Source organism: Erythrolamprus reginae, chromosome 5 (assembly GCF_031021105.1).
Source record: "Erythrolamprus reginae isolate rEryReg1 chromosome 5, rEryReg1.hap1, whole genome shotgun sequence".
Classification (NCBI taxonomy): Eukaryota; Metazoa; Chordata; class Lepidosauria; order Squamata; family Dipsadidae; genus Erythrolamprus; species Erythrolamprus reginae.
In genome coordinates this window covers 11622947-11695035 of record NC_091954.1, presented here as the reverse complement: position 1 = coordinate 11695035, position 72089 = coordinate 11622947, and the positions used below count along the sequence as shown (strand labels likewise).

At 42.2% G+C, this 72089-nt stretch overlaps 2 protein-coding genes across 2 annotated transcripts in view; both read right to left on the bottom strand.

The window, feature by feature from the left end:
- BICC1 (BicC family RNA binding protein 1) overlaps nt 1–20785 on the bottom strand; it is a 202855-nt gene extending 182070 nt beyond the window's left edge. The window contains exon 1 of the mRNA XM_070752068.1: nt 20145–20785. Coding sequence (XP_070608169.1) covers nt 20145–20697 — 553 coding nt within the window. The 5' untranslated portion in view covers nt 20698–20785. The remainder of the gene's footprint in view (nt 1–20144) is intronic.
- A 30230-nt stretch (nt 20786–51015) lies between these two features.
- On the bottom strand, nt 51016–59571 carry LOC139168361 (protein NDNF-like). The gene is made up of 3 exons (XM_070753936.1): nt 59387–59571; nt 57210–57343; nt 51016–52642 (listed from the first exon to the last, which is right to left on the bottom strand). Exons 1-3 carry the CDS (start codon nt 59569–59571, stop codon nt 51300–51302), a joined length of 1662 nt encoding a protein of 553 aa, XP_070610037.1. The 3' UTR covers nt 51016–51299.
- Nucleotides 59572–72089: the final 12518 nt, after the last annotated feature.

The following is a 72089-nucleotide window of genomic DNA, read 5'->3' as shown; positions in this document are numbered from 1 at the left end:
TGGACTTGAGCAAATGAGGTGGCCATTCATTTTAGCAGGATCTCTTAGACTGGCGTCTAGCACCAGATTAAAATATTCCTGATATTTAGGATTTTCCAAGACATTTACAAAGGTTTTGGAACTGAGTTTAACTGGGCATGGCTAGTCAAATGAAGAGAAGGACTAGGGGAGACATAATAGCAGTGCTCCGATATTTGAGGGGCTGCCACAGAGAGGAAGGGTCAAACTATTTTACAAGGCACCCAAAGGCCAGACAAGGAACAAGGGATGGAAACTGATGAAGGAGAGAGATTCAACCTGGAATTAAGGAGAAATTTTCTGACAGCGAGAGCAAGCAGCCCATGGACCAAAAGTTGCCTTCCGTAGTTGTAGGAGCTTCATCACTAGAAGTTCTCAAGAAGAGATTGAACTGCCATCTGTCTGAAATGGTGTAGGGCAGGGGTAGGCAAAGTTGGCTCTTCTGTGACTTGTGGACTTCAACTCCCAGAATTCCTGAGCCAATCATGCTAGCTCTGGAATTCTGGGAGTTGAAGTCCACATGTCATAAAAGAGCCAACTTTGCCCACCCCTGGTGTAGGGTCTCTTGCTTGGGCTGGAAGTTGGACTAGATGACCTACAAGGTCCCTTTCAACTCTATTAAGTAAATAATGTTATTAGAAAAAATAAATGGGGTTAATTTCTTTTAAGAGAATTTTGTGAATAATCTCAACAGAAGCAAACTATTGTGTGCAACTTTACTTTGGTGTATCTTTTACGGTGCATTATGCTGCTTCTTATTTATTATTACTAAGCTATTTGCATGTGTATACCAAGATGAATTCCTTGTATGTCCAATCACACTTGGCCTATAAAATTCTATCCATTCCATTCCACTCCATTCCCTGTTTGGAGCTCTTTAACTGTAAATCAATAAAATAACTTAGTAAGGCCAGATTGTTGGGAAGATATTCTTTCATTTTTATGTTACTATTATCTTCTCATTTTATTCAGCACAGATATCAGTAAACATCTGGTGATATATGTTCTGTCGAGCTCCCGAAAATTCACAGATGCAAATTTCAGACACACACACGTTTGAAAATTCAAAACAATGTTCTTTATAATGAAAATTCAAATAAACGAAGCACTCTTTTTGTATAGCCAAGAGCACTGGTCTCCAAACAAACTGGTAATTTGTACAAGTCCCTTATCAGTTCTGTGATACTTAGCTTGCAGCTGTGAGGCAATTCACAGTCCTTCTTCTTTCACAAAGTGAAACACACTTTGCTCTGGTTTAGTTTCAAAGCGGAGGAAAATCAGCACACAAAGGTCAAAGTCAGCAAAGCAGGCACGCAACACAACAATCAGATAATCCTCCACAATGGCCAAACCCACAGGCTGCTATTTATAGCAGCCTCATTAATTACCACAGCCCCACCCAACCACAGGTGGCCTCATTTTCTTTGATAATAATCTCTCAGTTGTTGCTGCCTATGCATCGCTCTCCGCATGCGTGGCTGTATCATTAACTCTTGTTCCGAATCCAAGGAGGAGCTAGATAATTGATCTCCTTCTGAGCTGTCTGCCATACTCTCCTCCTCCCTGTCACTCATGTCTTCTTGGTCAGAGGAGCCTTCATCATCAGATTCCACCGGGAGCAAAACAGGCCTGCGGCATGTGGATGTCTCCCCCACATCCACAGTCCTTAGGGCAGGAGTTGGGCCAGAGCTAACCACAACAGATATATATGCAAATGAAATGCAAACTTTATGTCGCATTCTGATTTGCAGATCCTGCCTTTACACAATCTGGCATATATTACAATCTCATTTTCCACTTAATCATGTGTGTTAGCAAAAACTTCAGAAGAGAAGGATTTAGGGGTAGTGATTTCTGACAGTCTCAAAATGGGTGAGCAGTGTGGTCGGGCAGTAGGAAAAGCAAGTAGGATGCTTGGCTGCATAGCTAGAGGTATAACAAGCAGGAAGAGGGAGATTGTGATCCCCTTATATAGAGCGCTGGTGAATCCACATTGGGAACACTGTGTTCAGTTCTGGAGACCTCACCTACAAAAAGATATTGACAAAATTGAACGGGTCCAAAGACGGGCTACAAGAATGGTGGAAGGTCTTAAGCATAAAACGTATCAGGGAAGACTTAATGAACTCAATCTGTATAGTCTGGAGGACAGAAGGAAAAGGGGGGACATGATCGAAACATTTAAATATGTTAAAGGGTTAAATAAGGTCCAGGAGGGAAGTGTTTTTAATAGGAAAGTGAACACAAGAACAAGGGGACACAATCTGAAGTTAGTTGGGGGAAAGATCAAAAGCAACATGAGAAAATATTATTTTACTGAAAGATTAGTAGATGCTTGGAACAAACTTCCAGCAGATGTGGTTGGTAAATCCACAGTAACCGAATTTAAACATGCCTGGGATAAACATATATCCATTGTAAGATAAAATACAGGAAATAGTATAAGGGCAGACTAGATGGACCATGAGGTCTTTTTCTGCCGTCAGTCTTCTATGTTTCTGTTTCTAATTATAGATAAACAATTATCAAGGTATTTGGGTTCGTTTGCATGAACAAGGAACTCTAGTGTGTTTTATTCACCAGACACTTTTTCATCAGACTGTCCACAACAAGCAGTTAACAGAACATATTTTCCAAAGGAAGGTAAAGATTATAATGTAACCAACAAGAATGTGAAGCCCAGTAATATTTAACTTGGACATTTATGCCAATCCAAGATAACCTACTGTACTACTAAGGAAACACTGAAATTTGAGAAAATAGTATTATTCCAATAGTTAACAAAGGAATGTGCAAACATTTAAAAAATGACTACTGCCACAAATCTATTCCATATACAGTATTTATTTTCCCTTAGGAAAGCCTAATCAGCAAATTTGGCTTATGATTTTTTTTTTTTAAAAAAAGTAACTGAATCCCTTCCTGCTACATACACATAAAAAATGAAATGTAAATTAAAAAATATATATCTTTGGGTTTCTGGGGAATCCAAGCCTAAAAGGTTACATTTCTGCCTGCTAAGCAAAGAGCTTTAAAAAATGTTTAAGGTAGAAGAGAAAGGATATACAGATTCTTTCAGAGGTTACTACTGAAATTATTTATATAGCATAGAATGAACTTCCTGTGTTAAAAACTTCCCCATTCCAGGAACTTCCTTAAGACTTGCTTAAGTTGGATTTTGGAAATCCTTCCTTGTGTCTGCCACAACCCTTTGATCATGATGGCCCAGGGCAAATATTTGGAGACATGCCTTGGTCAACAGCTTTCCAATTTATCAGCCTTGACTGTGAAGGATCCCATTCAAATCTCAGCTCGGAGGGGGATGTAATCAATAAAAGTGCCTTTTTTTCCTCAAAGTCAAACAGAGATTACCCTGGAGGCAATTCCCATCAGAACACGGATTGACTTTATTTTATTTATTTATTTTGTCCAATACAAATTGAAAGTTAAGAAGAATGAAAACGTGTGGTAGTAAATATCAGGGAAGGGATAGAAGAAGAGATATGAGAATAGAATACATCAATGAAGAGTAGAGGAAGGATATATGGATGGGAGAAAAGACATCTAAAATATAGGAGAAACAATTGGACAGGGGACGGAAGGCACACTAGTGCACTTATGCTCGCCCCTTACTGACCTCTAAGGAATCTGGAGAAGTCAACCGTGGAAAGTCTAAGGAAAAAATGTTGGGGGTTGACACCACGGAGTCTGGTAATGAGTTCCACGCTTCAACAACTCGATTGCTAAAGTCATATTTTTTACAGTCATGAGTCTTCGGAGAAGGGTGGAATACAAATCTAAATAATACTAATACTAATAATACTAATAATACCACTACTAATACTACTATTACTATTACTACTACTACTACTATTACTACTACTACTACTACTACTACTACTAATAATAATAATAATAATAATAATAATAATAACAACAACAACAACAACTTGTGCTGGAACTGCCATTTACCAGTGGCAAAGAACTGGTGGGATCATAAGCCCGAAAAAGTGGTTGAAAATGAGCAAGCAAAACTACTGTGGGACTTCCGACTTCAGACTGACCGAATTCTGAAGCATAACACACCAGACATCCTGATTGTGGAGTAAAAGAAAGTATGGATCATTTTGACATCGCAATCCCAGGAGACAGCAGAATTGAGGAGAAGCAGCTAGAGAAATTAGTGAAACACGAAGATCTAAAAATCGAGCTGCAACGACTCTGGCATAAGCCAGTGAAAGTGATCCCAGTGGTACTTGGCACGCTGGGCACGGTGCCAAAGGATCTCAGCGGACATTTGAAAACCATCGGAATTGACAAAATCTCCATCTGTCAATTGCAAAAGGCCACTTTACTGGGTTTGGCAAACGTAATTCGCCGCTACATCACACAGTCCTAGGTGCTTGGGAAGCGCCCAACTGGTGATGAAATACAAAATCCAGCATAGTGATCTCGTTTGCTGTGTTGTATTGACATAATACTACTGCTACTACTAATACTAATAATAATACTAATAATACTAATAATAATACTAATAATACTAATAATACTAATAATAATAATAATAATAATAATAATACTAATAATAATAACAACAACAATAATAAATGGTGTAGGGACTCCTGCTTGAGTGGGGGGGGGGTTTAGACTGGAAGACCTACAAGGTCCCTTCCAACTCAAATACAGTGTTCCCTTGATTTTTGCGGGTTCGAACTTCGCGAATAGCCTATACCGCGGTTTTTCAAAAAATATTAATTCAAAAATACTTCGCGGTTTTTTTCCTATACCACGGTTTTTCCCACCCGATGAACATCATATATCATCGCCAAACTAATAATTTTTGCAAATAAATAACAAAAAAAATAATTATCGTTAATAAATAATTATGTCTATAAATATCAGGATCACTAAGTGTCTTATTCAATGGTGAGTACCAGTAATAATGGTGAGTAAATGGTTGTTAAGGGAATGGGAAATGGTAATTTAGGGGTTTAAAGTGTTAAGGGAAGGCTTGTGATACTGTTCATAGCCAAAAATGGTGTATTTACTTCCGCATCTCTACTTCGTGGAAATTCGACTTTCGTGGGCGGTCTCGGAACGTATCCCCTGCGGAAATTGAGGGAACACTGTAAATAAATAAACATACCAAACTGAAGTGCCCTTAAACTTTTGACAAAAATCTGCAAATTTTTGTAGGAATGGGACGGGGTGGGGCAGGAGACAAAAGCCCTAACAATGCCCAAAACACATCCATAGGCTTCTTTTGTTGTTAATGCAACAGAAGGGCTAAACAGAAGTGTTAAATTAAACACTGAAACCATTTTTCTAGACACTATACTACGTCATCAGAAAGTGAAAAATCGAAAGCACGATACAGGTTTTCTGCAACAATTTACAAACAAAGCAAGCATCTTGCTGAAATAAGCTTTATTCATTTTTTTAAATAAGATTTTAACTTTTATTGAAATACTTTAGATAGATCAACACGATACACAAAACAACACAAAGACATTTAAAAGAAAGTTGGACGAAAGTGGGGCTAATCCTAATAGCGGTTCAAACTATGTTAACATTCTATTACAACTCATATTCGATAGGTCAGTTTTGTTCACAATCAAAATCCTAAGTCATATAAGTAATCTTCTATCTCAGTTTTGTTTTAACAATATATTCAAATGCCAGGCAATAACTTCGTTAATGGAATATTAATCCAATGTACACTGATTATTTAAGCCTTTTTTTCTAACTAACGATAGAACATATCCCAGCATTTGTAAAAATCGGATTCTTCTTTATTCTGAATTTCCAGCGTTAGTTTGTCCATCTCAGGTTGTAATTTTTTCTTTCTTTCTTTCTTTCTTTCTTTCTTTCTTTCTTTCTTTCTTTCTATCTATCATCTATCTATCTAACTACCTATCTATCTATCATCTATCTATCTATCTATCTATCATCTATCTATCTATCTATCTATCATCTATCTATCTATCTATCATCTATCTATCTATCTAACTATCTATCTATCATCTATCTATCTATCTATCATCTATCTATCTATCTATCTATCTATCTATCTATCTAACTATCTATCTATCATCTATCTAGCTATCTAGCTATCTAGCTATCTATCTATCTATCTATCTATCTATCTATCTATTGGATTTGTATGCCGCCCCTCTCCGTAGACTCGGGGCGGCTAACAACAGTGATAAAAAACAGCATGTAACAATCCAATCCAATACTAAAATAACTAAAAAAAAACCTTATTATAAAACCAAACATACATACAAACATACCATGCGTAAATTGTAAAGGCCTAGGGGGAAAGAATATCTCAGTCCCCACATGCCTGATGGCAGAGGTGGGTTTTAAGAAGCTTACGTAAGGCGAGGAGGGTGGGGGCAATTCTAATCTCTGGGGGGAGTTGGTTCCAAAGGGCCGGGGCCGCCACAGAGAAGGCTCTTCCCCTGGGTCCCGCCAAATGACATTGTTTAGTTGACGGGACCCGGAGAAGGCCCACTCTGTGGGACCTAACTGGTTGCTGGGATTCGTGCAGCAGAAGGCGGTCCCTGAGATAATCTGGTCCGGTGCTATGAAGGGCTTTATAGGTCATAACCAACACTTTGAATTGTGACCAGAAACTGATCGGCAACCAATGCAGACTATAATCTCTATAATCTCTTCTTCATAGGGTACCCTTTCATTTTTCCAGTGCTGTGCATATATTAACCTAGCTGCTGTTGTTGTATGGATATATAGATATGTATGATGTTTCTCTAATTTTTGATGAAGTATTCCCAGGGGAATACTTATTTAGCCAACCTTTCTGGCCTTGGTTTTAAATACATCCAGAGGTACTTTCCCCCACACCCACCCACCCACCCGTGAACATTTTATTACTTACTAAAACTAAAACTTTGTCCCCTCGCAAGATTCCATTCCCATTACGTAGGAAATAGCACCGTGCAGATGACATCAACTGGAACAGACACGGCCTTGATTTTAGAAGTGAAGATTAACTCGGAGGAGGAATCAATATGGTGGCAAGGCTGAGGCTATGTGTGTGTTGCTCTTTCTATACAGTTGTGTCCCGCTAAAAAGTAGGCAGAACGATGGGTTGATGAATACATAAATACATTGCAAAGCGTCCAGAGATACTTTACAAGAACCCTCCACAGAATATCTTACACAACCAGGTTTAGAAAGCTTAGAGCTACGTCACCTTCCATACAATCGAAACATAGCTCATAAAATTATCTGCTACAGCATCCTTCCTGTCAATGACTACTTCAGCTTCAACCACAACAATAGATGGGCAAACAACAGGTACAAACTCAAAGTAAACCCTTCCAAACTTGACTGTAGAAAATACAACTTTAGCAGCAGAGTGGTTAATGCCTGGAACTCATTACCTGACTCCGTAGTATCGTCACAAAACCCCAAAAACTTTATCCTTAGACTATCCATTGTTGACCTCACGCGATTCCTAAGAGGTCAGTAAGGGGCGTGCATAACTGCACCAGTGTGCCTACCATCCCTGTCGTAATGGTTCACTCTTATTAGTACCCATCTCATGTATATAAACAGCATTATAAGTATGTATAGTAACAATACGTAATTGACAAAATTAAATATTTAATTAATTACATTGACAGTTATCCCCAGCTTTTTAAAATAAACAGCTTGCTCAAAGTGGCAGGTTTATAGACTTGTGGCTCATCCTCCCCCCCTCCCCCCACCGCAGATTCGGACTCTGAGAGGGGAAAAGACAAAGCCTACTAATGTCTTCAATGCTTCTGCAAGTGTCTAAACCATCCCAAACATCAGCAGAAGAGAGCTTGGGCCTCTGGCTGGACAAGAAACTGGTGGGGGTATGTGTGTGTGTTGGGGTGGTGGACATTTTTTTTCACAATGCACTGTTTTATGTTTTGTGTCTATTAAACTTGTTAAAAAAATCAATTAATATATATATATATTTTTAAAGACAAGAAATTGCAGCCCCAGCTTTTCAAATGGAAAGGGGATCACAGATCACCTGGGATCTGTAGCCCCAGATCACCTGGGATCTGCAGCCCCAGATCACCTGGGATCTGCAGCCCCAGCTTTTCAAATGGGAAGGACATCACAGATCACCTGGGATCTGCAGCCACAGCTTTTCAAATGGGAAGGAGATCACAGATCACTTGGGATCTGCAGCCCCAGCTTTTCAAATGGGAAGGGGGTTTCAGATTACCTGGGATCCACAGCCCCAGCTTTTCAAATGGGAAGGAGGTCACAGATTACCTGGGATCCACAGCCCCAGCTTTTCAAATGGGAAGGGGATCACAGATCTCCTGGGATCTGCAGCCCCAGCTTTTCAAATGGGAAGGAGATCACAGATCACCTGGGATCCGCAGCCCCAGCTTTTTCAAATGGGAAGGAGATCACAGATCACCTGGGATCTGCAGCCTCAGCTTTTCAAATGGGAAGGAGATCACAGATCACTTGGGATCTGCAGCCCCAGCTTTTCAAATGGGAAGGAGATCACAGATCACTTGGGATCCGCAGCCCCAGCTTTTCAAATGGGAAGGAGGTCACAGATTACCTGGGATCCACAGCCCCAGCTTTTCAAATGGGAAGGGGATCACAGATCTCCTGGGATCTGCAGCCCCAGCTTTTCAAATGGGAAGGAGATCACAGATCACCTGGGATCCGCAGCCCCAGCTTTTTCAAATGGGAAGGAGATCACAGATCACCTGGGATCTGCAGCCTCAGCTTTTCAAATGGGAAGAGGGTGACAGATCACCTGGGATCTGCAGCCCCAGCTTTTCAAATGGGAAGGGGGTCACAGATCACCTGGGATCCGCAGCCCCAGCTTCTCAATTGGGAAGGGGATCACAGATCACCTGGGATCCCAAGTAGTGGTTTGGGAAGAACCAAGGGCTAAAAAAAAGGAGACCTTCACTGGGCTGTGAATAACAGCACCACATTCTAGCAACCAACTCAGTAAAGGAAAAATGCAATTTTTCACCAAACCAGTCAAGAGGATTTATTAAGAGGCTCATCCACAGCGCCACATTAATCTGTTCCTGGACTTCGGCAATGTGCCCAGGTATAGGTGCTCAGGGAAGGAGACTTGCATTTACTAGTCATCTTCATTTGTCTTGAAACAAATAGATTAAACCCTCAGAGCACTTTCTTAATATACCTTTCATGACAATAAATGAGGTGGAATGAGAAGCAACATCACGCTGGGATTAGTGGGAGGGAAATCTCAGCTCTCCAGATATTTAAGCCCCCATCTAAGAAGACTCGGAGCATGCAACCCTGCATGGTCTGACTGTTGCTTGCAGACAAATTTATTTATTTATTTACATATTAGATTTGTATGCCGCCCCTCTCTGTAGACTCCCCACTCCCTCCACAACTCCAGGGGAAGGATACTGCAATTCCCCATTCCCTCCCACTCCAGAGGAAGGATACTGCAATTCCCCATATCCTCCCCACTCCAGGGGAAGGATACTGCAAAATCTCCATTCCCTCCCCACTCCAGGGGAACGATACTGCAAAATCTCCATTCCCTCCCCACTCCAGGGGAAGGAGACTGCAAAATCTCCATTCCCTCCCCACTCCAGGGAAAGGAGACTGCAAAATCTCCATTCCCTCCCCACTCCAGGGGAAGGATACTGCAAAATCTCCATTCCCTCCCCACTCCAGGGAAAGGATACTGCAAAATCTCCATTCCCTCCCACTCCAGGGAAAGGATACTATAAAATCTCCATTCCCTCCCACTCCAGGGGAAGGATACTATAAAATCTCCATTCCTTCCCCACTCCAGGGGAAGGATACTATAAAATCTCCATTCCTTCCCCACTCCAGGGAAAGGATACTATAAAATCTCCATTCCCTCCCACTCCAGGGAAAGGATACTATAAAATCTCCATTCCCTCCCCACTCCAGGGGAAGGATACTATAAAATCTCCATTCCTTCCCCACTCCAGGGGAAGGATACTGCAAAATCTCCATTCCCTCCCACTCCAGGGAAAGGATACTATAAAATCTCCATTCCCTCCCACTCCAGGGAAAGGATACTATAAAATCTCCATTCCTTCCCCACTCCAGGGGAAGGATACTGCAAAATCTCCATTCCCTCCCCACTCCAGGGAAAGGATACTATAAAATCTCCATTCCCTCCCCACTCCAGGGGAAGGATACTACAAAATCCCCATTCCCATTCCACTCCTGGGGAAGGATACTGCAAAATCCCCATTCCCTCCCCACTCCTGGGGAAGGATACTGCAAAATCTCCATTCCCTCCCCACTCCAGGGGAAGGATACTGCAAAATCCCCATTCCCTCCCCACTCCAGGGGAAGGATACTGCAAAATCCCCATTCCCTCCCCACTCCAAGGGAAGGATACTGCAAAATCCCCATTCCCTCCCCACTCCAAGGGAGGGATACTGCAAAATCCCCATTCCCTCCCCATTCTGGGGCCAAGCGGAGGTGGTATTTGCCAGTTCTCTGAACTACTCAAAATATCTGCTACCGGTTCTCCAGAACCTCTCAGAACCTTCTTGGATTTCACCCTGCACTGCACCCGTTTAGGACTGGAAAGTATCTTCAGATTTAAATTACAGCAAGGGATGTGAACATTTTGCTCAGCTGCATGCCAAAAGCCTTATATCAGCACAGCAAAATATTAACTGCTTAAAGATTAACCTGCAACCCCAGGAGACTGATTCTAAATGGAATCACATTCCAAACGCGAGACCAGTCATACCAAATGCTTTCTCGTTACCCAGAATCCACCAGGATCCACAATCCACTATCAAAGCTATGCCGAGTCTACTGGATTTTATTTTATTTTATTTTATTTTATTTTATTTTATTTTATTTTATTTTATTATTTTATTTTATTTTATTTTATTTTATTTTATTTTATTTTATTTTATTTTATTTTATTTTATTTTATTTTATTTTATTTTATTTTATTTTATTTTATTTTATTTTATTTATTTATTTATTTATTTTTTATTTTATTTTATTTTTTGTTTGTTTGTTTGTTTGTTTGTTTGTTTGGATTTGGATTTGGATTTGGATGCCGCCCCTCTCCGAGGACTCGGGGCGGCTCACAGCATATATAAAAACAGAACAGTAATATAATCCAATTAGTACTACAATATTAAAAACAATTAGAAAGAGAAGATTAACCTAAAAAGTTAACTTATTAACCAAACATTTAGCAATCATACTTAAGGCATTCAGTGGTCAGGGGGAAGATCTAAAAGTCCCAATCCTGGCGGCAAAGATGGGTTTTTAAGCTCTTTCGGAAGGCAAGGAGGGAGGGGGCAGTGCGAATCTCTGGGGGGAGTTGATTCCAGAGGGCCTGGGCTCCTACAGAGAAGGCTCTTCCCCTAGGTCCCACCAACCAACATTGTTTGGTCGACGGGACCTGGAGAAGGCCAATTCTGTGGGACCTCACCGGTCGCTGGGACTTGTGCGGCAGAAGGCGGTCTCGGAGATATTCTTGTCCGATGCCATGAAGGGCTTTATAGGTCATAACCAACACTTTGAATTAAATAGGTCTCCCCAAACATGGCAACTTTTAAGATTTGTGGACTTTTAACACCCAGAATTCCCCAGCCGGCCAGCAATGCCCTTCTGTTTTCCCATAGTGGCTGCAGTAGTGGGTTTACGGATTACAGGTTAACAGAGTTAAAAGGGGCCTTGTAGGTTATTTAGGTCAGCCCTCCAGCCAAGAGCCGGGGTGGCACAGCAGGTAGAGTGCTGTACTGCAGTCCACTGAAGCTGTGACTGTAGATCTGCAGGTCAGCGGTTCAAATCTCATCACCGGCTCAAGGTTGACTCAGCCATCCATCCTTCCGAGGTGGGTAAAATGAGGACCCGGATTGTTGGGGGCAATAGCCTTGCTCTGTTAAAAAGTGCTATTGCTAACATCTTGTAAGTCACCCTGAGTCTAAGGAGAAGGGTGTCATAAAAATAAAATAAATAAATAAATAAATTAAGCAGGAGACCTTGCACCAGTGATGGTCAACCTTTTTTCCCTTGGGTGCCAAAAGAGCATGCACGCACACTAACGTTCATGCGCGAGTACCCACACCCATAATTCAATGCCTGGGGAGGGTGAAAACAGCTCCCCCCCCTGGAGGCCAGAACCACTCTGTTTCCCCACTTCTGGTGGGCCCAGTATTTATTTGTTTGTTTGTTTGTTTGTTTGTTTGTTTGTTTGTCCAATACACAAATACATAGGAAGAAAAATAGACATGTGATAATATAAAAGAGGGTGAAAGTGAACTTAGAGGAGAGGATATATGAAAGGAAGAGAATATACATGATAGGTGAAAGAGAGGAAAGACAATTGGACAGGGGACGAAAGGCACACCAGTGCACTTATGTACGCCCCTTACTGGCCTCTTAGGAACCTGGAGAGGTCAATCGTGGAGAGTCAAAGGGAGAAATGTTGGGGGTTAGGGGTTGACACAATTGAGTCCGGCAATGAGTTCCACGCTTCGATAACTTGATTGTTGAAATAATATTTTTTACAGTCAAGTTTGGAGCGGTTCGAATTAAGTTTGAATCTGTTGCCTGCTCTTGTGCTGTTGAGGTTGAAGCTGAAGTAGTCATTGACCGGTAGGACGTTGCAGCATATGATCTTGTGGGCAATACTCAAATCATGTTTTAGGCGCCGTAGTTCTAGGCTTTCTAGGCCCAGGCTTGTGTTTTGCCCTCCCCAGGATCCAAAGGCTTCCCTGGAGCCGGGGAGGGTAAAAACACACCCCACCCCTCCCAAGCTCTTTGGAAGCCAAAAAAAAAATGCCTTCCCAGAGCCCCTGTGCAAGCCAAAAATCAGCTGGTCAGCAAACACAGCTGAACTAGTGCAACGACTCGCCAGCAGATATGGCTCCATGTGCCATTTACGGCACATGTGCCATAGGTTCGCCATCACTGCCCTACACCGTTTCTGACAGATGTCATTCCAGTCTCTTCGTGAGAACTTCCAGTGATGAAGCTCCCACAACTTCTGAAGGCAAAATGTTTCATTGGCAGACTGGTTCTCACTAATTGTTAATCTAATCCTACGTAGCTTCTGCTCTGGCAATCTCACACTACTTACCAGAGCCTACAAAACTTTCTCCAGACCCATCCTCGAATACAGCTCATCTGTTTGGAACCCATATCGCATCTCAGACATTAACACACTTGAAAATGTCCAAAGATACTTCACCAGAAGAGCCCTTCACTCCTCCACTCAAAACAGAATTCCCTACGAAACTAGACTTACAATCCTGGGTCTTGAAAGCTTAGAACTATGATGCCTTAAACATGATCTAAGTATTGTCCGCAAGATCATACGCTGCAATGTCCTGCCTATCAACCACAGCTTCAACCACAACAACACAAGAGCAAACAACAGATTCAGACTTAATATTAACCACTCCAAACTTGACTGTAAAAAATACGACTTTAGTAATCGAGTTGTTGAAGCGTGGAACTCATTACCGGACTCCGTAGTATCATCCCCTAACCCCCAACACTTTATCCTTAGACTATCCACGGTTGACCTCTCCAGATTCCTAAGAGGTCAGTAAGGGGCATACATAAGTGCACTAGAGTGCCTTCCGACCCCTGTCCTATAGTCTCTCCTATATCTCCTATATCTTCTCTACTATATCTCTATAAGCTTCATTGTATATTATTGTGTATCGGACAAAATAAACAAATAAAAATAAAATTTCCAGGTTGCATCTCTCCATCCATTATTCCTTGACTGGCCTTTGTGGGCTTTGGAAAAAAGCTTGACCCCTTCCTCTCTGTGGCAGCCCCTCAAATATTAGAAGACCGCTATCATGCCTCCCCTGGTCCTACTCTTCACTAGACTAGCTGTGTCCAGTTCCTGCAACTCAATTCAATTCAATTTCAATTCAATTCAATTTATTAGATTTGTATGCCACCCCTCTCCAAAGACTCAGGGCGGCTCACAACAGTAATAAAAACAGTATAACAATGGAACAAATCTAATAATAAAATATATAAAAACCTCAATAATTAAAAACCATACAGCACATACGCATCAAACATGAAATATAATAAGCCTGGGGGAGATGTCTTAGTTCCCCAATCCCTGGTGATATAAGTGGGTCTTAAGTAATTTGCGAAAGACAAGGAGGGTGGGGGCCGTTCTAATCTCCGGGGGGAGTTGATTCCAGAGGGCGGGGGACCGCCATAGAGAAGGCTCTTCCCCTGGGGCCCAGCAAACGACATTGTTTAGTCGACGGGACCCGGAGAAGGCCAACTCTGTGGGACCTTATCGGTCGCTGGGATTCGGGCGGTAGAAGGCGGTTCCGGAGGTATTCTGGTCCAGTGCCATGTAGGGCTTTAAAGGTCATTACCAACACTCTGAATTGTGACCGGAAACTGATCAGCAGCCAGTGCAGGCCACGGAGTGTTGTAGAAACGTGGGCGAATCTAGAAAGCCCCATGATAGCTCTCGCGGCCGCATTCCTCACGATCTGGAGTTTCCGAACACTTTTCAGAGGTAGCCTCATGTAGAGAGCGTTGCAGTAATCGAACCTCGAGGTGATAAGGGCATGAGTGACTGTGAGCAATGACCCCCCTGTCCAAATAGGGCCACAACTGGTACACCAGGCGAACCTGGGCAAATGCCCTCCTCGCCACAGCCAAGAGATGGTGTTCCAATGTTAGCTGTGGATCGATGTTCATCGCATGATTTAGCTTCCAGTCCCCTGATCATCTTGATTGCTCTTCTCTGCACTTTTTCTAAAGTCTCAACATCTTTTTTTATAGAGTGGTGACCAAAACTGGATGCGGTATTCTAGGTGTGGCCTTACTAAGATTTTATAGAGTGGTCTTAGTACCTTAAGATCAGGGCCTATAGAAACCAGGTTATCAGAATAAGTCCATCTAACTCCAATAAATAAATTAATTCCACAACTCATATTAGAGAAACATCTTTCAGCTGTGGCGAGGGGGGTATTTGCCCAGGCTCACCTGGTGCACCAGTTGCTGCCCTACTTGGACCGGGACTCACTGCTCACAGTCACTCATGCCCTCATCACCTCGAGGCTCGACTACTGTAACACTCTCTACATGGGGCTACCTTTGAAGATTGTTCTGAAACTTCAGATCGTGCAGAATGCAGCTGCGAGAGCTATCATGGAACTTCCTAAATATGCCCATGTCACACCAACACTCCGCAGTCTGCATTGGTTGCCGATCGGTTTCCAGTAACAATTCAAAGTGTTGGTTATGACCTATAAAGCCCTTCATGGCATCAGACCAGAATATCTCCGGGACCGCCTTCTGCCGCATGAATCCCAGCGACCGGTTAGGTCCCACAGCCTTCTCCGGGTCCCGTTGACTAAACAATGTCGTTTGGTGGGACCCAGGGGAAGAGCCTTCTCTGTGGCAGTCCCGATCCTCTGGAACCAACTCCCCCCAAGATATCAGAGTTGCCCCCACCCTCCTTGCCTTTCGTAAGCTCATTAAAAGCCAACTCTGTCATCAGGCATGGGGGAATTGAGATATTCCCTTCCCCCTAGGCTTATAAAATTTATGCATGGTATGTCTGTATGTATGATTGGTTTCTTAAATTGGGGTTTGTTACATTACTTTTAATATTAGATTTGTTCATATTGTCTTTTTACTGTTGTTAGCCACCCCGAGTCTGCGGAGAGGGGCGGCATACAACTCAACTCAACTCAACTCAACCCAACCCAACCCAACCCAACCCAACCCAGACCAGACCAGACCAGACCAGACCAGACCAGACCAGACCAAACCAAACCAAACCAAACCAAACCAAACCAAACCAAACCAAACCAAGCCAAGCCAAGCCAAGCCAAGCCAAGCCAAGCCAAGCCAAGCCAAGTAAGTAAGTAAGTAAGTAAGTAAGTAAGTAAGTAAATAAATAAATAAATAAATAAATAAATAAATAAATAAATAAATAACACCTATAGCTGTCTAGGTAGCTCAGTACAGCTTCCAAGGGTCTATTTATGCAAAGAATTTTGTCTGGAGTGCCAGAACTCTTATTGCATGTTAAATGGCTTGTGTATCATATTAATGAAATTACAGTATTTTAGAAATCACAACGAAATAAAGAATCAGTTTCAGGATTAGTTATTTCTAGATATTCTTCTGGTCCTGGGACACCGATAGATCTGGATAGCACCAAGCTAGGGATGGCTGGTTTCCATAAAGAAGGGGTCCCTAATTTGGCAACTTTATTGGCTTGTGGATTTCATGTCCCAGAATTCTGGGAGTTGAAGTCCACAAGTCTTAAAGTTGCCAAGTTTGAAGACCTCTGACATATAAAGCCAGAAAGTCCACGCCCCTAAACAAGGGGGCAATTTCGTTTTTAATGGGGACAATTGGAACCTTGTTTAAACCTAGTTAATGGCCATTTGGGCTTCCTCCTGTGAGTAATTCAGTTTTTGAACAATAAGAATTATATGTCATGAGTGGGGGAGGGAGGCCTCAGGATTTTAGAGATGCTTAGGTGGAGCACGGCCAAAAAAAAGGTTGGGAACCACTGATCCATGTTGAATGAAACAGGAAAGTCATGTAGATCAACAGAACATGAGCTTCATCAACTCCAGTATTCATTTTTCAAAACTATATTTTGATCCTGACTTACATCCATAATGTCCCAATCAGTTTTGATTTATAATCTGGACCAAACAAGAAATTTAACAGTTTGGGGCATTATGGATGTAAGTCAGGATCAATATATATATAATATATATTGAAGGAACGTTACAGCTCCTTTTTTGCCTCTAGGCCCAACCCAGGGCCATTTCAAGGCAGTTAATTTATTCATAGCCAACAAACTATGTTCTGTATGTAATTTCTGTAGTTTGTTGGCTATGAATAAATTAACTGCCTTGAAATGGCCCTGGGTTGGGCCTAGAGGTAAAAAAGGAGCTGTGACGTTCCTTCAATATACCAGGGTGATCCAACAGAAATAACACATAGCCCCTCCCTGGTACAAAGCTGAAGGGATCAGATCTGGTGGCTTAGAGGTTAATTCTCTGCCTTACAAGGCAGAAGCTGCTGGATCAAATCCCAGTAATGGTATGGCTAGCTGATGAGGCCAGAACAAGGCTGAAATAGTGCTATCCTAGTCTCTCTTCATTTCAAAAATTCAGCAAAAACATGTGATACATAGATAGATATCTAGATAGATATCTAGATATCTAGATAGATATCTAGATAGATATCTAGATAGATAGATAGATAGATAGATAGATAGATAGATAGATAGATAGATAGATAGATAGAGATATATCCTAAAATTATACAGTGCACACAAACCATTTCTGATCTGCACATCTACTTCTATGTAAAGCAGTTGAACATATTCCATCGGAACAATTTCCTTCACATTCTAGCAGAAGCAATTTAATTCAAAACAGATCTGAATTTAAGGCATTCCAGTGTAATCATAAGCAGTTATGAGGTCACATTTGCAGCAAATCTTCAACCATTTCCCATCATTCACTGAAACCTGAATATTTTTTTAAAAATCAAGTAGAATGCACCCAATCCCAATGTTCTTCCGCTTTGGGTGGAATTATCCATCCTGGATTATTTGTCCACATCTTAGGAATTTTCATGCACAGTAAAGGCAGTTTCCCAATGGAGTGGGGGAAAACTGCTTAAAAAGCCTGAGCAGGCCTTGCTAAGAAGTATGGACAAACCAACTGCTAAAAATTTATCTTAAACTCTGAATTCCAAAACTGGGGCATTTTGCTATTAAGCACTTTTTCAGATGTGCAAAGATTTGCATTTACAATATCAATGGCCTTTGCCTGAAATGTAATTTTAGCTGCTTTGTCTGAAACGTAAAATCTGCAATATCCATTTTATCTTCTGGTTAAAACCAGCCTCGGCATCACCCAGGATCCAAAAATAAGAGTCAAACCTTACTCAACTGAAAAGTCTATATGGCCAAATTGGATTTGGCCGGGCACACTCTCCAGGGGGCCGAGAGTGTGATGAGATTTTCTCTGGCCGATATATTACGAATGATTGGATAAATGTGCATGACTGTGTATGGGGTTTTCTAACACCGTTAGTAAATTTGCGTGATTCTTTTAAAAGTAATTTAGATTTCTTTATATGTATGTTGTTGCATTTATAATGTTGCAAGCCGCCCTGAGTTGCCTCGAGAAGGGTGGCGTAGAAATCTAATGAATAATAATAAATAATATTAATTAATAATAAGTAGGTTCTTATAATGCTCCTCATATTCATCATCATTATTTTATCTACGTTAATCCAAGTTTGTTTGTTTTTTTGTCAAACATGTAATACCAGTGTTTCCCAACCTTGGCAACTTGAAGATATCTGGACTTCAACTCCCAGAATTCCCCAGCCAGCATTCGTTGGCTGGGGAATTCTGGGAGTTGAAGTCCAAATAGTATCTTCAAGTTGCCAAGGTTGGGAAACACTGATGTATAGGATAGTAGTACACTGTAGTTTGTATGAACATAACAAGTGTAAAGTAACCATAAAAGAGGACAATAGGACAGGGATGGTATGCACACTGGTGCACTTATGCACGCCCTTTATTCCATGGCATTTGCAATTTACATAAATTAAGTTTTGCAAGAGTCCCCCATCCTTTTAAGTAACTCAAAATACTAATTTTTTCCTTCTTCTTCTGACACTGAGTATCTTTTTTTGGCAACCTTCATAACCAAGAGACCTCCCCTGCAAAAGGCACAACAACTCTTGTGGATTGTGAAGCACAACCTTTTGTCCAATTCAAAACACAACACAACACAGGGCAATTCCTCCCACCCAGCCCATTTTTTCAGGAATCTACTTTCCTTCGGAGTTGATGAGACAAACATCTGGAGGGGAGCGGGCTTGATTCACATCTGGGGCTGGATGTGATGGGAAGGCTAGACGGGCAGGAAAAGTAAGGAAGTGGGGGAGAAGAATGCAAAAAAACCTGCAACGGAGCCGGTCCATACCACGGGGTGCTCGCTCCGTAGACTATTTCTAGCTCGCTCCGCTTATTACCGGCTTGTCCCGAATTGGAGGGAGGATGAGAGAGGATGGAAGGGAGCCGAATTTGGGGCATGGGGTGCAGCCTTGGCGCCTTACCGGAGCAGGGAAACAGGTTTCCGAAGTTGGGACAGAGAACTCAATTTGTCCCAAAGTTTGCCACCCCCACCCCGCACCCCAAATATGACAGCAATAGCCGACGCTGGAAAGGCAAAACCCCGGGACACTCCGTGGAGCACCAGCCGGTCTTCTGAAAAGTCTCATCTTCCTTTGCCTGCCCCCCCCCCAAACTTGGGGCAAAGGAAAACGAGCCCAGAAGGAAACTTCTCCACCACCACCCCTCCACCACCACCACACACAAACACACTACCACAGCCCAATTCTCAGAAAGGGCCTTCCCAGAAGGCGAGCGGAGGATTCGGGGAGGCAAACGGGCCGGGCGTTTAGAAACCAGCTTTGGATTAAGCTGCGTTCGCGGACTTGGCAGTTCCGGGGAGAGGAGACCACACGGAGAGCCCTTCCTCTCTCTCTCTCTCTCTCTCTCTCTCTCTCTCTCTCCCTCGCTTTCTCTCCTCCCCCCCACTTTCCCTCCCTATCTCTCTGTAACTCCCTCTCTTTCTCTATCTCCTACTCTTTCTCTCCTTCCCTCCAATTCCCCCCCTCTCCCTCTTTCTCTGCTTCCTTCTCCTCTCCCCCTCTCTTCCTCCCTCTCTCTCCCTGGAATCCCTCTCTCTCTTTCTCTCTCTCCTCTTTCTCTCCTTTCCCCCACTTTCCCTCCCTCCTTCCCTCTTTCTCTGCTTCTCTCTCCCTCTCTCTTCCTCTCTCTCTCTCTTCTCTCCCTCCCTCCTTCTTTTCTCTCTGTCCCTCGGCCGCCTTGTCAGCAGCAAATAGCAAACCCCCACCACACACCCCTCAAACGTCCAAGCCTTTTTCCAACTGTCCCACGTTGGGGAAAGGGGACCCCTCGGCTCTCCCTAGCGCCTGCCACCCACCCACCCCCCGGCTTCCCCGGCGCCTGGTGGGACCCCCCGCTCGCCTCCTTCTGCCGGGGCAGCGTCCGCTTTGCCACCCCCACCCCCGCCACGTGGCCTCACCTTGCAGCATCGCCTCCAGCTTCTTGCGGTCCACTCGGAACCGCTCTTCGCCCCACTCGGGGCTGTCCGGTCCGGCGCGGGAGGGCCCGGCCGAGCTTCCTCCCCCGTCGCTGGGCAGGGGCGAGTCGGCGCTGCGCTCGCTGTTGGAGCCCGGGTCGGAGAGCGGGTAGCCCGGCGGCGGCGCGGCCATCCTGGCGGCCCACTCCCCGGCGGCCGAGGTCGCGGAGACCCCGGCCCCGTCGCCCTCGGCCGCCGCCGCCGCCGCCGCCCGCTCGGCTTCTTCCCCGCAGCAGCAGCAGCAGCTTCCTCCGCCGCGGGAAGCTATCTGGCCCCAGAGGAGGCCGCCTCCGGCTTCTGCCCAGCCCGCCAGAGCTTCGCGGGCTCCGACGCCGACGCCTCCCGCCGCTGCCGCCTCCAGCTCCAGCTCGGGCTCCCCGCCGGAGGTGCAGTTGCAGCTGCTGCTCGCCTCGCACAGCGCGCGGTCCGGGCCGGCGGCTCGGCTGCGCCCCCATCCCGCCCGCAGTCCGCACAGCATCCCCGCCTTCGTCTCCATTGGAGCGGCGCCCAGCCCAGCCGACGGAGCCGCAGGAGGGGAGAGACAGAGGCCGAGCCAGGGAGCGCGCGGGGGCGGCTGGAGCGCACAGCCGGGGGCGGGGGGGCAACGCCGGCCGGGAGGGGAGGAGGAGGGGGCGGCGGCCGCTGCTTGTTCGCCGGACTTGCCCGAAGCGCATCTGTCCGGAAGGGCCCCGCCCTGCCTAATTATGCCTTCCTCCTCTTCCTCCTCCTCCTCCTCGCGTTTGGCCACGGCGCGCTCCAGCGGTCGGGATCCTGCAAAGGCCAAAGGTATCCGCTTTGAATCCTCGGAGAGGGGCGGCATACAAATCTAATAAATTATTATTATTATTATTGTTCTTGTTGTTTTGTTGTTGTTTTGTTGTTGTTGTCGTTATTATTATTATTATTATTATTATTATTATTATTATTATTATTATTATTATTATTGCAATACAACACAGCAAACGAGATCACTATGCTGGATTTTGTATTTCCCAAGCACCTAGAACTGCGTGATGTAGCGGCGAATTATTATCATTATCATCATTATCATCAATATCATTATCATCATCATCATCATCATCATCATTATTATTAATCACCAAATCCGGAGGTGGTTTTCTCCAGTCAAATACCAATAAAGTGCTTAGACTTTTACACAGCTTCATGTTGTTTTTACAGCCCTCTCTAAGCGGTTTACAGAATCAGCCTCTTGCCCCCACAACAATCTGGGTCCACGTTTGACCCACCTCAGAAGGACGGAAGGCTGAGTCAACCTTGAACCTGGTGAGATTTGAACTGCTGAACTACAGCAGAAGCAGCTTGCGTTGCTGCACTCTAACCACTGCACAGCCAAGGCTTATTAACAAGTCCAGGCAGAGCCAAAGAGGAGGCGAGGAGGGTCGCAGAAGCCCCTTCCTCCGCCCAGGGGTGATCCCTGGGTTGGCTCAGGAAATGGTTGGTCCCAATTGGGGTTTTTCTGGGACCAACTAAGGCGGAGGTCTTCAAACATGGAGACTTGTGGACCTCAACTCCCTGGGGTCCACAAGTCTTTAAGTTGCCCAGGTTTTGAAGACCTCTGACATAAAGCCAGAAAGTCCATGCTGAATGAAGCAGGAAAGTCCTGTAGATCAGCAGAACCTGAGCTTCATCAAGATCTCAAGTCTCCATCACATCCCAAGTCTCCTTAAAGCAAAAGGCTTCAAACTTGGCAACTTTTAAAATTTGTGAACTCCAGCTTCCAGAATTCTCCACGCAGCTGTGGAGTTATGGAGCTATGCTGGCTAGAGAATTCTGGGAGTCGAAGTCCAGAAGTCTTCAAAGTGTCAACTTTGAAGACCTCTGCCTTAAAGGGTAGGTAACCAATGAGTCAGCACATGAAATGAATCGCTCTCCTATTGGAGGGAACCAACATGATTGTAGAACCAGTAATTTTGTTTCCCCTTCCTTAACCTTTCCACCTGTGCATTTGTGGTTTGAAATCACTGGACATTCTACCTACTGTTCAAAGAAAGCAACAATTTCTCTTCTAGATGGATTTCCAAGTTGTATCAAATTTTGGCAGGACCCAAGTGGCCGACTCACACAGGTAAAATGTCTAACCCACTGTGGCCTTCAAACTTGGCAACTTTAAGACTTGTGGACTCCAACTCCCAGAATTCTCCAGCCAGCAAGGAGAATTCTGGGAGTTGAAGTCCAGTAGTCTTAAAAGTTACATAGAAACAGAGAAGATTGGCGGCAGAAAAAGACTTCATGGTCCATCTAGTCTACCCTTTACTATTTCCTATATTTTATCTTAGGATGGATATATGTTTATCCCAGGCATGTTTAAATTCAGTTACTGCATTTACCAACCACATCTGCTGAAAGTTTGTTGGCTGGGGAATTCTGGGAATTGAAGTCCAAATATCTTCAAGTTGCCAAGGTTGGGAAACACTGCTCTATAGCATCGTTTTGAAGGTAAGGGTTTTGAGGGTAAGAGTTGAAACAATTTAAGTCCAGGATGTGAGGGGTCAGTAATATTTTCCCAGCCCCCTTTTTGACTCCTGCAGTATACAGGTCCTCAATGGAAGGCAGGTTGGCAACAATTGTTTTTTCTGCAGTTCTGATTCTCCTCTGATGTCTGTGTCAGTCTTGTTGGGTTGCAGAACCAAACCAGACAGTTATATACATGCATTTATAGAGATGACTGGGTAATTTTCTGGTCCATCATGAGTCAGATTCATTTCTCTTTGTTACAGGATGCTTCCCACACACATACCCAACTTCCACTCTGGGATTTCTCTGTAGTCCCCCCTCCAAAATATAACAAGGCCAAACACTGCTTAGCTTCAGGGCCCATCAGCTGCTGCTTGCTGAAACACAAACCATAAGATAGCTAGCCATAGTTTATTTGCCTGAAGCAAATATGATTAGTTTATGGTTTAATGTTGGATACAACGTATGCTGCAGGTGAGGACAGAAAGCAGTTAACAAATTATTCGGCCAGTTTTCACTTTAAAACTGCTTATCCCAAGTTGCTTTCTCAGCCAAAAGAAATAAGGGAAAAGGAGGCAAAAAAAAAAATGCAGTTTGAAATTGCCAAGTTGAGTTTTTAAAGGACCAGTGACAAAAAAGATGAAAAGACATCTGTTCTTCTGTCTTTCCAAGACAAGCTGCATGATTTAAAAAAATGCTCCCAAGCTCTGATTATTTCCCATGATGGGTAAGTTTGTGCTACCCCTTTAACAGAACCTAACTGAGTTTTCTTTTGCAAAGAAGTTAACTTATTGCCACAGGATATTGAAATCACTATATGGGGAATTTAGTTTAAAAGGTGCCCTGTGAACAAAAGTAGAGTTTAGAAGTTAAAAGTTAAACATTTGGGGAGGTTGGGTATATATATATATATTTGGCTGTCGAATGCAGGACAACCTCTTGACAATTTACTCTTTCTATAAACTCTTGAGTGTAAAGGTGAACTATTTTCTTAAAGATGCTTGCTTGGGATTAAAGAATGGGATTCCAGCCCAACAAACAATCCACAGTTTGCAGAGAATATAATTGAACTTTTAAGAAAGCCAGTTACTATTATTAAAATATTGTTAAGAAAGCCAGTTGATAACTACTGAACTATTTCATTGTTATTTTTTCATTTTCATTTCATTTTGTTTCATTGCTATTTTTCATTGTCATTGTTTCATTGCTACTCAACTATTTGATGGTTTAATTGTTATCAGATATTTGCTAACCCAACTGATGAACTTGCCAAAAGAGAGTTCATTTCTAAATCCTTTTTTTTCCAAAAAGTTGCTTCCAAAGACACCTTGTGATCCCACTCTTATCGAGAATAATGTCTGTCTTGTTGGTGGGTCACAATCGTCTATACAAAGTATATTGTTCCTTTATAAAAATGGTGAATAGTGAGGCCTTTTTATTTATTTATTTTTTATTTTATATTCTATTTTAGTAGAAAAAAAATGTCAATTCATATAAAAATATAGATAACAAAAAAATATACACAAAACTTTAAAAACTAGGGAGATAATCTTGCTCTCTCTTTCCTTACATATTATCCTTTACACATTTCTACATTTCATTTATTTTATTTATTTATTTTGTCCAATACACAATGAGGGTTTTAGTGGGTATATATCTATATGCACATAGTAAAATACATGATGAAGGTTATAGAGGAGATACTCATAGTAAAATATATCTAAGAATGAATAGAAAAGAAGATAAAGTAATAGAACATATCAATGAAAGTATAGAAGAAGAGATATAGGAATAGAAGAAAGGTATAGGAGATATAGGAGAGTAATAGAACAGGGGACGGAAGGCATTCTAGTGCACTTGTACTCGCCCCTTGCTGACCACTTAAGAATCTGGATAGGTCAGCCGTAGATAATCTAAGGGTAAAGTGTTGGGGGTTTGGGGATGACACTATGGAGTCCGGTAATGAGTTCCACTCTTCGACAACTCGGTTACCGAAGTCGAATTTTTTGCAGTCAAATTTGGAGTGGTTAATATTAAGTTTAAATCTGTTGCAGCATATGATCTTGTGGGCAATACTTAGATCTTGTTTAAGGCGTCTTAGTTCTAAATTTTCTAGGCCCAGGATTGAAAGTCTAGTCTCGTAGGGTATTCTATTTCGAGTGGAGGAGTGAAGGGCTCTTCTGGTGAAGTATCTTTGGACGTTTTCAAGGGTGTTAATGTCTGAGATGCGATATGGGTTCCAAACAGATGAGCTGTATTCGAGGATGGGTCTGGCAAAAGTTTTGTAAGCTCTGGTAAGTAGTGTGAGATTTCCAAAGCAGAAGCTACGTAGGATTAGGTTTACAACTCTTGAAGCCTTCTTGGCTATATTGTTGCAGTGGGCTTTGGCACTTAAATATTTTGTTTGCAGGTTTTCATATCAGTATCATACATACTATTCCATTTAACTCTATTTCTTATATGAGTAGTGGTAGTTACTTAGATTCATAATAAAAACTTAATTATTTATTGCAGATAATTCTTCTAAATCAAATAAGTATATCTTACCAAATCTTAGAATATCTAACATTTAACTAATTTTTGTCTATCTATATGTTAGCATATCTAAAAAAAAGCTTTCCATTTTCACTCTTATAATATATCCTCGTTGTGATGTGTAAGGTGAGGCCCTTTTTATTTTAAAAAAGTCTCTTAAAAAAATTAAAGTCAGCCAGCAAGGCAACAGGTTTCATGGAATTGAGAGATTCCTTGCTTCAAAAAAATATACACTGCTCAAAAAAATAAAGGGAACACTCAAATAACACATCCTAGATCTAAATGAATGAAATATTCTCATTGAATACTTTGTTCTGTACAAAGTTGAATGTGCACAACAGCATGTGAAATTGATTGTCAATCAGTGTTGCTTCCTAAGTGGGCAGTTTGATTTCACAGAAGTTTGATTTACTTGGAGTTATATTGTGTTGTTTAAGTGTTCCCTTTATTTTTTGAGCAGTGTATATGGGTTTTTCACACTTGGTTGGGTGCTAAGCACAAGCCCTGCTTTCTACCTTTAATTGGTAAGGTAAGCACCACATGATATTTACAGGGTGCGGTCCAAAATAATGCAATTATTATTTTTTAAAGTAATTTATTGAACAGATTTGCACAAACACTTACATTTTTTCAAAGTACTGTCCTTGGGCCTCTACACATTTTTTCCAGCTACTCTGCCATGACCTGTACGCATCCTGGAAGGCGTCTTCGGGGACCTCTCGCAAGGTCTTCGTCATGGCTGATTGGATCTCTTCTATGGATGAAAAACGTGCCTTGCCACAACATGCTATGAGTCCACAAGTTCCTGGCTAAACATCAGGTGCCAACGCTGCCCCCCCCCCCCTATAATCCTGACGCTGCCCCAGCAGACTTCTTTTTGTTCCCAGCCCTGGAAGGAACCTGTTTTTCGTCCATAGAAGAGATCCAATCAGTCGTGACGAAGACCTTGACAGAGGTTCCCGAAGACACCTTCCAGGGCACATACCGGTTATGGCAGAGTCACTGGAAAAAATGTGTAGAGACCCAAGGACAGTACTTTGAAGAATTTTAAGTGTTTGTGCAAATCTGTTCAATAAATTACTTTTTTAAAAAATGCATTATATTTGGAATGCACACTGTATGTATAGATTGGGAAGGGGAAAGAGAATAGGACAAATTAACAAAGGACAATGATACATATGTGAGTGGGAACAAAATTATTCCCCCACCCAACCTTTGGTTGAATTGTTTCTGAGCAGAGACAGGTTACAAGCGGTGTGCCACAAGGGTCTGTTCTGGGTCCTATTCTTTTTAATATGTTTGTGAGTGACATAGGGGAAGGTTTGGTAGGGAAGGTTTGCCTATTTGCCGATGACTCTAAAGTGTGCAATAGGGTTGATATTCCTGGAGGGGTCTGTAATATGGTAAATGATTCACCTTTACTAGATAAATGGTCAAAGCAATGGAAACTGCAGTTTAATGTTTCCAAATGTAAAATAATGCACTTGGGGAAAAGGAATCCTCAATCTGAGTATTGTATTGGCAGTTCTGTGTTAGCAAAAACTTCAGAAGAGAAGGATTTAGGGGTAGTGATTTAGGGGAGAACAGTGCAGTCAGGCGGTAAGGAAAGCAAGTAGGATGCTTGGCTGCATAGCTAGATGTATAATAAGCAGGAAGAGGGAGATTATGATCCCGCTATATAGAGTGCTGGTGAGACCACATTTGGAATACTGTGTTCAGTTCTGGAGACCTCACCTACAAAAAGATATTGATAAAATTGAACGGGTCCAAAGACGGGCTACAAGAATGGTGGAAGGTCTTAAGCATAAAACGTATCAGGAAAGACTTAATGAACTCAATCTGTATAGTCTGGAGGACAGAAGGAAAAGGGGGGACATGATCGAAACATTTAAATATATTAAAGGGTTAAATAAGGTTCAGGAGGGAAGTGTTTTTAATAGGAAAGTGAACACAAGAACAAGGGGACACAATCTGAAGTTAGTTGGGGAAAAGATCAAAAGCAACGTGAGAAAATATTATTTTACTGAAAGAGTAGTAGATCCTTGGAACAAACTTCCAGCAGACGTGGTAGATAAATCCACAGTAACTGAATTTAAACATGCCTGGGATAAACATATATCCATCCTAAGATAAAATACAGAAAATAGTATAGGGGCAGACTAGATGGACCAGGAGGTCTTTTTCTGCCGTCAGACTTCTATGTTTCTATGTTCTATGTCCAATCACACTTGGTCAATAAAATTCTATTCTATTCTATTCTATTCTATTCTATAAAATCTAACCTTATTTTCCAGATAACCATGCTATATAGATTTTCCTGCCCGAGCAGGGGCTTGGACTACAAGACCTTCAAGGTCCCTTCCAACTATGTTATTCTGTTATTAGTCAATAACAGAAGCCCAAAAAATCACTTCAACAGGTCTTCAGTGTTGTCTTCTTAGAAGGACAAACAGTAAGGGATGACCTGGGAATGTTATCTTGCCGCAAAGAGGAAAAAACCTAACATGTATTGGGAGACCTACATTGTGATCCTTATATTGGTACAAGAGACAAATTGGTCTGAAAATCCCTAAATTTCTCTGACATCATTTCTAAAAAGCAAGCAAACACTGTAGACTCAATAAGTAACTTACTGAGTTGACTGCTGGGAAAGATCATCTAATCATTAATTGAAAAATCAAGAAGAGCTTCTGGTGACCGACACAGACTTCAGAGGACAATCAGAACTGCAGAAAAAACAATTAGTGCCAACCTGCCTTCCATTGAGGGCCTGTATACTGCACTAGTCAAAAAGAGGGCTGTTTACTAACGTCTCGCATCCTGGAAATAAACGGTTTCAACTCCTACCCTCAAGAGCACTGCATACCAAGACAACTAGACAGAAGAACAGTTTTTTTCCCGAACGCCATCACTCTGCTAAACAAATAATTCCTTCAATGCAGTCAAACCTTTTACTAAGTCTGCACTACTATTACTACTAGTTTTTTCACATCATTCCTATCACCCATCTCCTCCCACCTATGACTGTATGACTATAACTTGTTGCTTGTATTCTTAAGATTTTTATTAATGTTGATTGCACATACTCTTTTGGCACCCAAAGAAAGAAAGGTTCGCCATCACTGTTGTAGGATATACACAAGTTATTTTATTTTGATGGGTATTTATTCTTTGAACAGAAATGCTTATTACTTGACTGTTGCATATTATTTTATTATTATTTAGTGTATGGCAAATACAGTGATACCTCGTCTTACGAACCCCTCGTCATATGAATTTTTTGAGATATGAACCCGGGGTTTAAGATTTTTTTGACTCTTCTTCCAAACTATTTTCACCTTACGAACCCGCTGCCGCCGCTGGGATGCCCTGCCTCCGGATTTCCGTTGCCAGGTGAAGGCTCCCCTCGTTGGGAAAATCCCACCTCCAGACCTTCTGTTGCCATCGACCGCCCGTTTTTGTGATGCTGGGATTCCCCTGTTGGGATTCCTCTGCAGCAACGCAAAATGCGGAAGTCTGGAGGTGGGGTTTCCCATGGAGGGGAGCCTCAGGGGAATCCCAGCAGCGCAAAAACTGGCACTTCGGCTGGCAAAAGGTGAATTTTGGGCTTGCACGCATTAATCGCTTTTCCATTGATTCCTATGGGAAACATTGTTTCGTCTTACAAACCTTTCACCTTATGAACCTCGTCCTGGAACCAATTAAGTTTGTAAGACAAGGTATCACTGTACATGGATTTATCGTGGTTCAAATGTTCAATGTCCAGTCCACTCAAAGGCTGAGCGGTCTATATTGGGAGGAGTGCAGATTGCTCCTGGGACCAGTGAGAATAAAAAACTTTTCTTCTTTCTTACCTCTTTGAAATCTTGATATGTCTTATACACCAGTACGTATTGTAGTCTGAAAAATATGGTACATAACAGATTTATGTAGGGCTTTGTTTGTTTGTTGCACAGAGATCATTCAAGCAGAATGTTATGTCCTGAATAAGTTGGGAAGTTTTCACTCCAGTCCGACAGGAAGTAAAGTAGGAAAATTCCGATTGGTTCCATGCCGCATTGGCTGCCTTCATTCTCTACATCAATTACGTTTGCGATTACATCACAAGCAACTGTGTCCTCTTTGCTGACGATGTAAAACTGTTCAACACCACCAATAACACAACTACTCTCCAAAAAGACCTTGACGCTGTTTCTGAGTGGTCTAACACATGGCAACTCCAAATCTCAACTAGCAAATGCTCTGTCCTACACATTGGGAAGAAGAATCTGAACTCCAGATACGAACTGAATAATCAAATTATCACAGATAATCCCCACTCGGTTAAAGACCTTGGTATACTAATAACAAAAGATTTAAGTGGCAAAGCCCACTGCAACAACATAGCCAAGAAGGCTTCAAGAGTTGTAAACCTAATTCTACGTAGCTTCTGCTTTGGCAATCTCACACTACTTACCAGAGCTTACAAAACTTTTGCCAGACCCATCCTCGAATACAGCTCATCTATTTGGAACCCATATCGCATCTCAGACATTAACACCCTTGAAAATGTCCAAAGATACTTCACCAGAAGAGCCCTTCACTCCTCCAACTCGAAATAGAATACCCTACGAGACTAGACTTTCAATCCTGGGCCTAGAAAGTTTAGAACTAAGATGCCTTAAACAAGATCTAAGTATTGCCCACAAGATCATATGCTGCAACGTCCTGCCTGTCGGCGACTACTTCAGCTTCAGCCACAACAACACAAGAGCACACAACAGATTTAAACTTAATATTAACCGCTCCAAACTTGACTGTAAAAAATATGACTTCAGTAACCGAGTTGTCGAAGCGTGGAACTCATTACCGGACTCCATAGTGTCATCCCCAAACCCCCAACACTTTACCCTTAGATTATCTACGGTTGACCTATCCAGATTCCTAAGACGTCCCCTGTCCGATTGCTCTCCTATATCTCCTATACCTTTCTTCTATTCTTCTATATCTCTTCTTCTATTCTTTCATTGATATGTTCTATTACTATATCTTCTTTTCTATTCTTTCTTAGATATATTTTGCTGTGAGTATCTCCTCTATAACCTTCATCATATATTTTACTAATGAATGAATGAATGAATGAATGAATGAATGAATGAATGAATGAATGAATGAATGAATAAATAAATAAATAAATAAATAAATAAATAAATAAATATACATTGAGCTGAAGTCACTTCACCAGTCTCCTGTCTCTTCGGTATCAGAACTCAACACATAAATTACCAAGGTGGGCAAACATGGAAACTACTTAACCATCTTTCTCAGGATAAAAGATTTTGCTGTGTGAGAATGTCAGTGGTTAAATCTCCACCAGTTACTCCATTAGTAAAAATATTTCCCTCCACTCCCCCAGGATCAAACAGAAAGAATTACAATTTCTATCAAGTACGAAGGAAGGAATCGGTACGGGCTCTGATCTTCTGGTATGCTGAAGGATGCCAATGAGAGATAACAACCCATTCGAATGCCTCCGACCTGGTTTGATTCATTGGTGGACTCTTGGATGACTGTTTACAAGTATGAATGATTGAAAGGACAACTGGAGTGCCTCGCATTGCAATCACTCTCTTCCCTCCCCGCGATTAGGCTGAATTCCGACAAGCTACATTCCTTATCAAAGCCAGCAATGCTCCCTCCGCTAATGTCATTCCAGAGCTATGAGGAAACGTTCCCTGGGTTTGCAGGTAGTGTCACATTGGAAATTCCAGCCCGGCTTGCAAGATATCGGTGTTTGCTCTGATAAAAGGGCTGTGCTTTGGCTTGGTGAGGCTTCAGATCGTGCCCATCAATTCTTTCCACCCCTTTTTTGGTCTTGGCCGTTGTTGCTTTCTTATTCTAGTGTAGAATCATTGTAGTATAGAACCATTGAGTCTGTCATCTGCACCTCTATAACTGTCTGGTTTGGTTCTGCAACCCAACAAGACCGACAAAGACTTCAGAGGACGATCAGAACTGCAGAAAAAACAATTGCTGCCAATCTGCCTTCCATTGAGGACCTGTATACTGCACGAGTCAAAAAGAGGGTGGGTAAAATATTTACTGACCCATCACATCTTAGACATAAACTGTTTCAACTCCTACTCTCAAAACGTCGCTGCAGAGCACTGCACACCAAGACAACTAGACACAAGAACATTTTTTCCCGAACGCCATCACTCTGCTAAACAAATAATTCCCTCAAGACTGTCAAACTTTTTACTAAGTCTGCACTTCTATTTGTACTGTTTTTTTCTCATCATTCCTATCACCCATTTCCTCCCACTTAAAACTAGATTACTGTAACTTGTTGCTTGTATCCTAAGATTTTTATTAATATTGATTGTTTCTTCATTGCTTTTTTGACTCCTATGATAATCATTAAGTGTTGTACCACATGATTCCTGACATGATTCCTGAAGGTGCAGAAAAGAGCAACCAAAATGATCAGGGGTCTAGAAACCAAGACCTACGAAGAGAGACTGCGGGAACTGGGCATGGATAGCCTAGAGAAAAGGAGGGCCAGAGTGGACATGATAGCAGTCTACAGGTATACGAGGGGTTGCCACAGAGTGGAGGGGATCACTTTATTCTCCAGGGCACCGGAGGGCCGGACGAGGAACAACGGCTGGAAGCTGACCAAGGAGAGATTCAACCTGGAAATAAGGAAGAACTTCCTGATGGTCAGAACGATCAACCAGTTGAACAACCTACCAGCGGACGTTGTGAACTCCAATACTCTAGACAGAGGAAATTGGACTGCCATTTGGCTAGGATGCTATAGGGTTCCTGCTTAGGCAGGGGGCTGGACTTGATGACCCGCATGGTCCCTTCCAACTCAATAAATAAATAAAATCTATATTTTCTTTTATGTACACAGAGAGCATATGCATCAAGACAAATTCCTTGTGTGTCCAATCACACTTGGCCAATAAAGAATTCTATTCTATTCTATTCTATTCATATAAAAACCTATTATGGAAATTAGACCTGGAGCCTTTGCTAAGCTGGTGCTCTTCAGCTACTTTGGTCGATAATGATAATGATAACAACAACAACAGAGTTGGAAGGGACCTTGGAAGTCTTTTAGTCCAACCCCCTGCTTAGGCAGGAAGCCCTACACCACTTCAGACAAATGGTTATCCAATATCTTCTTAAAAACGTCCAGTGTTGGAGCAGGAGTCTATGGAGAGGGGGTGGCATACAAATATAATAAATTATTATAATTTTTATAATTATATTCACAATTTCTGGAGGCAAGCTGTTCCACTGATTAATTGTTCTAACTGTCAGGAAATTTATCCTTAGTTCGAAGTTGCTTCTCTCCTGGTTTAATTTCCAATCATTGCTTCTTGTTCTACCCTTAGGTGCTTTGGAGAATAGCTTCACTCCCTTTTCTAGGTGTTAACCCCTGAGATATTGGAAGACTGCTATCATGTCTCCCCTGGTCCTTCTTTCCACTAAACTAGACATACCCAGTTCCTGCAACCGTTCTTCATATGTTTTAACCTCCAGTCCCCTAATCATCTTTGTTGCTCTTTTCTCCACCCTTTCTAGACTCTCAACATCCTTTTTGCATCGTGGCGACCAAAACTGAATGCAGTATTCCAAGTGTGGCCTTTCCCAGGCATTATAAAGCGATTAACACTTCACTTGATCTTGATTCTATCCCTCTATTTATGCAGCCTAGAATTGCGTTGGCCTTTTTGGCAGCTGCTGTATACTGGTTGTCCACTAGGCCTCCAAGGTCCCTCTCACAGTTATTACTACCGTGTTTCCCTGAAAATAAGACACTGTCTTATTATTTATTTTTGCTCCAAAAGTTGTGCTACATCTTATTTTCGGGGGGTGCCTTATATTTCTCAAATAAGACAAATTCACAGGCAGAAAAGCTGACACCCCCAAAGAAAGTGTACCGTACGGTACACTGATTACGGTACAGTACCTGTCAGTGTGGCACCCACACATACAAACAACGGCACTTATATGGTACAACAGTATACTCCCGCTATTGCAGCTTCCGGCCACCAGAGTAACTACAGTCTACGCACTGTAGTGGAGACTGTAATGGCGGTGAGACAGCAGCAGATGGTGTCTGCTGTACTGGACGGTACAAAGCGATGGAAGGGGCCAGCAGGGGATACCACATTATTACAGTACCGCTATGAACAGCTTTGAATGATACCGTATGTTTTTCCACCGTACCGTATGTAAACTTGACTACGCCTTATTTTGGGGGGTTGCCTTATATTAACAAATTCTGCAATACCTCTGACATGCCTTACTTTCGGGGTACGTCTTATTTTTGGGGAAACAGGGTATTAAACAAGGTACCACATATACTGTACCTGTGCATTTTGTTTTTCTTGCCTAAATGTAGAATCTTACTTTTTTTCCCCATTGGATTTCATTTTGTTTGATAGTGCCCAATGTTCAAGTCTGTCAAGATTTCTTGAGCCTATCTTCTGGATAGTTGCCTAGTCCTACCAGTTTGTTGTCACATGCAAATTTATTTTTATTTATTTTATTTATTTATTTATTTATTTTGTCCAATACACAATAATACACAATGAAGGTTATAGAGGATATAGTAGAGAAGAAATACAAGATATAGGAGAGATTATAGGACAGGGGACGGAAGGCACTCTAGTGCGCTTATGTACGCCCCTTACTGACCTCTTAGGAATCTGGAGAGGTCAACCGTGGATAGTCTAAGGGTAAAATGTTGGGGGTTAGGGGATGATACTATGGAGTCCAGTAATGAGTTCCACACTTCAACAACCCGATTACTGTACTAAAGTCATATTTTTTACAGTCAAGTTTGGAACAGTTAATATTAAGTTTAAATCTGTTGTGTGCTCTTGTGTTGTTGTGGTTGAAGCTGAAGTAGTCTTTGACCGGTAGGACATTGCAGCATATGATCTTGTGAGCAATACTTAGATCATGTTTAAGGCGTCGTAGTTCTAAGCTTTCAAGACCCAGGATTGTAAGTCTAGTTTCGTAGGGTATTCTATTTCGAGTGGAGGAATGAAGGGCTCTTCTTGTGAAGTATCTTTGGACATTTTCAAGGGTGTTAATGTCTGAGATGCGATATGGGTTCCAAACAGATGAGCTGTATTTGAGGATGGGTCTGGCGAAAGTTTTGCAAGCTCTGGTAAGGAGTGTGATATTTCCAGAGCAGAAGCTACGTAGGATTAGATTAACAACTCTTGAGGCCTTCTTAGCGATGTTGTTGAAGTGGGCTTTGGCACTTAGATCTTTAGTTATTAGTATCCCGGGATCCTTGACCGATTGGGGATTATCTGTGATAATTTGTTTATTAAGTTTGTATTTGAAGTTCTGATTCTTTTTGCCAATGTGTAGGACAGAGCATTTGCTGGTTGAGATTTGGAGTTGCCATGTGTTGGACCTGTCAGAAACTGAGTCTAGGTCTTTTTGTAGAGTAGTTGTGTTATCAGTAGTGGTGAAGAGTTTTACATCGTCTGCAAAAAGAACACAGTTGCTTGTGATGAGGTCGCAAAGGTTGTTGATGTAGAGAATGAAGAGTGTAGGTCCCAGTACGATGATGAGTTCCCCATCTATCCCCTTGTCCAAGTCACTGATGAAGATGTTGAAGAGTACTGGGCCTAAAATTGAGCCTTGGGGTACTCCACTGCATACTTCCCTCCATGTAGGTGCAGTTCCATTGAGGACTACGTGTTGAATGAGGTCAGCCAGCCAGTTTTGAATCCTTATTTATTTATTGATTGATTGATTTTGTCCAATACACAACAAGGGTTTTAGTGGGTATACACATAGTGAAATACATGATGAAGGTTATAGAGGAGATACTCATAGTAAAATATATCTAAGAAAGAAGAGAAGATATAGGAATAGAACATATCAATGAAAGAATAGAAGAAGAGATATAGGAATAGAAGAAAGGTATCGGAGATATAGGAGAGCAATAGGACAGGGGACGGAAGGCACTCTAGTGCACTTGTACTCGCCCCTTACTGACCTCTTGGGAATCTGGATAGGTCACCCGTGGATAATCTAAGGGTAAAGTGTTGGGGGTTTGGGGATGACACTATGAAGTCAAGTAATGAGTTCCACGCTTCGACAACTCGGTTACTGAAGTCATATTTTTTACAGTTCAAGTTTAGAGCAGTTAATATTAAGTTTAAATCTGTTGTGTGCTCTTGTGTTGTTGTGGTTGAAGCTGAAGTAGTCGCCGACAGGCAGGACGTTGCAGCATATAATCTTGTGGGCAATACTTAGATCATGTTTAAGGCGTCTTCATTCTAAGCTTTCTAGGCCCAGGATTGAAAGTCTAGTCTCGTAGGGTATTCTATTTCGAGTGGAGGAGTGAAGGGCTCTTCTGGTGAAGTATCTTTGGACATTTTCAAGGGTGTTAATGTTGGCGTTTCTGCCTAACCCACATTTTCCTACTTTATCTACAACTTCCATCACAGCCAGGGCCTCATGGGTGGCAAGGATATGTCTAAATCACCCAAGTAAGAAAGGAATGTTGCATATTACCAGTAAGTTCATACAATTTTTGTATTACAGCAGCTGTATAAAATTGGAATATATATGTGACATGACATCCATCTCTATTGATTATTCCTTGGCCATATCAAAGTTCAAATGTATATTCAACACAGTAAATGTATCAAATACATTAGGCAGAAGGTTTTGGGCAGGGATCCCCAAACTTGGCAACTTTAAGACTTGTGGATATCAACTCCCAGAATTCTCCAGCCAGAATTCTGGGAGCTGAAGTCCACAAACCTTAAAGTTGCCAAGTTTGAAGACCTCTAGTTTAGGGAGACATGAAAACTGGACATCTGCTTGCCTTCCATTAGAAGTTGTGTTTATATAAGACTGTGGAGCTATTTGTTTCCATTATTGGCCTAGATAACATATTTTTGTGTGTATGCTCCAACTAACTTTGGCAAGACAAAATAGTCTCTGTTGTGGGCTTTGCTGCATCCCACATATGCATATATTTTCCCCCCTTTTCCAGAATTATTTTTAAATTTGTTATGAGCAAAGCAGTGGAGGGATTCAAACTTTTTTTTACTATCAGTGTTAGATAGGGCAAATGGAAGAGGCAGACAGAAGCGACTTCAAAGCCACAGCTTTTTATTTGGCAAGTATTTACAACCCAGAAAAAGGCTCTGTCTGACAGCCAGCCCTTGTATAGGGAGCTGCCAGAGAAGTCTAGCCCAGTGATAGCAACTATATTGGAGGGCACATGAGACTGTGCCATGCTTCAGCTCCATAGAAACATAGAAGACTGACGGCAGAAAAAGACCTCATGGTCCATCTAGTCTGCCCTTATACTATTTCCTGTATTTTATCTTACAATGGATATATGTTTATCCCAGGCATGTTTAAATTCAGTTACTGTGGATTTACCAACCACGTCTGCTGGAAGTTTGTTCCAAGGATCTACTACTCTTTCAGCAAAATAATATTTTCTCATGTTGCCTTTGATCTTTCCCCCAACTAACTTCAGATTGTGTCCTCTTGTTCTTGTGTTCACTTTCCTATTAAAAACACTTCCCTCCTGAACCCTATTTAACCCTTTAACATATTTAAATGTTTCGATCATGTCCCCCCTTTTCCTTCTGTCCTCCAGACTATACAGATTGAGTTCATTAAGTCTTTCCTGATACGTTTTATGCTTAAGACCTTCCACCATTCTTGTAGCCCGTCTTTGGACCTGTTCAATTTTGTCAATATCTTTTTGTAGGTGAGGTCTCCAGAACTGAACACAGTATTCCAAATGGGGTCTCACCAGCGCTCTATATAAGGGGATCACAATCTCCCTCTTCCTGCTTGTTATACCTCTAGCTATGCAGCCAAGCATCCTACTGGCTTTCCCTACTGCCCGACCACACTGTTCACCCATTTTGAGACTGTCAGAAATCACTACCCCTAAATCCTTCTCTTCTGAAGTTTTTGCTAACACAGAACTGGCAATGCAATACTCAGATTGAGGATTCCTTTTCCGCAAGTGCATTATTTTACATTTGGAAACATTAAGCTGCAGTTTCCATTGCTTTGACCATTTATCTAGTAGCTCCAGTGCGCATGTGCGTGCTGGTCAGCTCATTTTCAGCCTTGGGAAAGAGCAAGGATTCCCTGAAGCCCCAGAGCAAAAAAACCCTATCTCCCAATGGCTAAACCGGAAGTTTGGAAAAATGCACTTCCTGTTTGCCGTTGTGCTGTTTTTTGCACTCCGGAGGGTTCAGGGAAACTTCCTGAAGCCCCAGAGTTCAAAAAGCAGCACAATGTTCAAAGCGGAAGTGCGTCTTCCGGAACTTAACTGTTGTTCATAAAATTCTACATCACAATGGACTCTCTGTTAGAGACTACTTCACCTTTAACAACAACAACACAAGAGCACGCAATAGATACAAACTAAATGTAAATCGCTTCAGACTAGACTGCAGAAAATACAATTTCAACGCCTGGAATTCACTACCGGACTCTGTTGTTTCTTCTCCCAATCCCAAACTCTTCAACCTTACATTATCTACAATCGACCTCTCCCCTTTTCTAAGAGGTCTGTAAGGGGCGTGCATAAGTGCACCTTTGTGCCTACTGTTCCTGTCCTAATGTCTTTTTTTATCTTTTTCTATCTCTACTTTATACTTGTATTATGTTAAACATACTACAATACAATACTATATTTGTATGACAAATAAAATAAATAAATAAATAAAATAAATTTTAAAAAATAAAATAAAAAATAAAATAAAATAATAAAAAATAAAATAAAATAAAATAAATAATAATAAATAAATAAATAAAATAAATAAAATAAAAATAAAAATAAAAATAATAAAATAAAATAAAATAAAACAAAACAAATTAAAATAAATAAATAAATTAAATTAAAATAAAATAAAATAAATAATAAAATAAAATAAATAAAATAAATAAAATAAATAAAATAAATAAAATAAATAAAATAAATAAAATAAATAAAATAAATAAAATAAATAAAATAAATAAAATAAATAAAATAAATAAAATAAATAAAATAAATAAAATAAATAAAATAAATAAAATAAATAAAATAAATAAAATAAATAAAATAAATAAAATAAATAAAATGAATAAATAACTTCCCATTTGCCCCATTTGGACACTTTTTTCACCTACCTGGCTTCAGAAAGCCCTGTGTGCATGTGTGGGGGGCAGCGGGGGAAGATCCGCATGCGTGGGGTGGAGGAAAGGGGTATAGGTATGTGCCACACATGCTAGCACGCCCACGCACACCCGTTTTGGCACGCGAAGCAAAAAAGCTTCACCATCCCTGGTCTAGCCAATCAGCAGCTAGTATTTTCCCTCCAAAATGGAAGCGCTGACAGAAGCCTTTATGTTTCAGTCTGAGAATGTAACAACCGGTTTCTTTGGGCATGGCGTGGTATGGCTTGGTGGGTGTGGCAAGGGAAGGATACTGTGAAAATATCCATTCCTTCCCCACTCCAGGGCAGGCATGGGGGAGCTCTAGGGCCTGTGGATGGCAAAAAACTGACACAAAGAGCCTAGCGGCGGTTAAAAAATGAACTTCCAGTTGAGCCATTGGGGCATTTTTGGGCCTCCCCAGGCTTCAGGGGGCTTTCCTGAAGCCTGAGGTGGCCCAAAAATGGCCCAATGGGCCTACTGGATGTCTGGAGGCTTCTGTGAGGTCTGCGCACATGTGCCAGGGGGCAGAGGGCATTGCATATGGCAACTTGGTAACTCCAGATTGTGCAGAATGCAGCTGCGAGAGTAATCATGGGCTTCCCTAAATATGCCCATGTCACACCAACACTCCGCAGTTGCATTGGTTGCCCATCAGTTTCCGGTCACAATTCAAAGTGTTGGTTATGACCTATAAAGCCCTTCATGGCACCGGACCAGATTATCTCCGGGACCGCCTTCTGCCGCACGAATCCCAGCGACCGATTAGGTCCCACAGAGTTGGCCTTCTCCGGCTCCCGTCAACTAAACAATCTCGTTTGGTGGGACTCAGGGGAAGAGCCTTCTCTGTGATGGCCCCAGCCCTCTGGAACCAACTCCCTCCAGAGATCAGAATTGCCCCCACCCTCCTCGCCTTTTGTAAGCTCCTTAAAACCCACCTCTGCCATCAGCATGGGGGAACTGAGATGCTCTTTCCCCCTGGGCCTCTACAGTTTATGCATGGTATGTTTGTTTGTATGTATATTTGGTTTTACAAATAAGGGTTTTTAGTTGTTTTATTATTGGATTGCTACATATTGTTTTTATCACTGTTGTTAGCTGCCCCAAGTCCACGGAGAGGGGCGGCATACAAATCCAATAGATAGATAGATAGATAGATAGATAGATAGATAGATAGATAGATAGATAGATAGATAGATAGATAGTGTTGTGATTCAGTCTGAGGCTCCTCAGGGAACGGCTGGAACTCTGCCGGCTCCATTCTCAGAGGGGGAGGACGAGGAACAGGAGGAGGAGGAGGAACAGGCAGACGGGGAAGAGGAATGTCAGGACGAGGAGGAGGGGGAACAGCCTGAGACCCCCGGGGGGGAGCTCTCCCCAGCGAGTAGCCTGGAGTCATTAGATGAGAACGCACAAGCCATCATAGATATGAGGCAGAGAAGGGCAGCACAAAGAAGGGGACAATTAGCCAGGTACTTCCATCCCTAATAGGCAACAGCTGGGTTTGGGTGTGGTTCTCCTCAGAAAGGTTGAAAAGGCAGGCCCGCCCTTCCTGTATTGTGGAGAGTTATCTTTTGGGAGTCCTGTGACCTTGCTTCGATCCTTGGCGTCTCTGATTCTGGCTTGTGGCCTCGAAGGCTGAAAACTTGGGGGAGGCGTGGGTTTTATTATCTACAGTGGTGTGTGTGCCAGCAAGAAGCCTGTTGTATTGTCTGGCCGTCGTGACTCTTCTGTGAAGCTTCACAGCATTCCAGTTTGTAAGAACAGTTTTTGTTATCTGTGTTTGTTTTCAAAGATATAAAATGACTTTGCTTTTTACCAGCGTGTCTGGATACTCTTTTTAGTTGGTGTTGGCGTCTGGGGGAACCCAGACAGAACAGATAGATAGATAGATAGATAGATAGATAGATAGATAGATAGATAGATAGATAGATAGATAGATAGATAGATAATGGGTGTGGGCACGCGTGCAAACACACACTTTTGCCACTCAAGCAAAAAAAAAAAGTTTGCTGTCACTGGTCTAACATCACCGAATAAAAAGAATGTGGCAGGATTTTTTTTTTTTAAAAAAATATCTCTCTCCCCTCCACACATTACACACTCAGTTATTATTCTTTATTTATACTTGAAATTTGATATAATTCCTGTTAATTTACATGGTTCAACTGGAATCGTTCAAGAGTCATTGGGTGGGTAAACCGACCTTTGTTGATATTGGAAAGTGTTTGGGCCCAACGCAAGAACTTAAATTTCTCCTACTGTAGCCATGTATTTTAAAAGGTCTTATAACAGCAGTTTTCAGGTCACTTGTCGAGCAGGAATTCGAGAAGAAACATATGGTGTCTGATTAGGCTGTGATTTCCCCACCCCCCAATAAACGGGGACTGGAGGGGATTAATTTTACGTAACAAAATTTAGAAATGTACAACTCAAGTGAAGCAAAGCAGAAACCATATAGAGAAGCAATTTGTTTCCCGAAAATTGGAAAACCAAACACGAAGAAGCAGCTATATTTATACAGACCGTGCATTGAAAGAGAATTTCTTTATTTCATATTTTTTCAAAGAAAAACCACGTGTATCAGCAAAGAAAGATCAATAGAAAGTCTATCTAAAACTATAAAATCAAGTACAATTTAAGGAGCAATGATAACTATAGCAATTAAAATGTATTAAAAGAATTGAGTCAGCAAACACTGGAGCAAACACTAGTCCAAAATCACCTTAGATAGGCGTAAATCCCTGAGCAGGTGGTATAATCTTTCCTTCCTTCCTTCCTTCCTTCCTTCCTTCCTTCCTTCCTTCCTTCCTTCCTTCCTTCCTTCCTCCCTCCCTCCCTCCCTCCCTCCCTCCTTTCCTATCAAACTGTAAAAGAAGATCTCATTTTAATAAATAGAAACATAGAAGTCTGACGGCAGAAAAAGACCTCATGGTCCATCTAGTCTGCCCTTATACTATTTTCTGTATTTTATCTTCGGATGGATATATGTTTATCCCAGGCATGTTTAAATTCAGTTACTGTGGATTTATCTACCACGTCTGCTGGAAGTTTGTTCCAAGGATCTACTACTCTTTCAGTAAAATAATATTTTCTCATGTTGCTTTTGATCTTTCCCCCAACTAACTTCAGATTGTGCCCCCTTGTTCTTGTGTTCACTTTCCTATTAAAAACACTTCCCTCCTGGACCTTATTTAACCCTTTAACATATTTAAATGTTTCAATCATGTCCCCCCTTTTCCTTCTGTCCTCCAGACTATACAGATTGAGTTCATGAAGTCTTCCTGATACGGATATGGAATCCTGAGCTACAGTAGAAAAGCAGAAAACCAAGGAAAGGAACGGAATTCTTAACCTCCTTTGATATACACTCTTTTCTTTCTCCATGTCTTGGCCTTGGACTTTCACAGGATCCTTTATAGTTGTTCATTCTTGGAATTGAAGCCCACATATTTTAATACAAGACAGAGTGGCTGTGGGTCTTGCTTCCCAAGGACAATTCAATCTGTCCGTCCATTACCCTGGGGGGGGGGAACTATTGACCCCCTCAGAGAGGGTTCGCAACTTGGGCGTCCTCCTCAATCCACAGCTGACATTGGAACATCATCTTTCAGCTGTGGCGAGGAGGGCACTTGCCCAGGTTCGCCTGGTGCACCAGTTGCAGCCTTATTTGGACAGGGAGTCACTGCTCACAGTTGCTCATGCCCTCATCACCTCGAGGTTCGATTACTGCAATGCTCTCTACATGGGGCTACCTCTGAAAAGTGTTCGGAAACTTCAAATCGTGCAGAACGCGGCCGCGAGAGCCATTGTGGGGCTTCCTAGATTCGCCCACGTTTCTTCAACACTCCGTGGCTTGCATTGGCTGCCGACCAGTTTCCGGTCACAATTCAAAGTGTTGGTTATGACCTTTAAAGCCCTGCATGGCATTGGACGACAGTACCTCCGGAACCGCCTGCTACCGCACGAATCCCAGCGACCGATAAGGTCCCACAGAGTTGGCCTTCTCCGGGTCCCGTTGACCAAACAATGTCATTTGGCGGGCCCCAGGGGAAGAGCCTTCTCTGTGGCAGCCCTGGCCCTCTGGAATCAACTCCCCCTGGAGATTAGAACTGCCCCCAGTATACTCCTTGTCTTTCGTAAATTACTCAAGACCCATCTATACCGTCCGGCATGGGGGAGTTGAGACACCTTTCCCCCAGGCTTTTTTATATTTATGTTTGGGTATGTATATGTTGTTTGCTTTTTTAAATATGATAGGGTTTTATGTGCTTTTAAATATTAGATTTGTTTTCGCTGGAATATTGTTTTTATTATTGTTGTGAGCCGCCCCGAGTCTTCGGAGAGGGGCGGCGTACAAATCTAATAAATTGAATTGAATTGAATTGAATGTTGCTAAGGTTGAAGAACACTGCAACAGAGAATTAAAATGACCTTAGGAGGATGGGGATCTATCACAGTACTATGCCTTTAGCTCCTAAACCCCAAGAGGCTGATTTTTCTCAAAAAGCAGGAAAAGCATCCTTGTTGGACTGGGAAAAGAAGATGCATGTGACTTTAAAAGTGATAATGGAAAAGAAAATTGAAAGAAAACTAGAACTATTCTTACTGGGAATAACCCATGAAAGATTTGAACGAAGTCAAACTTACTTAATTCTGCACATAACTGCAGTGAGATTAATTTTTGCACAACAGTGGAAAAGTGAAAACATACCAACTGAAGATGAATTATTAGAATATGATCAGTTCAGAAATGGATAAATTAATAATGGAAATAAAAGATAAATAGGAGTTGGATTACTACCAAAGCTGGAATAAATTTTAGTCTTGGTTAGAAAGTCGGGAAAAACAAAAAAAATAATATAAAGACAACCAATTAAATAGTCAACTAACAAATAACAGGGAAAGAGAGAAAAGGGGGATTGGTTGAATATAGGAATAAAAGGGATATTGATGTAAGACCTATGTAAAATAAAATGTATATAGTATTAGAAATATTAAATGATGGTACCGTGTTTCCCCGAAAGTAAGACAGTGTCTTACTTTCTTTTTACCCCCAAAAACCCCAGTACGTCTTACTTTCGGGGTATGTCTTACATTGGATCAAAATTGAAAGGGTCGCGCTCCCGAAGGCATCTCCCCAGAGTCCAGAAGGGCAGCCGCGGGACAGGAGCCTCGTGAGCCCTTTTCCAAGTTCAACCTCAGGGCTCCAAGCGGCGTGCATGCGTGGAGCCGCAGACGCGTGTCGTGGAAGCGTGTGTCTGGAGGGGAGGAGCCGCTCTGCGCAGTTGGGCAGCCCCACCTGTCTGCCGGAAAGGAGGCGGGCGAAGGAGGGCGCAGCTCCGGCCGCTCGCCTCGGAGCCGGTCGGCCTCGCCGGCCGCTTGCAGCCGAGCCTTGGCAGGACTCGGTTGCTGGGACGAGCGCGGTGGCGCAGTGGCGAGGCGAAGGCGAGGGGCACGCTGGGAGCTTGGAAGCGACGTCATCAGGCTCCCCCCCGGCAATACCCCCGTGTTTCCCCGAAAGTAAGACATATGTCTTACTTTCGGGGTACGGCTTATATTATATATGGCTTATATACGTCTTACAATCGGGGGTGTCTTACTATCGGGGAAACACGGTAATATAGAAATATCACTATAAAAATAAGAAACAGGAATGCCACACATCATCCAATGTTTTTAGAATGTTTTGTTTGTGTTTGTTTATATTTTTAATAAAAATTTTAAAAATGTATTTAAAAAAAAGAGTTTTGCTCTAGTCTCACTCCATCTTTTGAAGTGTTCCTCCTCCTCCTCCTCCTATACAGGCTCCAGAAAAAAGAGCTACCATATTTTCTGGAATATAAGAGGCACCTTTTCCCCTCCTAAAAGGGGGTAAAAATCTGGGTGCGTCTTATACACCAAATGTACCCCCACCCAGGCTCTCAAACGGAGCTTTAAAAGGCTGAAAAAACAGCCTTTCAAATGGAGCTTTGCAAGGCTAATATACCTGTTCCAAGCTGTTTGCAAGTGGCCAAATGGATGCTGGTAGGCAGATTTTTTTTTTTTATTTACCTCCCCAAAAACTAAGGTGAGTCTTATACTGGCTGCCGATCAGTTTCCGGTCACAATTCGAAGTGTTGGTAATGACCTATAAAGCCCTACGTGGCATCGGACCAGAATACCTTCAGGAATGTCTTCTGCTGCACAAATCCCAGTGGCTGATTAGGTCCCAGAGTTGGCCTTCTCCCGGTCCCGTCGACTAAACAATGCTGTCTGGCGGGATTCAGGGGAAGAGTCTTCTCTGTGGTGGCCCCGGCCCTCTGGAATCAACTCCTAGAGATTAGAACTGCCCCCACCCTCCTCGCCTTTCGCAAGTTGTTGAAAACCCACCTATGTCGCCAGGCATGGGGAAATTGATATAACCCCTAGCTATTACGGTTTATGTATGACTTGATTTGGCTGTGTGACTATTTTAATGACAAGGGTTTTTAATTGTTTTTTGAAGTATTGGATTTGTACACTGTTCATTATTGTTGTGAGCCGCTCTGAGTCTCCGGAGAAGGGCGGCATACAAATCTAATTAATAATAATAATAATAATAATAATAATAATAATAATAATAATTATTATTATTATTATTATTATTATTATTATTATTATTATTATTATTATTATGTATCAGTTCCCTCCTTGCCTTTCATAAACTCCTTAAAACCCACCTCTGTCGTCAGGCATGGGGGAACTGATATAACTTCGCCAGGCCTATATTGTTTATGTATGGTATGTTGTGTGCATGTTTTTTTAAATTATGGGGTTTTGGTTTTAATTATTAGATTTGTATTCTACATTGTTTTTTCTTTTACTGTTGTGAGCCGCCCCGAGTCTACGGAGAGGGGCGGCATACAAATTTAATAAATAAATAAATAAATAAATAAATAACAATAATAATAATAATAATAATAGTAGTAGTAGTTGTTGTTGTTATTATTATTATTATTATTGTTGGTTATGACCTTTAAAGCCCTTCATGGCATCGGACCAGAATACCTCCGAGACCGCCTCCTGCCGCACGAATCCCAGCGACCGATTAGGTCCCACAGAGTGGGCCTTCTCCGGGTCCCGTCAACTAAACAATGTCGGTTGGCGGGCCCCAGGGGAAGAGCCTTCTCTGTGGCGGCACCGGCTCTCTGGAACCAACTCCCCCCGGAGATTAGAACTGCCCCTACTCTTCCTGCCTTCCGTAAACTCCTTAAAGCCCACCTTTGCCGTCAGGCATGGGGGAATTGAGACATCTCCCCCTGGGCATGTTTAATTTGTGCATGGTATGCTTGTGTGTGTGTCTGTTAGTATATGGGTTTTTTTTAAATCTTTAAATGTTTTAAACTTACTCGGATTATTTATGATTTGTTTTTCTCTGTTGTGAGCCGCCCCGAGTCCTCGGAGAGGGGCGGCATACAAATCTAAATAATTAATAAATAAATAATAAATAAATATTATTATTATTATTATTATTATTATTATTATTATTATTATTATTATTATTAATATTAATATTAATATTATTATACTCTGGTGTGTCTTATAGTCCGAAAAATATGATAAATGGTCCACCTTGGATTCTAGGAAAGGGAGCCTTGTAGTAGAACTTCAGTAGCTCCTACAAGCAGAATAGCATGTTAGGGCCATCAAGTAAACGATATGCTTGTGGGAATTAATCGATTCACAGCAAGTCAGTGGAGTGGTTAGGACACAACCAGGTGATTATTTAACCTCAATTTTTCAGATGGGGAAAGAAAGACCTAGTTTGGCTGTGACCATGAAAGTAGCTTCTAATAGAAAGGGGAATTGAGCTCATCTCTAACCCTCTGAAGACTCTGGATCATGTCAATCTCTCTAACATATTGGTAGTGGAAGAACTTCAAACGCTTCTTAATGCTCCTTTAAGGTTTTCTTTTGTATTTCCACTGTGAGAGTAAGTTGCGGTTCTGTTCCTAATTTCTGGAAAGGAAATCCACTGAATCTAGCTGGCATTGCATGTAGTAGTAGATACACCCACTCTTAACAAGCTTTGTTTGGGTTTCTTAACCCTAATAGCCTATTGCATGTTGTTATTCTTTCTTTCACTAATGTTGTGCTGCCCTCTAGTGACTGCATTTTGCCTTTTCTATTCTTTCTTTCTTTCTTTATTATTTATTTTGTCCAATACACAATGAGGGTTTTAGTGGGTATATATATATACACACATAGTAAAATATATGATGAAGTTTATAGAGGAGATGCTCATAGTAAAATATATGTAAGAAAGAATAGAAAAGAAGGTATAGGAATAGAACATATCAATGAAAGAATAGAAGAAGAGATATAGGAATAGAAGAAAGGTATAGGAGATATAGGAGAGCAATAGGACAGGGGACGGAAGGCACTCTAGTGCACTTGTGCTCGCCCCTTACTGACCTCTTGGGAATCTGGATAAGTCAACCGTAGATAATCTAAGGGTAAAGTGTTGGGGGTTTGGGGATGACACTATGGAGTCCTGTAATGAGTTCCACACTTCGACAACTCGGTTACTGAAGTCATATTTTTTACAGTCAAGTTTGGAGCGGTGAATATTAAGTTTAAATCTGTTGTGTGCTCTTGTGTTGTTGTGGTTGAAGCTGAAGTAGTCGCCGACAGGCAGGACGTTGCAGCATATGATCTTGTGGGCAATACTTAGATCTTGCGTCTTAGTTCTAGGCTTTCTAGGCCCAGGATTGAAAGAGTCCCATAGATTTTGTCTTCCAGGGACCTCAGCTGAAAATTATTGGCACAAATGACCGCAAAACAATTGAAGCTGTGCTGAGCTCTAAAGATGAAAAAACCCTTTTCTTCAAATGTGGCGCTACGTCTGGCATTATTTCTATATACTGCATATACACAATGGGAGAATTAGCTTGTATGAGAAGTCCACACGTTTCTGTGCTCTGTCTATGATTTATATAAGAAATTTATGATTTCTATGAGAGTTTGTCATTAGTGATGGGGGAACCTAACCCACACAATTCGGGTCCATACTGAATTTTGCGGTGTTCGGTATGCTGAATACGAACCTGACATTTTTTCAAACATTGGGCAAAGTTTGGGGTTGTGTTCGGCGTTCGGAGCTTTGACGTCACCGGCAGGTTGCTAAGGACGCCAAGGTGATCACTTCCTGGATTCTATTTTTGTCATCCAGGAAGTGATCACCTTGGCGTCCTTAGCAACCTGCCGGTGATGTCAAAGCTCCGCCCCCCCCCCCGGAATCTCTTCATGGGAGGGATTCCCCAGCTCCTTCAAAGGGAGGTCTTCACGTAAAAATAAACATTGCTATTTTTCTGAAAAAGGACACCGCAGCGGTGCTGCAAGCAAAGGGCGGTCCTTTCACGTAAAAATAAACATGTTTATTTTTATGTGAAGACCTCCCTTTGAAGGAGCTGGGGAATCCCTCCCATGAAGAGATTCCAGGGGCGGAGCTTTGACGTCACCGGCAGGTTGCTAAGGACAGCAAGGTGATCACTTCCTGGATTCCATGGAATCCAGGAAGTGATCACCTTGGCGTCCTTAGCAACCTGCCGGTGACGGCAAAGCTCCACCCCCGGAATCTCTTCATGGGAGGGATTCCCCATTTGGGTTCGAGTTCGGTTCGGGTTCGGCCAAATTTTGCGTAAAGTTTGTCTGAACTTGCCAAACCCGAACACCATTGGGTTCACCCATCACTATTTGTCATCTTTTGGAATCATAGAATGAAAAGCCACAAGAAGACATACAATTAAAAAGACAAAGAGAAATTAACACCATTGAATTCAATGGGTCTTTTTTCTCTGGGAAAACAGACGTAGGGTTGGGGGTAATGGTTTTACTGAAGATTATAGCACCGCTATTTTAATTATCAGGGATATTATACTCTTTATATAGGGACAATATTTACATCAAGTCAGGTAAGTATTTTTCGGTGTATAAGACACACCTTTTTCCTCCCTAAAAGAGGTTAACAATTAGGGTGCGTCTTATACTCCGAATGTAGCTCTCTCCTTCTTTTTTTTTTCAGCCCTAACTAGCTGCTAATGATCTTCCCAGCTCTTACCTTGCAGGTTCTTTCATTGTTTCTCTCTGTGAAGAATGTTTTCCAAGTCCTAAGTCTTTGCAGAGTTTTTTTCATTGCTCTAACTTGCTCAGACTAAGTTTCTTTCCAGCCCTAACCAGGTGCTAATGATATTCCCAGCTCTTATTGGCTTGCAAGCTCTTTCATTGCTACTCTCTGCCAATAATGTTTTCCAAACCCTGTCTTCGTAGGGTTTTCCCCCCCCATTGCTTTACTTGCTTCAGATGTTTCTTTCCAGCCCTAACCAAGGGCTAATGATGTTCCCAGCTATTACCCCCTTGCAAGCTCTTTCATTGTTACTCTCTGCAAAGAATGTTTTCCAAGCCCTAAGTCTTTGCAAGGTTTTTTTTCATTGCTCTAACTTGCTCAGACTAAGTTTCTTTCCAGCCCTAACCAGGTGCTACCTTTGAAAAGTGTTCGGAAACTTCAGATCATGCAGAATGCAGCTGCGAGAGCAGTCATGGGCTTACCTAGGTATGCCCATGTTTCACCATCACTCCGCAGTCTGCATTGGCTGCCGATCAGTTTCCGGTCACAATTCAAAGTGTTGGTTATGACCTTTAAAGCCCTGCATGGCATTCGACCAGAATATCTCCGAGACCGCCTCCTGCCGCACGAATCCCAGCGACCGATTAGGTCCCACAGAGTGGGCCTTCTCCGGGTCCCGTCAACTAAACAATGTCGGTTGGCGGGCCCCAGGGGAAGAGCCTTCTCTGTGGCGGCACCGGCCCTCTGGAACCAACTCCCCCCGGAGATTAGAACTGCCCCTACTCTTCCTGCCTTCCGTAAACTCCTTAAAACCCACCTTTGCCGTCAGGCATGGGGGAACTGAAACATCTCCCCCTGGGCATGTTAATTTATATATGGTATGCTTGTGTGTATGTCTGTTAGTATATGGGGTCTTTCTTAAATGTTTAAATATTTTAAATTGTCAGATTATTTATGATTTGTTTCCACGTGTTGTGAGCCGCCCCGAGTCTTCGGAGAGGGGCGGCATACAAATCTAAGTAATAAATAAATAAATAAATAAATAAATAAATAAATAAATAAATAAATAAATAAATTCCCAGCTCTTATTGGCTTGCAAACTCTTTCATTGCTACTCTCTGCCAATAATGTTTTCCAAACCCTGTCTTCGTAGGGTTTTTTTTCATTGCTTTACTTGCTTCAGATGTTTTTTTTCAGCCCTAACCAAGTGCTAATGATGTTCCCAGCTATTACCCCCTTGCAAGCTCTTTCATTGTTACTCTCTGCAAAGAATGTTTTCCAAGCCCTAAGTCTTTGCAGGGTTTTTTCCATTGCTCTACTTGCTCAGACTGTTTCTTTCCAGGTGCTAATGATGTTCCCAGCTCTTACTGGCTTGCAAGCTCTGTCATTGTTACTCTCTAAGAATGAAAAAAATTAAGCCCTTAACCAGGGGATGGAATAATGTACTGAGGCTGTCCAGACTAAGGATGCTAGCCATATGAATACTGCACCTGGTAATCAGATTATTTTCCCTATTTTCCTCCCTGCTGGGCCAGATCATCCAAGGGCATGGGGTGAGGTATCATCAGTACGCAGATGATACCCGGTTGTACATCTCCACCCCATGTCCAGCCAACAAAGCAGTGGAAGTGATGTGCCAGTGCCTGGAGGCTGTTAGGGTCAACAGACTCAAACTCAACCCTGATAAGACGGAGTGGCTGTGGGTTTTGCCTCCCAGGGACAATTCCATCTGTCCATCCATCACCCTGGGGGGGGGATCGTTGACCCCCTCAGAGGGCCTTTTCTGTTGTTGCCCCGGCTCTCTGGAACCAACTCCCCTCCCCCCCCCCGATGTTCGCACTGCTCCCACTCTACTGGTTTTGTGAAAAGCTGTTAAGACCCGACTTTGTATAAATACCGTTTATACGTGGAATGTTTGTGTGTGTGTTTGCTTTTAATAATGGGGTTTTTAGAGTTTTTTAAATTATTAGATTTGTTTTTTTACATTGTTCTTGTTATTGTTGTGAGCCGCCCCGAGTCTACGGAGAGGGGCGGCATACAAATCTAATAAATAATAATAATAAATAATTTGTCAACAGGCCTGGGGGCCGTGAACTCTAACATCAGAGGTGCCAGAATTATGTTTGGCTGGTATGTTTGTTTGTTAGATTGGTTTTTTGGGTTTTTATAATGGTTTGCTAGGGTTATAATGCGGTTTTAATCTACTGTTGATGTTTGACTTCTTTTTATTATTGTACTATTGTATATTTTTTTTATTGTTGTAAGCCGCCCTAAGTCCTATGGGATTGGGTGGCATAGAAGTAAAATAAATTTAATTAAATACTGTAACTTTTCGATTATGCCAAGATTTCTCTTTTTGATGGTTCTTTCAGCTTTTTGCAAGGGCCAAATGAGAAGCATTTGCTTATAAACAGCGTTTTAAAAAAGGGAATTTTGCTAACAGGTCATTGCACCAAGCCTCAAACTCCAGATAAGAATATCTGGCATTAAACTGCAAGACAAAGCGAAAGGATTTGACCTTATGCAATAGGCATCCGTTGTGTTTTTGAATTTGTAGGTTTGGGTTTGAAAAAGAACGATTCCATCTCAGTGGGCAGGTGTTTTGTTATAAGGAGAAACCTCTGGGTCCAAGGACAAAGTTTGTAGGGGCAAATCTAGTTTTCCAAATGAAGATGTCCATCGCCGACCTTGCAACTTCAACACAATGTTGTGTCCCAGTTTATTCTGAAGCCAGCAACCCGCAATGTTACAATTTCTTGCTGTTTCTCTGGTTTTACCTCTCCACGGATGTTCGAAGGTGCTCAGCATCTCTTCCTTGTCTTCACAACCTTGCTGTAATAGCGGATGGGAACCCCCGAGGACCCAATGAGATACACATCAAAAAGGTAGGCCGTCCCTGCTTCCAGGCCCCGGATGGTTTCAGTAGTCACAGCTCGCTGCACATTGAGATCGTGGAAGAATTTGCAGCACACTTTTTCACTCTTCTGCCTCAACTCCGGCCCAGAGCACCTATCGACCTTCCTGGTGGCTACCCACGTCTGGTCCTCCTCAATCTCCTTCTTGTAGATGCAATACTTGCTCAGTTCCTGAGTACCAAGCCAGGCGATGGTGACCGAATGGCAGCTCCTCAACTTGTTAAAGGATTTGATTTTTAAACTCTCCGGGAGCGCTGGGAAGAAAGGCCTATGGAACAGAGAGGACACCTGAACCTTCACGGATGCGGCTGACATCTCAGCGGACCAGAGGTGGACCAGGTAGGTATCTCCCAACCTTCCTTTCAGGATGAAATGCCTCAAGCCAGCAAATCTCTCTGACATCAAGACTTCCCCGCCCTTGGATATTTCCACGTGGAGTTGCCCGCTGCAAGACTGGAAGGCAAACTGGACCTGCTTTTGCCTTGCCTGGTACAGCAAATTATAAAAGGGCTGCTTCCTCCCATCCAGTCTCAACTGGATCACCTTCCCATCCTTCAGTTTGCTCATGTTGGGCTCGGGATTTTCAAGAGTGCGGGCAAAGGCTCCGGTATAAGTGGCGCTGGTGTTGGTGAGGGAATTGACGACAAAAACATCAAAGTAGTACTGAATGCCAGGAGTCAGGTGGGATACAGTGTAGGTGTTTGCAAGTCCAACACAAATTTGTTTCACCTGTGCGTTGCCCCCTTTGTAACTCATGCTGCCATCGCTCTGGGATAGGGCTTTCAGTTCCTGTCTATCGGTGGAAGGGAAGATCACCAAAGAAGGAGATCGTTTCACCACGGGAGGTTGTATTGCTGTTTCTGCCGCACAGAAAGTCTTGAAATTGTAGTTTTCGTTCACCAGGAGACAATAATGAATGTTTCCTTGGGGTGGCAGGGCGCTCGGACTCTGCTTCCAAGCCAGAGTAACTGTGGTGGGTCCAATTCCAATGACGTCAAGGCGGGGATCCATCGGCAGCTCTGGATAAAAGTGATCCGATTTGGGGTCTGTGGTCAAATAGGCCTTAATCCGGGTGTCTTTCTCAATGGAGAGGAATTCAAGCATGTAGACTGTGGAATGATAAGACGCTCCCGTGTAGGTTTCCACCGAATTGCCTCGATAACTAAAGAGAGTCCGCACCGACTTGCGGCCCTTCTGGAATTGGAGGACTTCCTGGGCATTCAAATGATCTGTCAATCAAACAGAAGACAGGCAAAGTTTCTAAAGTTAATGGAGATGAGGAAAGCTTACGTTGATCAATGAATACAGTGTAGATACCTTGAGGAAGTCTACACTTCCTGTTTTGGTTTTGGGAATCTGGAAATAGATTCAGGTCATAGTTACCGTATTTTTTGGAATATAAGTGTTCTGCCGGGCTCTCTGGTAGGAGCCTCCCGAAAATTCAAGGGTACAAATTTCAGACAAACACACGCTTGAAAATTCAAAACAATGTTCTTTATCACAAAATTCAAAATAAACTAAGTACTCTTTTTGTATTGCACAGAGCACTCGTCCCAAAACAACCGAGTAGTCTGTACAATTTCCCTTAAGCAGTCATTAAGTACTTAGTTAGCAGCTGTGAAGAAACTTCACACCCCTTCTTCTTCCAACGAAGTGAGACACACACACACACGTTGCTCTGCTTTGGTTTCAAAGGCCTGAAAAATCAACAAAGTCCAGAAAACAGCAACACACGATTCCTGAAGAACTGCGATCAGATATTCTTTCACAACGGCCAAACCCACACGCTGCTATTTATAGCAACAGCCCTAATTACTGGAGCACCACCCAACCACAGGTGGCCTCATTTTCTCTTGTAATAATCCTTCAGTTGTTGTCTCCTATGCATCACTCTACACATGCGTGGATGTGTCATTAATTCTTGTTCAGAATCCAAGGATGATACAGATGATTGATCTCCTCCTGGGCTGTCTGCCAAACTCCCCTCTTCTCTGTCACTCATGCTTCCTTGGTCAGAGGAAGCTTCATTGGCAGATTCCATCGGGAGCAAAACAGGCCTGCGGCATGTGGATGTCTCGCCCACATCCACCTGCACATTCCTGGCGGCAGGAGCTGGGCCAGAGCTAACCACAACAATAAGACACGCTTTTTTCCTCCCTAAAAGAGGCTGAAAATTTGGGTGTGTCTTATCCTCTGAACGTAGCTTTTTTCAAAGCATTTTTTTCATCCCTAACCAGGTGCTAATGATCTTTCCAGTTCTTACCAGCTTGCAAGCTGTTTCATTGTTACTCTCTCCGAATAAGGTTTCATTTTAAAGCCCAAACCATGAGATAAAATAATGTGCTGAAGCTGACTAGACTAAGGATGCTAGCCAGATGAATATCTGGTAGGCAGATTCCCGCCCGCCATTTTCCTCCCCAAAAACCAAGGTGCATCTTAACTGCTGTTCTGTTCGGGTCGTATGTGACCCGAAGTCAAGTTTGAGTCCCTGTAAAATTTTTTCCCTGCATATCTGAAACTTGAAATTTCATGACTGTTCATCATTTCAGGGGTTCTCTCTATGAGAATTTTTTGGGGGGGTGGGGGGCTTAGTTTTTGCTGGGCAAAAAAAGTTACAAATCTTCTGTTCCCGGGTCACCCTGACCCGGACTGAAAACTCTTCATTTTCAGTGCTTATGTTTGGTCTTTTTGAAAGCTTTTTTCACTTGGAAAGTAGTCTGAACATTTCTGCACACAATGGAATGAAAATTGAACTGAAAAAATTAATCCTTATTGGTTTATTTTGCACATAAATGTGCCTCCCCCCGTTTTTGTGAAATGTTTTTCAAGTTATGGATAGTTTTGCTTGCAAAATGCATTCTATTTTACTGAAGTTTGTGTGGGATTGGTAGCTTGAACATTTCTGAATATAAGAAAAATATAAAGGAACTGAAAAAAATGATTCTTACTGGTTTTTTAACATCAGAAATAAGCCCCCCCCCCCTTGGCTGCTTGCAACCATTTTCACTTTTTATTTTTTTATGCTCCAAATCCGAAATATTCTTTAAAATATTAGACATTCATTTACTCAATTTAACAATGCTGATCATCCAAAAAATATTTGTGGGGGTGGGGAAAAAAAAAATTTCTGGGCAAAAAAAAAGTCACGTTTAGTCTGTTTGGGTCATATAGACCCGGACCAAAATGATTTTTTTTAGGTACTTGAATTTGGTCTTTTAGAAAACTTTTTCAACTGGAAAACTAGTTTGAACATTTATGAACATAATGATATGAAAATTGAACTGTAAAAATTGAGACTTATATTTCTATTTTGATCAAAAAGCCCCTCCCCCCATCCTTTCTGAATTTCATGTCAATTTATATTTTTTAAGGCTACAAATCCCTAAGGAATTTCCCCCCAAAAGGTTTGATATACTGAATTGAACAATCCTGAACATAAGAAAAATATAAATGAACTGAAAAAAATGTTTCTTATTGGTTTATTTTTGCCACAAAAGGGCCACCACCACCCCTCGGCCTTGCTGTGTGCCATTATTTGGCTAGAAATATTTGGAATATCCTTTTGAAAATCAAACACATTGTAGCCAGAGAACTAATTTTATGAAAGAAATCCATTTTACTAAAAAAAATATGTAAGTTTGAAATTAACAGCATATTTTTAATATAAATTGAAATAACTTTATGTGCAAAATAAACCAATATGCATCAATTTTTCCAGTTCAATTTTCATATCATTATGTTCAGAAATGTTCAAGCTACAAATCCCACACCAACTTTAGTAAAATAGAATGCATTTTGATAACAAAACTATCCATAAAGTGAAGACTATATCACAGAAACAGGGGGGGCATGCATTATATCAGAAAAATAAACCAATAAGATTTACTTTTTCATTTCAATTTTCATATCATTGTGTGCAGAAATGTTCAAGCTACCAATCCCATTCCAACTTCAGTAAAATAGAATGCATTTTGCAAGCAAAACTATCCATAAATTGAAAAACATTTCACAAAAACGGGGGGGGCACATTTATGTGCAAAATAAACCAATAAGGATTAATTTTTTCAGTTCAATTTTCATTCCATTGTGTGCAGAAATGTTCAAACTTGTTTCCAGGTGAAAAAAGCTTTCAAAAAGACCAAATATAAGTACCTAAAATGATCAATTTGCAGTCCAGGTCAAATAGACCCGGGAACATAAGATTAGGGATTTTTTCTAAACAGAACAGCAGGGTTAAACTCTGAAAATATGGTAAGATAGGCTTGAAGTCTATGTAATTTTCCAGATGGCACAATGGAAGGAGTTTCTATTGCTGCCTTCTGCCATTCTTGTTAAACTTTCCAGTCTAGTTTACCTCTTGGAGTCTCCCCTCCAAGTATTAACCAGGTCTGATCCAGTCGCAGAAAGGAATTTTGCTGGTGCTTAGACTTCAATATTAAAGTTTTAATAATGAATAAAAATATTTCGGTTAATAGTTGGTACAAATCAGGTTCCAAATGAATCTAAAACAATCTTCCTTTCATACACCGGTTAGGTCCCACAGAGTTGGCCTTCTCCGGGTCCCGTCGACTAAGCAATGTCGTTTGGCGGGACCCAAGAGAAAAGCCTTCTCTGTGGCGGCCCCGACCCTCTGGAACCAGCTCCTCTCAGATATCAGAGTTGCTCCCACCCTCCTTGCCTTTTGCAAGCTCCTTAAAACCCACGTATGTCATCAGGCATGGGGGAATTGAAATGTTGCCTTCCCCCTACGCTTATAGAATTTATACATGGTATTTTTGTATGTATGAGTGGTTCTTTAAATTGGGGGTTTTTTAGATTAGAAACATAGAAACATAGAAGACTGACGGCAGAAAAAGACCTCATGGTCCATCTAGTCTGCCCTTATACTATTTCCTGTATTTCATCTTACAATGGATATATGTTTATCCCAGGCATGTTTAAATTCAGTTACTGTGGATTTATCAACCCCGTCTGCTGGAAGTTTGTTCCAAGGATCTACCACTCTTTCAGTGAAATAATATTTTCTCATGTTGCTTTTGATCTTTCCCCCAAATAACTTCAGATTGTGTCCCCTTGTTCTTGTGCTCACTTTCCTATTAAAAACACTTCCCTCCTGAACCTTATTTAACCCTTTAACATATTTAAATGTTTCGATCATGTCCCCCCTTTTCCTTCTGTCCTCCAGACTATACAGATTGAGTTCATTAAGTCTTTCCTGATACGTTTTATGCTTAAGACCTTCCACCATTCTTGTAGCCCGTCTTTGGACCCGTTCAATTTTGTCAATATCTTTTTGTAGGTGAGGTCTCCAGAACTGAACACAGTATTATTCCAAATGGGGTCTCACCAGCGCTCTATATAAGGGGATCACAATCTCCCTCTTCCTGCTTGTTATACCTCTAGCTATGCAGCCAAGCATCCTACTTGCTTTTCCTACTGCCTGACCACACTGCTCACCCATTTTGAGACTGTCAGAAATCACTACCTCTTTTTGTTTTTAATATTAGATTTGTTTACATTGTCTTTTTATATGGTTGTTAGCCGCCCCGAGTCTTCGGAGAGGGGCAGCATACAAATCTAATAAATAATAATAATAATAATAATAATAATAATAATAATAATAATATTATTATTATTATTAATAATAATAATAATAATAATAATAATAATAATAATAATAGATCTCTCTGTTAAGAGAAAGAGGAATGGAATGGAAGAAGGAAAAGAGAGAAGGAGAGAGAGAGAGAGAGAGAGAGAGAGAGAGAGAAAGAGATATTCAACTTCCATCTTGCTTACCAGAAATTGTTTTCCCAAAATGGTTTGCCGATGTCTTTGGGACTCGTATGCTCCACTCAATGGGGATGTCACATGGCGTTACTCTCACTGTGAAGAATGCAGAGGCTTTGCTTTCTTTTAGAACAAAATAGCATCTGCAAATGAATGGATTTGTGTTCATTTTACATCACAGAAGGGTGGAGAGACCAGACAAACTTAATACAATACGGTCAGACTTTGACGGAATTATTTAGCTAAAAGAATTCCCGTGAATATTTAAATTTGGAAACATCATGTTTATACCAGGGTGGGTTCCGGATTCTTCAATTGCTGGTTTGCTCGGGGATGCTCCATCTGTGCATTGCTTGCTATATGTGCATGTGTAGTACTAAAAAACAAGATGGCGCCGCCTATGGCGCAGCCAAGAGAACCGCCTCGGGGGCGTGGCAGGCCTGGGCCGCTGCTGGGTTCCAACGACCCCGGCCGCCAAGTGACTAACAGTTCTATAGAACTAATTTGAACAGGTAAGAACCCACCTCTCATTTATCCACAAGTTTAATCAATCTCAAAAGCAGGGGTCCCCAAACTTTTTACACCGGGGGCCAGTTCACTGTCCCTCGGACTGTTGGAGGGCCGGACTATAAAAAAACCCCTACGAACAAATCCCTATGCACACTACACATACCTTATTTAAAGTAAAAAACTAAATGGAAACAAATACAATATTTAAACTAAAGAAGTAATAAGTAATTAAGTAATTAATAAATAAGTAATAAAGTAATTTATACTTCTTTAGTAACAAGTAAATTTAAACTTAGATCAACAAACTCCATTTCTCCTTCCTTCCTTCCCTCCATTCCTTCCTCTCCACTTCTCTCTTCCCTCTTCTTTTTCTCTCATTCGTTTCATTTTCCTCTCCCTCATTCTTTCCCTCCATCATTTTCTCATTTTCTCTCTCTCTCTCTTTCCATCTCTCCCCCTTCCTTTCTCTCTCCCTCTCTATCTCTCCCTCTTTCTCTGTCTTTTTTTCTCTGTGTCATTCTCTCTTTCTCTTTCTTTCTCTCTCTCCCTTCTCTCTTTCTCTCACTCACTCTCCCTCTTTGTATCTCTCACACTTTCTCTCTCTATTTCTCCCTTTCTCTCTCTCCCTTTCTCTCTCTCCCTTTCTATCTCCCCTCTTCATTTCTCTCTCCCTCTCTATTTCTCCCTCTTTCTCTCTCTTATTATATCGATCAGTAAAATCTCGTGTGCTGGCGTGGGCCGGTTAAAAGACCTCAGCGGGCCGCACCCGGCCCGCGGGTCGTAGTTTGGGGACCGCTGCTCAAAAGAATCAAAGTACCTTCCTACAAATGTGGAAAGGCCAAAGCACTATGGGAAGTTGGTTTTTGAAAACTTTCTCGAAAGTCCATGTTAAAACAACACTTCATTGCTGAAGTTGTTCCTCTCAACAGGGAACTTGAGGGATGTCGTGCGCCGAATCCTTGGACAGGATACTTTAATCTCAAACCCATAAACAAAAGTCATTCTGTAGAAGAAGGGGACTGTGTAATCTATTTTATTTTATTTTATTTATTGATTTTGTCCATTACACAATGAGGGTTTTAGTGGGTATACACATAGTAAAATACATGATGAAGGTTATAGAGGATATACTCATTGTAAAATATATCTAAGAGAGAATAGAAGATATAGGAATAGAACATATCAATGAAAGAATAGAAGAAGAGATATAGGAATAGAAGAAAGGTATAGGAGATATAGGAGAGCAATAGGACAGGGGACGGAAGGCACTCTAGTGCACTTGTACTCGCTCCTTACTGACCTCTTAGGAATCTGGAGAGGTCAACCATGGATAATCTAAGGGTAAAGTGTTGGGGGTTTGGGGATGACACTATGGAGTCCGGTAATGAGTTCCACACTTCGACAACTCGGTTACTGAAGTCGTATTTTTTACAGTCAAGTTTAAATCTGTTGTGTGCTCTAGTGTTATTGTGGTGGAAACTGAAGTAGACGCCGACCGGCAGGACGTTGCAGCATATGATCTTGTGGGCAATACTTAGATCTTGTTTAAGGCGTCTTAGTTCTAAGCTTTCTAGACCCAGGATTGAAAGTCTAGTCTCATAGGGTATTCTGTTTCGAGTGGAGGAGTGAAGGTCTCTTCTCTACCCAAAATGGAAAGGAAAGGATGGGCCCCTCACCTTTGAGGCATCTCTTTGGGGAGAGAGATGGTCATTTCTTTCCCCTCTGCAAGAGTCAACACATGATAGAAATGGAACATCTCATTCTTCAGGTTTTGCTGTAAACCAACAGCCATGATTAAAGGGTGGATGAAGCACAGGGCCAGAAGAAACCAGCAAGGCACACACCTCTGTGATCCAGACATATTCTGTGTTGCAGACCTGGGAGATAATAAGACACTGAATGGGCTTTCTTTACTTATCAGTTCAAGCACTACAGAAGATAAATAGATCGGTTAGTTCAGAGGTCCTCAAACTTGGCAACTTTAAGACTTGTGGACTTCAAATTCCAGAATCCCCCGTGCTGGCTGGATATGCAGAATGCATATCCAGCTGCGAGAGCAGTCGTGGGCTTACCCAGGTATGCCCATGTTTCACCATCACTCCGCAGTCTGCATTGGCTGCCGATCAGTTTCCGGTCACAATTCAAAGTGTTGGTTATGACCTTTAAAGCCCTTCATGGCATCAGACCAGAATATCTCCGAGACCGCCTCCTGCCGCACGAATCCCAGCGACCGATTAGGTCCCACAGAGTGGGCCTCCTCCGGGTCCCATCAACTAAACAATGTCGGTTGGCGGGCCCCAGGGGTAGAGCCTTCTCTGTGGCGGCATCGGCTCTCTGGAACCAACTCCCCCCGGAGATCAGAACTGCCCCTACTCTTCCTGCCTTCCATAAACTTCTCAAAACCCACCTTTGCCATCAGGCATGGGGAAACTAAACAACTCCCCCTGGGCCCGCTGAATTTATACATGGTATGCTTGTGTGTGTGTATGTTAGTATAGGGTTTGGGGTTTTTTTTGGTTTTTTTAAAACTTTTAATATTTTAATTAATTGGATTATGTATTGGATTGTTTTTTCACTTGTTGTGAGCCGCCCCGAGTCTTCGGAGAGGGGCGGCATACAAATACAAATAATAAATAAATAAATAAATAAATTCTGGGAGTTGAAGTCCACAAATCTTAAAGTGGACAAGTTAGACATTTTACCCGTGTAAATTGGCCACTTGGGTCCTGCCAAAATTTGTTATAACTTGGAAATCCATCTAGAATAGTATTGCAGCTAAGTGAGGTCACCAGTTTTGGGAATAAAATCCATGAAGGGATGGAGCAACCCAGGTTTATTGTGTACCCAGGTTCAGAATATTCCCATGACAAAGTCTGAACATCATGTTACTATCATGTGACTTTCCTTGTGCTGTTCCAGTAAGCGAAGGGTTTTCTAAAGGTTAGTGAACTGTGAACAAGGAAGTTACCTAGAGGAGGAAGAGATTGTACCTTATATGTATAACATTAATTTATTGGTGAATATAGTGATTAAGGTGCATCTTCCTCAATAGATGTGGTTACTTTTCTTTGATCCAGTGATTTCAAACCACAAATGCAGTGATGGAAAGACTAAAGAGGGGGTGGGTGAAAAAAAAATCTATGAGAATCAGATGTGCATCATTTGTGACCAACTGTTTGGAAACTAGCCACAGGTGCTAGTTTCTCACCTTTCACCTTTTTCTCTTGTTTCTGCAGAGGATTCTCCAGGAAACAAAATTACTGATTCTACAATCATGTTAGTTCCCTCCAGTGGCAGAGCGATTCCTTTGATGTGCTGACACATTGGTCACCTATACTTTAAGGCAGAGGTCTTCAAACTTGTCAACTTGAAGGCGTGTGGACTTGAAGATGTGTGGACATGTGCACCAACACTCCGCAGTCTGCATTGGTTGCCGATCAATTTCCGGTCACAATGCAAAGCGTTGGTTATGACCTATAAAGCCCTTCATGGCATCGGACCCGAATATCTCAGGGACCGCCTTCTGCCGTAAGAATCCCAGCGACCGGTTAGTTGGCCTTCTCCGGGTCCCGTCGACTAAACAATGTCGTTTGGCAGGACCCAAGAGAAGAGCCTTTTCTGTGGCGGCCCCGACCCTCTGGAACCAGTTCCCCACGGAGATCAGAACTGCCCCCACCCTCCTTGCCTTTCGTAAAGTTCTTAAGACCCATCTCTGCCATCAGGCATGGGGGAACTGAGACATCTCCCCCAGGCCTATACAGTTTACACATGGTATGTTTGTGTGTATGCTTGCTTTTAATAATGGGGTTTTTAGTGTTTTTTAATTTATTGGATTTGTTCTTACATTGTCTTTGTTATTGTTGTGAGCCGCCCCGAGTCTATGGAGAGGGGCGGCATACAAATCTAATAAATAATAAAATAATAATAATAATAATAACTCCCAGAATTCTCCAGCCAGATATGTTGGCTGTAGAATTTCTGGGAATTGAAGTCCACAAGTCTTCAAGCTGGTCAAGTTTGAAGACCTCTGCTTTAAGGAGACTTGAGATGTGAGTCACTTGGTCCTTTGGGAAGAATATTATTTTAAATGTCAAGAAAGGAATAAAAGGAGAGGAGCGTGCCGATGAGAAAGACCAGGAATTGAAACTACAGAGGATATTGTAGTTGCGTCTGCAGGCAGGGGGTGCTCTTAGAACAGCTTGAGGGGCACCCCTTAAGCTGATCTACACATTAAAGAAATAATTTTCCTTTTAAAATATCTGGCTTCAAACTGCAAAAATATTAGAACCAGAAACTCATTTTTGAAACTGCATTTGTTTTTTTTGTTTTTTTAATAAAACAATTTTACTTTGTGAGACAAAAATGATTATCAACAATATCGGCGAAGTTCCATAATACTTTCTTTTTTAAAAATAATAATAATTAAACTCTAAGTAACATTTGATTCCCTATTTTAGGGTACAGATAATCTTTTAGGTTTTCAATGATCAAAATTCAGTTTGAGCAGGTTCCATAAATAAGTCACAAAATGCGAAAAATGTTTTAACCAACTTGTTCTGCAGCATATTAAAAACTTTATAATAGCACTCGGAATATACTGTGCTCAAAAAAAATAAGGGAACACTCAAATAACACATCCTAGATCTGAATGAATGAAATATTCTCATTGAATACTTTGTTCTGTGTACAAAGTTGAATGTGCTGACAAGAAAATGAAATTGATTGAAATTGAACGTGCTGACAACATGCGAAATTTATTGTCAATCTGTGTTGCTTCCTAAGTGGACAGTTTGATTTCACAGAAGTTTGATTTACTTGGAGTTATACTCTGTCATTTAAGTGTTCCCTTTATTTTTTGAGCAGTATATATTGAAATGGTTCCTTCCCCTGCCCCCAGCTTCCTGGATTGTGTTCTCTTATGACATAAATGCCTGAACCTCTTTATACGGTAATTAAACCAGAATTTTCTATGGGGGCTGCCATCCGAAAGTAATCTATCGTAAAGTCTGAGAAAGACAGATCTCCTAGACATAAGGAAGATGAACAAAGCAATCAGATTATTTATCCTAAACAAACATGGTTAAATGAATCCCTCTTAACATATAATAAGGGTTTTTTAAATTATTTTAAACATTATATTTATTACTTGCTGTTTATTACTGTTGTTAGCCGCCCCGAGTCTACGGAGAGGGGCGGCATACAAATCAAATCAAATCAAATCAAATCAAATCAAATCAAATCAAATCAAATCAAATCAAATCAAAGAATGAATGTTAAAAGAAACAAGGAAGAGTTGATAGGATAAGCGACCTTTAATTTGCTGTTTAATTTGTCTTACCTTGAGCCAGACGTTCACAGGTAATTTTGGGTGAAGACTTGGAATGACAGCAGCTGAGCTAGACTTTTGGGAAGCTTGGCTGGCCGATGCAGAAGTATCACTAAGAAACATATTCAGCTGGGCAAAACTGACCTTTCCTGAGAGATTTCAAAGCAGAAGGATTCCTGGAGAGGACAAATGATTCTTAAAATGTGTTTCTCTCTCTCTCTTTCATTAGATGTGAAGATCTTTGAAAGTAGACGGTGATCTATCTAGCATTCTTCCATAGAAGTTGCAGCAACCCTGGCTTTCTGAAAGTGTGGACAAGCCCTCAGAAGAGGGAGGAGGAGAAGAGCTGGAAGGCTGAGAAAAAGGCCAGACCCCAGGGTGGCTGCTTTAAAGAAGATCTTTGGTCCAGACGGGGAAGAGGGTCTGTGAGTAGATGTGTTCGCTTAACCCTTTCGTAGGGTTAAAGTTGTCTGTTTGCCTCGCTACACTGTCTAGGGGATTGGATGGGCTTGACCTATTTCCAGAAATATGATCAGCCAGAATTGAGTCAAGGCTGGATATCTCTGGTAGAACTGAGCTTCCAGTCTTTGGAATAAAATCTCTTTGCGTAAAAGGTGTCCCCCACCACCACCAATATTTCTGTAGGTGCAGTAGTTTGATTTTTCTACTGCAGTGTTTTTCAACCAGTGTGCCGTGGCACACTAGTGTGCCACGAGACATGGTCAGGTGTGCCGCGAAGCTCAGAGAGAGAAAGAAAGGGAGAGAGAAAGAAAGCAAGAGAGAGAGAGAGAAAGAAAGCAAGAGAGAAAGAGAACAACAGAGAGAGAAAGAAAGCGAGAGAGAGAAAGAGAACAAGAAAAAGAAAGCAAGAGAGAGAGCAAGAGAGAGCAAGAAAGCAAGAGAGAGAAACAGAGGGAGGGAAGGAGAGAGAGAGAAAGACATAGAGGGAGGTAGGGAGGGAGAGAGAGAGAGCAAAAAAGAGAGGAAGGAAGGAAGAGAAAGAAAGCGGGAAAGCGGGAGGGAGAGAGAAATAATGCGAAAGGGAGGAAGAGAGAGATAATTTTTTTGTCCAAACTTTTTTTAGCGCCCCCCCCCCCCGCTCAATGTGCCCCAGGGTTTCGTAAATGTAAAAAATGTGCCGCGGCTCAAAAAAGGTTGAAAGTCACTGTTCTAATGCATACTTTAAAGAACTTAAGCAAGGTAGCCGATACCTTAAAGAAGGGATGGTGAACATTTTTGGTGCCAAAAGGGGGGTGGGTGGGTGTGCATGTGCTCAAACCCCTTCCTTCCCCGCCATTCTTGCACACACACCACACTGCCCTCCACACATGCGCACAGGTCTTTCTGAAGCCTGGTATGTGAAAAAAAAAAAAAGCCAAAATGGGCAAACTGAAGTTTGGGAAAATATACAGTGATACCTTGTCTTACAAACTTAATTGGTTCCGGGATGAGGTTCTTAAGGTGAAAGGTTTGTAAGACGAAACAATGTTTCCCATAGGAATCAATAGAAAAGCGATTAATGCGTGCAAGTCCAAAATTCACCCCTTTTGCCAGCCGAAGCGCCCGTTTTTGCACTGCTGGGATTCCCCTGAGGCTCCCCTCCATGGGAAACCCCACCTCTGGACTTCTGTGTTTTTGCAATGCTGCGATTTCACTGAGGCTCCCCTCGCTGGGAAACCCCACCTCCGGACCTCTGTTGCCAGCGAAGCCCTTGTTTTTGCAATGCTGGGATTCCGCTGCTGGGATTCCCCTGCAGCATCGCAAAAACACGGAAGTCTGGAGGTGGAGTTTTCCATGGAGGGGAGCCTCAGGGGAATCGCAGTAGCGCAAAAATGAGTGCTTCACTGGCAACGGAAGTCCGGAGGTGGGGCATCCCAGCGGCAGCGGTGGGTTTGTAAGGTGAAAATAGTTTGTAAGAAGAGGCAAAAAAATCTTAAACCCCGGGTTTGCATCTCGAAAAGTTTGTATGATGAGGCGTTTGTAAGATGAGGTATCACTGTACTTCCAGTTTGCCCTTGTGCTGTTTTTTGCACTTCAGAAGGTTCAGGGAAGCTTCCTGAAACTCCAGAATACCAAAAACAGCACAACGGCAAACCAGATGTTTGGAAAACGCACTTCTGGCTTGCCCGTTGTGCTGTTTTTTTGCACTCCAACCCTAACCCTAACCCTAACCCTCCAGAGTGCAAAAAACAGCACGACGGCAAACCGGAAGTACATTTTTCTGAATTTCCAGTTGGGCTGTTGAGCCATTTTTCACACACACACACACTAGGCTTCAGGAAAGCATCTTGAAGCCTGGGGAGGGCAAAAATGGCTTCCCCCTCCTTCTAGTGGGGAGATTGTTCTGGAGACCTTGTTATGGAAAGTGGGGGAAGGCCATTTTTGCCCTCTCCAGGCTTCAGGAAAGCCACTGGGGCCTGTAGGTGGAGAAAAACAGGCCCAATGGGCCTAACAGACATTCAGAAATGAGCTTCTGGTTGGGCCGTTGAGCCATTTTTCGCCCTCCTCAGGTTTCAGGAAAGCCTCTTGAAACCTGGAGAGGGAAAAAATGGCCTCCCTTCCCTCCAGAATACAAAATATCAGAGGGCCAGCGTGTATATGTGCTGGAGCTGACATAGGGCAACACCTCGCGTACCCTCAGATATGACTCCGCCGGGGTGGCGCAGCAGGAAGAGTGCTGTACTGCAGGCCACTGAAGCTGACCGTAGATCTGAAGGTCAGCAGTTCAAATCTCATCACCGGCTCAAGGTTGACTCAGCCTTCCATCCTTCCGAGGTGGGTAAAATGAGGACCCGGATTGTGGGGGCAATAGGCTGGCTCTGTTAAAAAAGTGCTATTGCTAACATGTTGTAAGCCGCCCTGAGTCTAAGGAGAAGGGCGGCATAAAAATTGAATAAATAAATAAATGAATGAATGAATGAATGAATGAATAAATAAATAAATAAATAAATAAGGCATTTGTATTGTGTATTGTTGTTGTGAGCCACTCCGAGTCTTCGGAGAGGGGTGGCATACAAATCTAATTAATAATAATAATAATAATAATAATCATCATCATCATCATCATCATCATCATCATCATCACGGGTCTAGTCTAATGAAAAGAAAGACTAGGGATGACATGATGACAGCATTCTAATAGTTGTGGGGCTCCTATATAGGTGAGGAAGGTCAAACTACAGTGATACCTTGTCTTACGAACTTAATTGGTTCCAGGACGAGGTTCGTAAGGTGAAAAGTTCATAAGACAAAACAATGTTTCCCATAGGAATCAATGGAAAAGTGATTAATGCGTGCAAGCCCAAAATTCACCCCTTTTGCCATCCAGAGTGCCTGTTTTCGTGCTGGTGGGATTCCCCTGAGGCTCCCCTCCACCTCCAGATTTCCACGTTTTTGCGATGCTGCAGGGGAATCCCAGCAGGGGAATCCCAGCATTGCAAAAATAGACGCTTTGCTGGCAACACAAGTCTGGAAGTGAGGTTTCCCAGCGAGGGAAGCCAAAGTGAAATTGCAGCATCGCAAAACCTACGGTGTATCTTATATCCCGGTGCGTCTTACACTCTGAAAAATATGGTATTTATTTGTATGTATGTAGGCACTTGGCGATGCTACAGTTAGCAAGTTTTCTATGGATGAATTGTTTAGACTTGTTAGCCAAACCAGGGATGAAATTCAAAAAAATTTCCCTACTGATTCTGTGCGCATGGCTTGGTGGGAATGGCAGAGGAAGGCTATTGCAAAATCCCCATTCCCTCCCCAATCCTGGTGGAAGGATATTGCAAAGTCTTCATTCCTTCCCCCATTTCCTCCCAAATCCAGAGAAAGGATGTTAAAAAATACCCATTCCTACCCCACTCCAGGGGAAGAATACTGCAAAATCCCTATTCCCTCCTGTTCTGCCAGGCTGTCTGGTGGGAACCTGCTGACAATTCAAGGGTACAAATTTCAGACACACACATGTTTGAAAATTCAAAACAATGTTCTTTATCACAAAATTCAAAATAAACTAAGCACTCTTTTTGTATTGCAAAGAGCACTCGTTCCAAAACAACCGGGTAGTCTGTACAATTTCCCTTAAGCAGTCATTAAGTACTTAGCTAGCAGCTGTGAAGAAACTTCACATCCCTTCTTCTTCGAACGAAGTGAGACACACACACACACACGTTGCTCTGCTTTGGTTTCAAAGGCGTGAAAAATCAATAAACAAAATCCAGGAAACAGCAACACATGATTCCTGAAGAACCGCGATCAGATACTCTTCCACAACAGCCAAACCCACACGCTGTTATTTATAGCAGCAGCCCTAATTACTGGAGCCCCACCCAGACACAGGTGGCCTCTCTTATCTCCTGTAATATGTCATTACTTGGTCTCTTCTACGCATAATTCCTGCGCTTGCGTGGGTCCAAGATGTCTTCATCCGAATCAATGGAAGCTAAGGGAGATTGACTGCCTGGGCTGTGTGCCAAGCCCCCCTCTGCCAAGTCACTCCCACCTTCTTCTTCGTCCGAGGAAACTAAACTCTGAACTGACTCTGTTGGCAATAACACAGGCCTATGACATGTTGAAGTTTCCACTGCATCCACCTCCCCATTCCCTGGGGCAGGAGCTGGGCCAGAGTCAACCACAACACCTCCCCACTCCTTGGGGAAGGATGTTTAAAAAATCCTCATTCTCTCCCAAGTTCTGGGGGAAGAATATTGCAAAATCTCCATTCCCACTCCACTCTGGGGCCAGCCAGAGATGGTATTTGCCGGCTCTCTGAACTACTCAAAATTTCCCCTACCACTTCTCCAGAACCTGTCAGAACCTGCTGGATTTCACCCCTGATCCAAACACCTTTCCATACTAAAATCTCTACGATGAGAAGCGGGAAGCAACTGCCTTCTGGGATGGGTAAGAATGGCTTTCTCTTCATGATGCTATATCTCCTATATCTCCTATTCCTTTCATCTATTCCTATATCTCTTCTTCTATTCTTTCATTGATATGTTCTATTCCTATATCTTCTTTTCTATTCTTTCCTAGATATATTTTACTATGAGTGTGTGTAAATATATATATATATATATATACCCACTAAAACCCTCATTGTGTATTGGACTAGATAGATAGATAGATAGATAGATAGATAGATAGATAGATAGATAGATAGATAGATAGATAGATAGATAGACAGAGAGATAGATAGATAGATAGATAGATAGATAGAGAGAGAGAGAGAGAGAGAGAGAGAAAGAGAGAGAGAGAGAGAGAGACAGACAGACAGACAGACAGACAGACAGACAGACAGACAGACAGACAGATAGATAAATGCTCTACTGTTGCTCTTTGGGACCCGGAAGCAGAGTTGCAGCCTCATAATTTATCCTGGATGGATGGTCAAGCCGCAGGAAAGTGCAGGAGGCAGGCAGTGCTTAAGTAGAGCTAAGCTGATAAGCAGGGATTATCCAGCAAATATGGCTACACATTAAAAACAAGTTGTTTTCATACTAAAATGGCAAGATGAGTATGAGACCTAAAAAGGCCCAGCAGAATCCAGAATGCAGTGATACCTCGTCTTACAAACCCCTCGTCATACAAACTTTTCGAGATACAAACCCGGGATTTAAGATATTTTTTGCCTCTTCTTCCAAACTATTTTCAACTCACAAACCCAAGCCACCGCCACTGGGATGCCCCACCTCCAGACTTCTGTTTCCAGCGAAGCACCCATTTTTGCACTGCTGGGATTCCCCTGAGGCTCCCCTCCATGGGAAACACCATCTCTGGACTTCCGTGTTTTTGCGATGCTGCAGGGGAATCCCAGCAGTGCAAAAACAGGCGCTTCACTGGCAACGGAAGTCCAGAGGTGGGGTTTCCCAGCGAGGGGAGCCTCAGCGAAATTGCAGCATCACAAAAACACGGAAGTCCTCAAAACCCCACATCCGGACTTCCGTGCTTTTGTGATGCTGCGATTTCGCTGAGGCTCTTCTCGCTGGGAAACCCCATTTCTGGACTTCCGTTGCCAGAGAAGCACCAGTTTTTGTGCTGCTGGGATTCCCCTGCTGGGATTCCCCTGCTGGAATTCCCCTGCTGGGATTCCCCTGCGGCATCACAAAAACATGGAAGTCCGGAGGTGGGGTTTCCTATGGAGGGGAGCCTCAGGGAAATCCCAGCAGTGCAAAAACGGGCTGTAAAAGCATTATGAAATGGTATATAAATCTAAATGTTATTGCTATATCCAGGGGTGGGCTGCTGCCCAGACGGGGAGGAATGCAGTGGGGTAACGAATTTGCACTGAAATGTTCAAAGAAAATGCAGGGCGTCCTGCATAGGCCACACCCACAGTGTGGTAGTAAATATTTCAGTAGCCTTCCCTAGATTCCTAAAAGGCTCTGAAGCCTGGGGAGAGCAAAAAAACGGCACTTCCGGTCCAACAGGAAGTTGGCAAATGAGCTGTTTCCAGCCTCGGGAGGACCCTTGGGGGGAGCATTTTTGCCCTCCCCAAGTTCCTAGAAAGGCTCTGGACCTTGAGGAGAGCAAAAAATGGGTGTGCCATCACATTCTGGGAATGGGTGCGTGTGTGTCACACATGCATTTGTGGGCAGGAATGGAATTATGGGTATGGGTACCTACGCTGCCCCCTCTTGGCACACGAACGAAAAACGTTTCACCACCACTGTCCTAGTACATCAGGTTTATTACAGAATATAGATTTTTCTTATCCTTGTTAGGCTTTCAGAAAGAACCAGAAAAATATGGTTTTTCCAGCATTCTTGTACATTCATCAGGAGCCTGCAAAATGGTTTTACAGATGGATGCTCTCCTACAATTTTATTTATTTATTTATTTATTTATTTATTTATTCATTCATTCATTCATTCATTTGTCCAATACACAAATACATAGGAAGAAAAATAGACATGTGGTAATATATATAAGTGAACTTAGAGGAGAGGATATATGAAAGGAAGAGAATATATATGATAGGTGAAAGAAAGGAAAGACAATTGAACAGGGGACAGGGGACAAAAGGCACACCAGTGCACTTATGTACGCCCCTTACTGGCCTCTTAGGAACCTGGAGAGGTCAATCGTGGAGAGTCTAAGGGAGAAATGTTGGGAGTTAGGGGTTGACACAATTGAGTCTGGTAATGAGTTCCACGCTTCGATAACTCGATTGTTGAAATCATATTTTTTACAGTCAAGTTTGGAGCGGTTCGTATTAAGTTTGAATCTGTTGCGTGCTCTTGTGTTGTTGCGGTTGAAGCTGAAGTAGTCATTGACCTGTAGGACGTTGCAGCATATGATCTTGGGTTTGGGGGTTGTTTATTTCTTAACCTTTTAACAGCGTTGACATTTTTGAATTGTAGGTTGCAGCTGCTCAGCAGCCTTGTTCTGTGAGATGGGCAGCCATACAAATTTGCCCAATGAACGAATGAATGAATCAATCAATCAATCAATGAATTGATCAATCAATCATTTGATGATCTTAAGACTAATAGGGAGTTGCTTAGCAGTTGAATGATGTCCTTGCCTTCAAAATGTGCCAGCACCAACTCAGCCACATTCTGACTCTTGAGTCTCCTGTTCCCATTAGAATAGAATAGAATAGAATAGAATTCTCAACTCAATCTGTATAGTCTGGAGGACAGAAGGAAAAGGGGGGACATGATCGAAACATTTAAATATATTAAAGGGTTAAATAAGGTTCAGGAGGGAAGTGTTTTTAATAGGAAAGTGAACACAAGAACAAGGGGACACAATCTGAAGTTAGTTGGGGGAAAGATCAAAAGCAACATGAGAAAATATTATTTTACTGAAAGAGTAGTAGATCCTTGGAACAAACTTCCAGCAGACGTGGTAGATAAATCCACAGTTACTGAATTTAAACATGCCTGGGATAAACATATATCCATCCTAAGATAAAATACAGAAAATAGTATAAGGGCAGACTAGATGGACCATGAGGTCTTTTTCTGCCGTCAGACTTCTAATTCTTTATTGGCCAAGTGTGATTGGACACACAAAGAATTTGTCTTTGGTGCATATACTCTCAGTTTACATAAGAGACAAGATACATTTATTTATTTGTTTGTTTGTTTGATTGATTGATTGATTGATTGATTTTTATGCCGCCCTTCTCTTTAGACTCAGGGCGGCTTACAACATGTTAGCAATAGCACTTTTTAACAGAGCCAGGATATTGCCCCCAACAATCCGGGTCCTCATTTTACCCACCTCGGAAGGATGGAAGGCTGAGTCAACCTTGAGCCGGTGATGAGATTTGAACCGCTGACCTACAGATCTAACAGTCAGCTTCAGTGGCCTGCAGTACAGCACTCTACCTGCTGCGCCACCCCGGCTCACTTTTGTCGAGAATAATGAGGTACAACACTTAATGATTGTGATAAGGTACAAATAAGCAATCTGGAAACAATCCATATTAATATAAATCATAGGGATATAAGCAACAAGTTACAGTCATAAGTGGGAGGAGATGTGAGATAGGAAGCATGAGAAGACTACTAGTAATAGTAATGCAGCCTTGGGGAATAGTTTGACAGTGGTGCGGGAATTAGTTGTTTAGCAGAGTGATGGCGTTTGGATGAAAACTCTTTTTGTGTCTTGTTTGTCATGCCCCTAGCAACAGCAGGGGGCGATATTCGGCAGGAAAAGAGTACGATCCTGATTGGTTAGCAGGGCAGTATAAATAACCTGCCATTTTGTAAGTTGCTCTCTTTCTGTGGTAATTGTTCTCCCAATAAAGTTGGTTATTGCATCATCTGTCTTCCTCTCTTAAATACACTACTTTGTTGTCTTGGTGTGCAGTGATCTATAGCAGTGATGTTCAACCTTTTTTGAGCCATGGCACATTTTTTATATTTACAAAACCCTGGGGCACATTGGGGAGGGGGGGGGCTAAAAAAAGTTTGGACAAAAAATATTTCTCTCTTCCTCACTTTCGCTCTATTTCTCTCTCCCTTCTTCTTTTTTCTCTCTCTCCATCCCTCTTTCTTTCTCTCTTCCTTCCTTCCTCTCTTTTTTGCTCTCTTTCTCCCTCCCTCCCT

What these genes read in the sequence shown, in the direction of transcription:
- LOC139168361 (XM_070753936.1), bottom strand. Translation starts at nt 59,571, where the DNA reads ATGTCTGGATCACAGAGGTGTGTGCCTTGCTGGTTTCTTCTGGCCCTG. An exon ending in CCCAAAGAGATGCCTCAAAG is followed by an intron (nt 57,344 to 59,386) that starts GTGAGGGGCCCA and finishes ATTCATTTGCAG; the next exon opens with ATGCTATTTTGTTCTAAAAG. An exon ending in TTTTGGGAAAACAATTTCTG is followed by an intron (nt 52,643 to 57,209) that starts GTAAGCAAGATG and finishes TTTGATTGACAG; the next exon opens with ATCATTTGAATGCCCAGGAA.